This window comes from Hyperoodon ampullatus, assembly GCF_949752795.1.
Source record: "Hyperoodon ampullatus genome assembly, chromosome: 18".
Taxonomy (NCBI): domain Eukaryota; kingdom Metazoa; phylum Chordata; class Mammalia; order Artiodactyla; family Ziphiidae; genus Hyperoodon; species Hyperoodon ampullatus.
The window spans coordinates 39989934-40061708 of record NC_136931.1 but is presented as its reverse complement, the minus strand read 5'-3'; the positions used below and the strand labels follow the sequence as shown (position 1 = coordinate 40061708).

At 46.8% G+C, this 71775-nt stretch overlaps 1 pseudogene across 1 annotated transcript; it reads left to right on the top strand.

Annotated features, from left to right (window-relative positions):
• The first annotated feature begins 25720 nt into the window (after positions 1–25720).
• Positions 25721–60202, top strand: LOC307066831 (zinc finger protein 541-like; annotated as a pseudogene). The gene is made up of 16 exons: positions 25721–28285; positions 32207–32451; positions 34111–35852; positions 35899–36216; positions 37966–38024; positions 38232–38391; positions 38549–38716; positions 39609–39933; positions 52302–52365; positions 52959–53101; positions 53507–53610; positions 55084–55159; positions 55725–55813; positions 59322–59462; positions 59647–59828; positions 59946–60202. The product of its transcript is annotated as a zinc finger protein 541-like (transcript).
• Positions 60203–71775: the final 11573 nt, after the last annotated feature.

Sequence of the window (71775 nt, the reverse complement as noted above, 5' to 3'; positions counted from 1 at the left end):
AGACAAGGTTGGAGGGGAAGGGCAGGTGCAAAGCCCCAGAGGTGGCAGCGGCAGGGAAAGAAGGCAGGTTGGGCTGCTGGAGTCTTGAGAGCTTGGCTGAGAGAGGCTTAGGGACTGGGTGACCTTACACCGGGGATTTGGGGTTTGATCCCAAAAGCCATACACAGTCATTGAAGGGTTTGTTTTCACTGTCGTTATTACTTTTAACTGCTATGCAATTCACATACCATAAAACTTCTTCATGTAAAGTGGACCATTCCATGGTTTATTGTATATTCACAAGGCTGTGCAACCATCACCACTATCTAGTTCCAGAACATTTTCATCACCCCAAGAAGAAATCCTGTAACATTAGCAGTCCTTCCTATGTCCCCCTCCCCACCAACCCTAGGCAACCACGCATCTGCTTTCTATCTCTATGGATTTGTCTATTCCAGACGTTTCATATAAATGGAATCCTAAAATATATGGCCTCTGTGTCTGGCTTCTTTCACTTAGCATGATGTTTTCTTTTTGGCCACCCCTCATGGCTTGTGGGATCTTAGTTCCCCAACCAGGGATTGATCCCAGGCCCTTGGCAGTGAAAGCGCAGAGTCCTAACTATTGGACTGCCAGGGAATTCCCAGCACAATGTTTTCAAAGTTCACCCATGCTGTAGCATGAATCAGAACTTCATTCCTTTTTATGGCTGAATAATATTCCCCTGTTGGGTCTCCGAAGGCAATAGAGATAAAAGCAAAAATAAACAAATGGAACCTAATCAAACTTATGAGCTTTTGCACAGCAAAGGAAACCATAAACAAAACAAAAAGACAACCTATGGATTGGGAGAAAATATTTGTAAATGATGCAACTGACAAGGGCTTAACTTCCAAAATATACAAATAGCTCATACAACCTGAGAACAAAAAAACAAACAACCCAATCAAAAAATGGACAGAAGGCCTAAATAGACATTTCTCCAAAGAAGACATACATATGGCCAATAGGCACATGAAATGATGCTCAACATTGCTCATTATTAGTGAAATACAAATCAAAACTACAGTGAGGTAGGGGACTTTCCTGGCAGTGCAGTAGTTAAGACTCCACACTTCCAATGCAGGGGGCGTAGGTTTGATCCCTTGTTGGGGAACTAAGATCCCACATGCCACATGGTGCAGCCAAAAAAAAAAAAAAAAAAAAAAAGAACAACTACGATGAGGTATCACTTCACACTGGTCAGAATGGCCGACATTAAAAAGTCTACAAATAATAAGTGTTGGAGAGGGTGTGGAGAAAAGGGAATCCTTCTACACTCTTGGTGGAAATGTAAATTGGTACAAGCACTATGGAGAACAGTGTGGCAGTTCCATAAAAAACTAAAAATAGAGCTACCATATGATCCAGCAATCCCACTCCTGGGCATATATCCAGAGAAAACTGTAATTCGAAAAGATACATACACCCCAATGTTCATTGCAGTGCTGTTTACAATAGCCAGGACACGGAAGCAACCTAAATGTCCATTGACAGAGGAATGAATAAAGAAGATGTGGTACATATATACAATGGAATATTACTCAGCCATAAAAAAGAATGAAATAATGCCATTTTCAGCAACGTGGATGGACCTAGAGATTGTCATACTGAGTGAAGTAAGTCAGACAGAGAAGGACAAATATCGTATGATATTGCTTATACGTGGAATCTAAAAAAATGGTACAAATGAACTTATTCACAAAACACAAATAGGGTCGCAGATGTAGAAAACAATCTTATGGTTACAAGGGGGGAGGTATAAAACGGGAGATTGGGATTGATATATACACACTACTATATATAAAATAGATAACTAATAAAGGCCTACTGTATAGCACAGGGAACTCTACTCAATACTCTGTAATGACCTATATGGGAAAAGAATCTTAAAAAGAGTGGTATATGTATATGTATAACTGGTTCACTTTACTGTACAGCAGAAAGTAACATAACATTGTTAATCAACTATACGGCAATAAAAAATTTTTAAACATAAAATAGATAAACAACAATGTCCTACTGTATAGCACAGGGAACTATATTCAATATCTTGTAATAACCTATGATGGAAAAGGATATATATATATACATATATATATATATATATATATATATATATATATATATACATATATATATATATATATATATATATATATATATATAAAACTGAATCGCTTTGCTGTGCACCTGGAACTGACACAACATTGTAAATCAACTATACTTCAATAAAACAATATTTCTACTGTTGGGATACACCACATTTGGTTTATCCAGTCATCAGTTGATAGACATTTGTGTTGTTTCTGCTTTTTGGTTGCTGGGAATAATGCTGCTTTGAACCTTCGGGTACAAGTGTCTGTGTGGACATAGAGTTTCCTTTCTCATGGGTACCTACTGAGGAGCAGAATGAAGAGTGTGTTTTTGCTGATTTGTTTTTCACCTGAAATAAGATCAAACTACAGAACTCTTTTACAGTTTACTCTTCTCAAACAAGAAGAGTAAAAAGAACCCCATCCTCCTAGGTTCATCAGTCAATAATACTTAACCACATGTGTTTTATCTCACTCTTTTCGGGACATTTGAGAGGCAGCGGCAGACATCCTGTCCCTTGATCCCTGTAAATACGTCAGCATGGAGCTACAGAACAAAGACATTCTCTTCAAAAACCCCAGGACAGTTATCAAAATCAGGAACTGTAGCACTGATACAGTAATACTGTTGTTTAATGCACAAATTCAAATCTCTCGCTTCCCTTCAGTAATGTCCTTTATAGCCATGTTTTCGCCAGTATAGGATCCAATCTTGGATCATGCATTGGACTGAGTCATGTTGCTGAAAAATCTTAAGAAGGGGGAGACTTGATTAGCTTGACCCCTTCTTTGCCTCCCTTTGGCGGACTGGGGAGCAGAGACTGGGGGGTCAGAGGGGAAGCGGGGAGACAAGGGAGAAGCCGGTGCTCACAGTCAGAAAGAGAAACTTAGGAATCAGATGGATCTCAGTTCAAATCGTGGCCCAGTTATTCAGTAACCGTGACCTTGGGCAACCGTGACCTTGAGGCTCTCTGCGCCTCAGTTGTCTCCTCGGGAAAATGGAACTGACCCCTAGGCTCACTGGGAGGACCAGTGACATACTGAGCACAGACCTAGTACATCGGATGGAATTAATCCCCCCACCCCCATCCTGTCATCCCCATTTATCCCTGTCAATTTCCAGGACCAGAACAGTCCCAAGTGCTTCAGATCTTCAGATGAGGTTGCTTTTCGGATCCTTACAGCAAACAACCTTATAAGCAGATACTATTATCATCACTAATCTGTAGAAGTGAGGTGTCTTATAGAAGAGGTATTTTAGTCTGTTCAGGCTGCTGGAACACAATACCATAGACTGGGTGGCTTGTAAACAACAGAAATTTATTTCTTACTGTTCTAGAGGCTGGGAAGTCCGAGATCAAGGTGCTTCCTGGTTCACAGACAGCCATCTTCTTGCACGTCCTCGTGTGGCAGAAAGGGTGAGGGAGCTCTCTGGGGTCTCTTTTCTAAGGGAACTAATCTCATACATGAGAATGCCACTCTCATGACCTAATCACCTCCTAAAGGACCCATCTACAAATACAATCACATTGGGGATTAGGTTTCAACATATAGAGTTTGAGGGCTGGGGGGGAAATAAACATTCAGTCTCCAGCAGGAGGAAACTGAAGCACAGAGAGGCAAAGTCAGGTCCCTGAGGTCACCCAGCAGATCAACAGCAGAACCAGGATTAAAAACCAGACACCGGGCTTCCCTGGTGGCGCAGTGGTTGCGAGTCCGCCTGCCGATGCAGGGGACACGGGTTAGTGCCCGGGTCCGGGAAGATCGAACATGTCTCAGAGCGACTGGGCCCTTGAGCCATGGCCGCTGAGCCTGCGCATCCGGAGCCTGTGCTCCGCAACGGGAGAGGCCGCAGCAGTGATGTTAGTCTAGGGCAAGAGATAATGGTGGGGCCTGGACCGGCATGGAAACGTGGGGATGGAAACAAGAGGACTGACCCACAGGGAGGTAGAAGGGTGACTAACTTGGGGCTGGGGGGCGGGGAAATCTGAGAAAGTGGGAGGAGTCCAGTTTGAACCCCTCCCTCATGAGCATTCAAGAACAAACACCTCCCACAGGAGATGGAAAAAATAAACAAAAGGCAGGGAAGCTGGAATCGGCCTTATCCTGAAGTAGGAGGGGGATTCATCAGCCTCCAATGATGGGTGGAGGTGGGGTTGGGGGCTTGGAGAGTAAGGAATGGGATAGAGCTGCCCCAAAAGAGACCTAAGGGACTCACAGAAAGAAGTGACGGTTAAAGTCAGATAACAGGACTGTGGGGCAGAGGAGGCAACTGTGGACAATGGGAATCAGAGTCTCATTGGCTCATGGGAGAAGCAGAAATAAGAAGGACGACTCTTCCCTGCCTTGAGGCTGCCCTTCTCCACCCCTCCCTTTATCCGGGCGCTTTGTGGTGTGCTTTCGCAGCTCCTCCCATCAAGACATGGAGTCTCTTGGGACTCCCCTTGTGGCCCAGTGGGCAGGACTTCATGCTCCCAATGCAGGGAGCCCAGGTCCGATCCCTGATGGGGGAACTAGATCCCAAATGCCTGCCGCAACTAAAGATCCCGCATGCTGCAGCGAAGATCCTGCATGCCGCAATTAAGACCCAGCAGGGCCAAAATAAATAAATAAGTATTTTTTAAAAATTAAAAAAAAGAGAGATATAGTCTCTTTTCCCATCCCCTGAACTGAAATTTACAACTTGCTTTAGCCGGTAGAATACAGCAGGAGTGCACAAATCCCAAGGCTAAGCCTTAAGAGGCTCAGAGTATTTCTCTTCTCTCTCTTCTTCTCCACCTTTGCCATGAGAACATGCCTGGGCTAGCTTGCTGAAGGGATGTGGGGGAGAGGTAAAGAAGAACTGAGTCATCCCAGCTGAAGTAATTTGAAACCAGCCAGCCTCTAGTTAACCTGCCAGAGGATGATGGCAGATTCATGAGTGAAACCAGCCAAGGTCAGCCAAGCCTGGCCCAGATTAGCAGAACTGTCTAGACGACCCAAATACACGTGAGAGAAAAAGAAAAAGTTGTTGTTTTAAGCTACTAAATTTCAAGATGGTTTCTTACACAGCTGTAGCTAACTGATACAAAGGAGAGGCTAAGCACTAGGATGAACGTGTGGGCATCCCCAACACCCAGTATTTTAGTATTTATTGAATGACAAAAGAAATCCAAAATTATCTCTCACCTTTCCCTCAACAACTTCCTCTTGAAACTCTTATTCTGATATTCAGCTTGTAGCTTGCTGCTAATAATACAAAATATGTCCCTTCCAGGGATGCTGGATTAACATTTCAAGAGAGAATGGCATGGCCAAAGAATAACAGCTTTGAAACTTGGACCATGTTTTGGTGAGAGCTATTATTATCATTGAAATCAAGGAACAATGGTCTTGATTTCAGAGCAGTTGATGATCTTGCTGAATCTCAGGAAATAAGGTGAGAGGTACTAGTGGAAGGGAGAGAAGCACAGTTCCTCCTCAGCCACCCACGTCACCTGCGCAAAGATGGCTTTGGCCAAATTGCCTTTGTTACACCCTTTCCTCTTTTCTGGACCCCACACAGGGAAACTTCAACGACTTTGGTAAGGAAGGGACAGTATCTGTGAATCTGGAGTTTTCTGTTAGGAAAATGAACATCCTGGGTGGCCTCAGACATAGGACACACTTGAATTTTTTTCTTCATGGAAGGAGCTGCACTTTGGAATCTTGGAGCCTTGTGCCCTAAAGGACCTGGCATGGCAGAGCAGGGACCCATCTGCCAGGCTGGCCCAGTGCTACTCGTGCTCAGAAAACGCATTCTGTGAAGGCTGGACGTTTCCCATCGTTGAAAAAACCCAGCAAAGGAGACAAAAGTCCCCCTTTAAAGGATTTGAAGTAGAGGGAGCTGAAATGACCTGGAACACATTTCCCAAACTCCCCACCCCCCATCCTCTCCACACCCTGCAGCGTTAACTCATTCCATAATCTTTTACTGCAGTTTCTTCTGTTATTTGCTTTGTTTTGTTTAAGGAGAATATCTTTATTATTATAGTCTCAAAGGATTTCTTTTTTTTATTGAAGTATAGTTGATTTACAATGTTGTGTTAATTTCTGCTGTACAGCAAAGTGATTCAGTCATATATACATTCTTTTGCACATTCTTTTGTGATAAACTCTCATGGTTTATCACAGGGTATTGACTATAGCTCCCTGTGCTCTACAGTAGGGCCTTGTTGTTTATCCATCCCCTATATAATAGTTTGCATCTGCTAATTCCAAACTCCCAATCCTTCCGTCCCCCACTCCCCCTCCCCTTTGGTGACCACAAGTCTGTTCTCTATGTCTGTGCATCTGTTTCTGTTTTGTTGATAGGTTCATTTGTGTCATATTTTAGATTCCACATATAAGTGATATCTTATGGTATTTGCCTTTCTCTGTCTGACTTCATTTGGTATGATCACTTTTAGGTCCATCCATGTTGCTGCAAATGGCATTATTTCATTCTTTTTATGGCTGAGTAGTATTCCATCGTGTATATGTATTGATACCACCTCTTCTTTATCCATTCACCTGTCGATGGACATTTAGGTTGCTTCCATGTCTTGGCTATTATAAATAGTGCTGCTATGAACATTGGGGTGCATGTATCTTCTCGATTATGGTTTTCTCCAAATATATGCCCAGGAAAGAGATTGCAGGAACATATGGCAATTCTATTTTTAGTTTTCTGAGGAACCTCCATACTGTTTTCCATAGTGGCACTGCAGCTTCTTTCTTTCTTTCTTTTTGAATTTATTTATTTTATTTATATTTTTTTGGTTGCATTGGGTCTTTGTTGCTGTGCGCGGGCTTTCTCTAGTTGCAGCGAGCAGGGGCTACTCCTCGTTGTGGTGAACAGGCTTCTCCCTGTGGTGGCTTCTCTTGTTGCAGAGCACGGGCTCTAAGCACGTGGTCTTCAGTAGTTGTGGCTCGTGGGCTCTAGAGCGCAGGCCCCGCACTTGTGGCGCACGGGCTTAGTTGCCCTGTGGTATGTGGGATCTTCCCAGACCAGGGCTCGAACCCGTGTCCTCTGCATTGGCAGGCAGATTCTTAACCACTGCACCACCAGGGAAGCCCTGCAGCTTCATTCTGAAGCCAGAGAGTATGATATCGAAGAGTGCAGGCTCTGGAATGAGGCTTCCAGGTTCATATCCCAGCTCTGCCACCTACTGGCTCTGTGCCTTGAGCAAGTTAGTCTCCTCTCTGTGCCTCAGTTTCCTCATCTGTAGAATGGGCATAGCAGCAACCCTCCTTGCTCAATGAGGGAGTGGATTTGAAGTGCTAGAACACTGCCTGGTGCTTTTATATTATTGTTACTGGAAGGTCCTCTTAGGTACTGGAGACACAGTGACCAAGACCTGCATGGCCCCCATCCTCATGGAATGAGCAAAAGAGATGAGTACTTAGTCATTAGTTACACAGTGAGGGATTGATTTCATTGCAATTAAACCGAGAGTCATCATCTTTGTCCATCTCCATTCTGACTACTTGACTTCAGGCTGCTATCATCTCTGACGTGGTCAACTGCTGGGAAACGTTGTTCCAGGCGAAAGGCAGAATGAGATGCCAACATCCCTGGGGAAAGGTTGGTGGGGTGCAGGATGCTCACACGGTCTCAAAGCATCACGTCTCAGATTGCTGTTCGCCAAGGAGAAGAGATTCCTTTACTACGGAGGGAGCTAACAGTCACCACCTAAACACATTTAGACAAGACAGTAGCAGCTAAATCTGTCCGCAGTACTGTGACCCTTCTTCCCGCCAAGAGGTGGAGGGTCCCCATCTGCCTTTTAGAAAGGATTGCAGCAGCTGGCATGGGGCCAGATTGTACAGGAAGCAGGGAGGAGGAGGAGAATTAGAAGGAGGAGAAGTAGAAGCAGCAGCAGAAGAGGAAATGGGGAAGGAAGGAAAGAAGGGAAAGAAGAAAGGAAATAACCTCAGTCCTTGAGAAACAGGATGGAACCCAAGGGTTGCGGGACTGGTAACCAACGGGAAAATGAGGGGGCTTGGGCTCTCGGGCTAGGCAATGAGGGGGTTCCCTACTGTCGGGTTCAGTTTGCACAGAGAAGCACGGGACATGGCCATCAGCTGGATGGCAGGGGTGGGTGGGTGGGAGGCCTGGAAGGAAACAGTCCTATTGTGATGGAGTGAAAGCAAGCTCCCCAGAGACACAGAGAGAGTGCCCTGTGCCCCCTTGAGGTCTGTGATTTCTGTGATTCAGGTAAAACATGCCAGGCTGGCTGGGTGGTTTCCTTTCACTGTGTTCAGCTGGCTTGGGGGGCAGATGGCAGAGTTTGGCAACGTGCCTACTGCAGATTGTGAGGGGCATGGGCTTTGAGGATGCTTGAAGGAAGTGACTCAAGGGATGAATGTGAGGAAAGGAAAGCAGGGTGGAGAGCAGAAACCGGTGGCCAGGGTGGACCCCTCATTCCTTCTGGAGAGCATCTTTGTCCTTCGCTTCACCAGGGCTTAATTTTTCATGGTTTTCCTTCCACTTCTCTGGTTCTTCTTTTTCAGTGTCCTCACTGATTGACTTCTCCTCAAATGCCTGCACTTTTCCGAGTACAAATCCGGGCACCCCACCCTCATCCCCCCCCACCCCTTGACTCTCCTTTTCTGCCTGGGCTTCCTAAGCATTCTCACGCCTTCCAAAGTTTCGGTGACCAGATAACCTTCCTGATCCCAGTATCAGAAGCACTGTCATGACCTGTTGAAAAAAGCAGGTGGTCTGCATCAGGTCAGGCAGTGGTGGGAGGCGGAGAGGACCCCAGGGGCAGCTTTATCCACCAACATGCCAGGGAGAGCATGGTGAGGATTTGACTTCTGAGACAGGCAGGTTTTCCTGCAGCCACAGCAGTGATTCCCAAACCAGGATGCACGCTGGGACCACCTGGGGAAGCTTTCAAACCAAACAATGCCCTTGTCATGGGCTTGTCAATTCATTCACAATCTCCAGGCATGAGATGTGCATTTCCCATCACACCATTCCGTTTAGGGCTGGTTGTGTAAAATTTGGTCACTCCAAGGGGAGAAACCATTGGAAGATGCTGTTTGCCACCCCTAACAAATTTTTTTTTGTTTTTGCAATTATGTATGATCAACCTTAGGACAGCTCTAATTGTCACGTGGAATATTATTCATATTAATATTATTAAGGTGAGATATTTGGACGATGATTGGGAAATCTGAACATGGATTAACATTAGATAAAAGTCACTGAATGAGGGGCTTCCCTGGTGGCGCAGTGGTTGAGAGTCCACCTGCCGATGCAGGGGACACGGGTTCGTGCCCCGGTCCGGGAAGATCCCACATGCCGCGGAGCAGCTGGGCCCGTGAGCCATGGCTGTTGAGCCTGCGCGTCCGGAGCCTGTGCTCCGCAACGGGAGAGGCCACAACAGTGAGAGGCCCGTGTACCGAAAAAAAATAAAAATAAAAAATCACTGAATGAATCTTAATGTTGTGTGGATTTCTCCTCTGGCCAAGCCTAACCCAGGCCATATATGGAAGGGAATTCTGAGAAATGTGGTTCCAGCTCAGCTAAGTTGTCACAGTATGAAGTCCCTCAGGCCCAGGGGGACATTTTTGTAAATGCCCATCAGATTGTGTCCCTCTTCGCATATAGCTCTTCAGTGGATTCTGTTGATTTCACATGCTATCCAAACTCCTTCCCAGGGCCCACCAGGCTCTGGTTGGCCCTCAGCCACTTCTTTAACCACATCAGTATCCTCAACTTGCTTGCCATAGCCACACGGGTCCTCTTTGAGCTCCTCAGACCTCTACTTGGTATAATGACCTTTGTACTTGAAGTTCCCTTTGCCTGGAATTCTTGCTCCAGACCTCTGCTTGACAGCCTGACTCTTAACCTTCAGGTCTCCATTCAAATGCCACCTCCTCTGAAAAGTCTTCGTGGATCATGCGTCTAAGGCAGTTCTTTTCAAAATTCAAGGTACACATGAATCCCATGGGAATGTTGCTAAAATGCAACAATTCCTGCCTTAGGAGGTCTGGGATAGGGCCTGAGCTTCTGCATTTCTAACAAGCTGTTGATGCTGCTGGTCTGGGTACCGTGCTTTGAACAGCCAGGTTCTAAAGCACCCAGACCCTCTCTATCACACTGTCGTGTTCATTTCTTTCATAGCTCTCATCTCATTTTGGAGTTAACTTGTTATCTCTTTCCTTGTTTATTGCTTGTCTTCTGCACAAGAACATAAATTCCATGAGACCAGGGAGATTGTCTGATTGTTTACTGTGGTATTCTGGCACAGAGCAGGTGTTCAATGTTTGTTAAATGTTTGACTGCAGGAGACTCAAAGATAAAAAGAGATGGTGTCCATCTAGAAGATACTGAACGGCAAATGCACTTATAAGATGATGGAGGTGTGGCAGAGTACAGCAAAGACTTGCCTAGTGTTATTTTTAATGATGGCCAATCTTAACCTTGATAATTGTTCTTTATTATTTTATGTGTCTCTTTTTACTTCTCCAACCTTATCTGACCACAATTGTGAAGCTGGAAAGGGTGTGTCTTAGTCCATTCAGGCTGCTATAGCAAATATACTACAAACTGGTGGCTTATAAACAATAAACATGTATTTCTCATAGTTTTAGAGGCCGGAAAGTCCAAGATCATGGTGCCGGCAGATTCAATGTCTGGTGATATTGCTTCCTCATAGACAGCTGGGGTTTTTTTTTGCTATAACATCGCATGGCGGAAGGGGTGAGGGAGCTCTCTAGGGTCTCTTTTAAAAGGGTACTAATCCCATTCATGAGGGCTCCACCCCCATGATCTAATCGCGTCCAGACATGGATGAGCCTAGAGATTATCATACTAAGTGAAGTAAGCCAGACAGAGGAAGACAAATATACGATACTGCTTATATGTGGAGTCAATAAAAAGATACAAATGAACTTACATACAAAACAGAAAGAGACCCACAGACATAGAAAACAAACTAATGGTTACCAAAGGGGAAAGGAGAGGGATAAATCAGGAGTTTGGGATTAACATGTACACACTACTATATATAAAATAGATAATGAACAAGGACCTACTGTATAGCACAGGGAGCTATACTCAATATTTTGTAATAACCTACAAGGGAAAAGAATCTGAAGAAGAACATTTTATATATATATATATATATATATATATATATATATATATATATATATGAATCATTTTGCTGTACACCTGAAACTAACACAATATTGTAAATCAACTATACTTCAACAAAAAAATTTTAATAAAAAATCAATTAAAAGGGCACTAATCCCATTCATGAGGGCTCTACCCCCATGATCTAATCATATCTCAAAGGCCCACCTCCTAATACCATCACATTGGGAGTTAGGTTTCAGCATATGAATTTAGGGGGGGACAAAAACATTAAGACCTAACAAGGTGGGACAATTTCTTGGGTCTTTGTCTATAATCTCCTTTGGTGCTTAGCTTACTGGAGATATAGTAGAGACTTAGGAAATACTTGGTTGAATCATTTATTCAGTAAAATGGCTGAATGTCAAACTTAAGAAAAATTTAATAGCATGGCGGTTGTTGTTTACTGTCAAGGCAAGCACCACCCAATTCTCCTTTAGTGCAATATGGCTGGCAGCTCCCCTCCCCTGCTCCCATCTGTTCAATTCATGTGAATACCCAGATACTCCCATACACAAACCTGGGGGGGAGGAAAAAGCACAGGTCCAGGAGTCAAGATAGCTGCATCTGGCCCTGTTTCTGCCACTGACTTGCTGTGTAACTTTAGGCAAGTCCTTGCCCTCTCTGGGCCTCAATCTCCTGATCTGCGTATATTGAAAGGGTTGGACCAGATGACATCTCTGGTCCTTTCCAGTTCTACAACCTATTTCGCTTTCCTAAATTGAGGTGAGTTTTCTCTGGGGGTTTGGGGGGAATTCTGAGACTCCACTGGAGATAATGGGACAGGTCTTCAGGGTGGGAGGCCCTGACCCAAGGAGCTGACCCCCTCAGAGTCACACTGCCCCCACCCATGGGAACCAGCATTACCAGAAGAGGGCCCTGCCCTGTGGCCACCAAGTGGCACATTCACTAAGCACCAGAAGGAAAAAGGCTGCTCCAGGAGGCATCCAGGATTCAGGCACAAACACACCTCACTCCCCATCTCCTGTAGCAACTTCCACACAGCCATACTGGCCCGGCCTTCAAGGTGAGGCCTCAGTACCTTTGCTCCTGCCTTTTTCCCTGCCAGGACTGCCAGCCTCCCTCCTGGCTCTTTAATCATTCACATATGTTCAGCATATGTTAGGATTCAGTGAGGGCTTTCTTCCAAGTATTCCCATTTTCTCTTTGTGACCTCCAACACAGTGGGTCGCTGTCCTCAATCTGTGGGGCAGAAACTGAGGTTCGACTGAGGCCATATAGCTTGTGGGTTAGGCTGGGTTCAAATCCAGGTCTTTGGATCCTGACTCCTCCATTGATTCGATGAGTGTCTCTGTGCCTCAGTTTACTCATCTGGAAAACGGGGATAAGAATACTATCTGCCTCATAGGGTGCTTATAAGGATTCAAGTGAGTTCATATATGTAAAGGGCTTCAAACAGTGCCTGGCACATGGCAGGGATGCTGCTGCTTCTGGTAAATATTTGATTCAGAGCTCATGCTCCTTCCAACATGGCGTGTGGTCTCTGGCAAGAGGTTAGCACCCCCAGCTTCTAAGCCTGAGCTCACGTCCTACCTCGAAACTCACCCATCAGAGCATCTCCCATGCACCAGGCCCTGCGTTTGCTACCTTCACACACATGTTGCATGAATTCCTTTCATTGTAGAATTAAAATTGTAAAACATCATCTGCAGAAAATGTAATTTTATAATTGAAAATTTAATTTTAATTCACTGTTTACTTTTATTGACTCCATTTTAATCAAAATTTAGTAAAAAAGTATAATCTAATCACTAACATTTAAGTTTAATGTGACTACCGAATTTTAGTTGAACTTTCATCAATAATTTAATTTTTTTTTCTTTTTTGCCTGCGTTGAGTCTTCGTCCCTGCACGCGGACTTTTCTCTAGCTGTAGCGAGCGGGGGCTACTCTTGGTTGCGGCGCGCAGGCTTCTCATTGCGGTGGCTTCTCTTGTTGCAGAGCACAGTCTCTAGGTGCGTGGGCTTCAGTAGTTGTGGCACGTGGGCTCAGTAGTTGTGGCTCGCGGGCTCTAGAGCGCAGGCTCAGTAGTTGTGGCACACGGGCTTAGTTGCTCCGCGGCATGTGGGATCCTCCCAGACCAGGGCTCAAACCCGTGTCCCCTGCATTGAATTTCAGTCTTTAAGATTTCACTAGTTTTTCCACTAATGTCCTTTTTCTGTTCCAGAATCATCCAATCCAAGTGGGTTTTTTTGTTTGTTTTTATTACAAACCTTGCTGCTTATGACTATTCTTGTGCACATCTCCTAGTGTATATGAGCAAGTTTCTCCACCGTCAATCCCTGGATTGCTGGGGCATGGGACACATCACATCTTTTATTTTATTCAATATCTTCAATTTGTACTCCACTGTGATTGTACCAAGTTTACCCATGACCCATGACTGTGAGTTCCCCTTGCTCTGCGTGATAGAAAAAAATATAAAAATTTGCCAAACTGGTGGGTGTGACCTAATATCTGTGGTTTTAATTTGCATTAAAATCTTGCTACAATTAGGCCCCTTTTCCTATGTTTCCTCTTGTATGAAGTGCCTCTTCATATCTTTTATTTGTTCATTGGGCTGTCGCATTAACTTGTAGTCTTCTAAAATAATTTCTGAATGCTACTTCTTTGTGTTATGTGTTGCAAGGATCTTGTCTCTGTCCATAAAGTGATCAATGTTTGTCAAAGGACAGGAAAATGTCAGTTTCCTTCAGGAGCTTAAGTCCTGTTCTTTAAACTCTCATCTACCCATTGGCCAGGGTCCTCATTTCTTCCACCAAGAGATCACACTGCTGAAACTCAGCATTTTTTAGTGTTTGCTATATAAATGAAGAATCCCTCCTAAAACGAAGGCAGGTTTTTAATCCCTGTCTTTGCATAACCAACAAGGCCCTACATAATATGCCCCTAGTTTACGCTTTCCTTTACTCACATCGTTCTAACCACACTGGTCACTGCTGTTCAGATGGATCCCACCTCTTCCTGCCTCAGGGACTTTGCACTTGCTCCTCCCCCAGATATTTTTATAGCTCCCTTCCTCATGGCTTTCCAGTCTCTGCTCAGTGTAACTTTGCCAGAGAGGCTTTTATTGACCTATAGAAAATAGAATCCTCGGACAGTCTCTACCTTCTTTCCTTACATTTTTCAAAAAGGATAACCACATTGCATTCTAAATGTATTTGCCTGTCCCCCACTAAAGGTATGCTTGCTGTTCAGTACCAAAGCCGTTAGCTGCATTGGGCTATGGAGCCTTTGAAATGTGGCTGGTCTGAACTGACATGTCCTGTAAATGTAAAATATACACCAGATTTTTAAGTCTCCCCCAAAGTAAATTATCTCATTAAAATTTTTTGTATTGATTACCTGTTGAAATAACATTTAGGGTTAAATTGTATTATTAAAGTTAATTTCACTTTTTTTTAACCTTTAAAAAATATGCCTACCAGGAAATGTAAAACTTTGTGACTGGCACTTGGGGCTTGTATTCTATTTCTACCAGACAGCGTTGCTCTAGAACATAAACCAGAGCAGGGATGTTTGACTCATATACTGCGGTATTTCAGAACAAAACGGAAACTCCATAAACAATATTTGTTGAATGAAGGAATCCAAAAGTGGAATGCCAGTCCTTTTCCTCTCCTCTCTGCTCTACCTACCCCAGGGATCAATTTTTTAAAACATCAAAACTTTATTGGGATAGAAGTTACATGAAAGTCACCCATTTGAAGTGTAAAATCCTTGAAAAAGGATTTTTAGTAAAGTCACCACGTTGTGCGGCCATTGCTACAACCCACTTTCAGAATATTGCCATCACCCCAATCAGATCCCCTCGAGTTTGTTTACTAGTCGATACCCATTCCCGCCCCCAGGCAACCACAAATCTGCTGTCTCCATAGGTTTTCAGTGCGCAATTTCTAAGGAATGAATTCCCCTTCTAAGTCGTTCCACGGTTCAGCCTTCTTGGCCGATCAGCACGCCCCCACCTTCCACCCCGGCCCATTGCTCTTCCCGGTTTCCTTCTGTCCGGCAGCACAGCTCAGGACATAGCCTGACCCACACGTGGTTCAGGGTTTGCTTAAAGAAAGGCGGAGCAGATCGCGTCCCGCTTTGTGCTTCTGCAGCCCCACATCTTCCCAACCCACTGCCAGGAAGGCCTCGGTGGCCCCTCGGGAGCACGGGGGACTGCCTCGCTAGGCCCCACGACAATGCGACGGCGGCCCCTACTCTCAACCCCCTCGCCTGCATCGCGGGAGGCTGCAGCTCAGAGCGGCCCGCGGGGAGCCGCAGCTCCCCATGCTGCGTCCGAACGACGCTCTCAAGGAACAATGGCCGGAGCTGCCCGACTCTCGGCCTCGGTGTGTGGGTCGTGGGGGGCCGGCCCCTCCCCCCAAAGCTCCTTTCCCGCTGCCCCTTCACACTCTCCAGCCTTCAACCGCCCTCCTTCCCAAATGGCGACCAACCGCCTCCTTTCCCGCCCGCCACTGGTCACCTGACCACGCCAAGACCCGCCCCCCGAGTGGCCCCGCCCCTCGGCGGCGGCCTAAGTGCCTCAGAGCATGCGCGGCCGGGCGGCACGCGCCGGAAGCTCGGGCGGTGCGGGGCGGCCAGCGGCCACGCACGCGCGCCTGCGCTGCGGGTGAGCGGGCAGCCCCAGGAGCGGGCCCGGCTGCGCGTGCGCGCCCGTCCGGCCGGCGGGCGGCGAAGGGGAGGCGGCGGCTGCCGGCAGGCCCGCAAGGCACGAGGCCCGGCCCGCGAGACCCCAGGGTCAGGTAAAACCCGGTTGCTGCTGCCCCTGCCCCCCTCCCCTTCCTCCCTACCCCGTCCTTTCCCGCCCCTTCCTCATTCTTCAACCCCTCCCCCCTTTTAAAATCGAATTCGTTTATATTTCTTCTTCAGGGTGGCCCAATCTCCCTTTCGAGGGGCGCAGCAGGCGCGGCGGGTGCCCCTCGCACCGCGTCACGCACCTTCTGCATCCCCGCAGCCCCTTCCCCCTTGGAGAAGACTCTCCTTAGAGGCCCGGGCCGACTTTTCTTTCCTATCCCGCCCCCCCCCCCCGAGGCCCCAACTGCCCCCTCACAGCTCCCCAGCTCGCGCCGCGGGCCCTACCCGACCTCCGCACTTTCTGCCTGTCGGCCTTGCATTCGCCCTCTGCTTTCTAGGCCCCTGGTGCTAAAATCTCCTTTCCTTCTGAAGAGACCCCCTCCCTTTAGGGGACCCAGATTTGTTTCCTTTTAGGATCTTCCAGCAAAACCAAAAAGCCCTCCCAGACTCCTTGATTACGCCCCTCCCGCTCCTTTTAGGAGCTTCCTCTAGCAAAGAAATTATTTTTTCTTTCCCGGATTTCTCCTCCATTGAGGATCACTTTCCAGCAAAAATTCTTTCTTCCCACCAAGAGTCCCCCTGTTTGGAAGATCTTTCCACTGATAACAAACCAGCTCAGTCCTTCCACTTTCTCTCTCATCTAATATTTATTGTTCCAACCGCCTTCCCCAACTCTCCATCGAAAACCCCTTTTCCTCACCAGTCCCACCCCTATTAGGCTTCTCCCAGCAAAGCTCTCCAGGTTCCTTCCCAAGGGAGGAAAAATACGGAAAGAAAGAAGATAACTCCTCTAACAACAAAATCCCTTTTCCTACCTAGATCTCCCCAGTTCAGTGTTGCTTTCTTCTTTCTTGCAAAAATTGCCAATCTCCCCCAGTTTTACACCTGTGCCCTTGCTTTGGCGACCCAAGTTCTGATTGCCCCTGCCTTTCCACCACCTGCTTTCAGGGCAAAAGAAGTTGGATGAGTGTCCCGAATTTATTACCCAGCATTCCAGGAGGAAATATCTAATGGTCTGTCACCTGAACCCCCTTCACTGTGCGACCTAAACTGGGCCCTCCTGTTCCTGGAGGTTCTTTCATTCACTCGCACTTCTCCTGGTGAGTTTCCTCCCTTTGCATTTGTCTGAGGACATCCACTTTGTCAGATGGATTCCTTTCTTTCGCAGAAGGGTTTCTCATCAATGCAAGGGTCTCTGTACCAATGGTGAAACCATTAGAAGTTGCTGCTTTGGGAGGTCAGATGAGGAAAAGGGTTATTTATTGTACATGTTGACTGCTCTGTAGGAATGCAGACATTTATTAGATTGGTGTATGTTTTATCATTTATTGCAAAGAAACCCTTTTTTTTCCCTCTAGCTCAGCAACTTAGATACCTGCAGGGGATGGGCAGGTAAAGGCCCAGACTGGCAAACCTAAGATTGTGTTCCCCATCTAAGCGATGCCAGCCAGTGGAAATGGCCAAGTGGAAATGTTGGGGCAGTGTTGCCAGAACTTTTACTTTCTTTTTTTTTTTTTCCAGAAGAAACCAGAACACTGTCTTTATGTGAAGCTTTTTGATCTTTAAATGTTGACAACCAATTTAATAAGTATTTAAAGACCTTTATTTAAATATTTAATACATTTATTAAAATTATTAATTTTAAATTATTAAAGTATTTAAATATAAGTATTTAAAGACCTTATTAAAGACCACACCAAGGTGTGGGAGCTTGAAAAACACGTTACTGGCCACCAGTTTGGAATTTTGGGTTTAGGTTAGACACATACACACACCTATTTGGGCCCATGCGTCCATGCTGGACTTTTTCTCTTGAGAGCAGCAGTTCTCAGACTTCTTTATCTTAGGACCCCTTTACACTTAAAAATTATTGAAGACCTCAGGGTCTTTTTGTGCATGTGAACTGTATCTGCTGATATTTGCTGTATTAAAAGTTTAAACATAAATTTTAAAAAATTAATTCATTTAAAAATATCAATAGTAAACCCATTATATATTAACATAATTGACATTTTAATTAAAAAACTATATTTCAGAAGATAAAAAATTTAGCAAGAATAGTGGCATCGTTTTGGGGGGTGCCGCGTTCGGTCTTTGTTGCTGTGCGCAGGCTTTTCTCTAGTTCTGGTGAGCGGGGGCTGCTCTTCATTGCAGTGAACAGGCTTCTCATTGCAGTGGCTTCTCTTGTTGCAGAGCACGGGCTCTAGGCACATGGGCTTCAGTAGTTGTGGTTCACGGGTTTAGTTGCTCTGCGGCATGTGAGATCTTCCCGTACCAGGGCTGGAACCCGTGTCCCCTGCATTGTTAGGCGGATTCTTAACCACTGTGCCAGCAGGGAAGTCCCGTTTTACATTTTTAGAGTCATCTGGAGTCTTATATCTGCTTCTGCATTCAGCCTTTTGAGATAAGTCCTGTAGCCCCTGGAAAGTTTCACTGAATAGGAAGGGCAGATAACATGTAAATATTGTTATGAAAATAATTTTGACCTCAGAGACTCCGTGAAAGACTCTCGAGGACCCCGGGGGTCCTTTCATTGTCCTCACTACGAAAATGTCTATTCTAGGTTTTAACGATTGTCTGCATTTTCTGGTAGGAAGAGCTTGTGGAGTGAGAAACTTTGATGTCTCTTTTCCTCGTTTAGTTAATTCTATGTAAGAAGTCTCTCTGGCAAGTGCAATCATAGCCTTCTGATTCCTCTGTGTCGTTCTGTTTTCCAGCATAAGCTTTATATCTGCTTTTTAAATGAGCGATCAGAGGAAATGAGTGAAACTTACGGTGAAAATTCTATATTGGTTCCATGGCTAGAGGAGGAGTTTTCCTTGGTTGTTCAAGTGAAGAATGTAAGTGCAGAGTATAGGGCAGGAATCCCAGCGTCAAGCGTGGAATCACAGCACAGTGAGTGGTTAAGGGTGAGGGCTTTGAAGTCAGACTTCCCAGGGTTGAATGCTAACCTTGATTTGGGACAAGTTACTTAACTTGTGTGGACTTTATTCACCTCATCCATAAAATAGGGTCAATAATATAGTTTATGCCTCAAAGGGATGTTGTGGGAATTAAATGAAGTGATATATAAGTGATTGCAGTGATGCTTGAAACATGATAACGCTTTGGTAAATGTTTGCTGCTATTCTTAGTATTATGATGGTGGTTATTATGGGGGCCAGGCCGGAAGGTAAGTGGGGACTGTGGGACCTGGAGGCCATTGCCCCATCCAGAGATGGCCGTTGTCCCTCCCTCTATCCTATTATTACCTATCCGGGAATATCAAATCTAATCATTTTAAAAAGAAGGCAGAAAGTCATATCTCTAGGTGTAATCTCCCCATTAAAAAAAATGTTGGTGGCTGATCCAATTTTTATTTATTTTTTATATGTGGGGTATTCAGGCAATCTGATGCAATTTTTTTTTCTTTTCTTTTTTTTTTTTTGATCCAATTTTTAAAAACACTGTGTAGGTTAAACAAAAGAAGCCTGTAGTTTACAACAATGTTTGGAGTGGGAAAATAAGGAAAGAATTGGGATCGGCGGGATAAAAGCTGCAAGTTTCTCCTACCTCCCCGCTCCCAACAACCTGATGTTACTGAGACATGATCACTGTCTCCCTGGTAACACTGATGCACAGAGAGGAAGAGAAGGTGGCTCTTGGTGGGGAGGGGGAGGTGGCAAAGCTGACACACCAACAGGTTAGGGCTGCTCAAAGAGGAAGAGAGGTGGCCCAATGGAATCCTGTCATTCATAAGGAAAGGGATGCTGAGAGCCTTCTTTGATCAGAGTTCTGTGACCAGCAAGATGCTATAAGAAGTATAGACACATAAGGTAGAGTCAAAGTCATCCTAGAGCTTATAGTCCGGGGGAAAATAGAAGAACCTGAAAGATAATTAAATTTTGAAGCCATTCAGGATGAGTGTTACATGGATTTTCAGACAAGTGCTTATCAGAGTTGAGAGGAGGGGGAAATAATCTCAGACTTAGTTATGTTGGGAGTATTCTCTGCAGTAGAGGGGGCGTTTTGGTCTTCTTTGGAAGCGTTTCATTTGGTAAAGCCGAGTGAAGAGAAGGTGGTCAAGGGCAACGGCACAAATCAGTGTCATAAATTCAGATGTCTCGAGGGGCTGGGCAGGGCATATAGATGAGCGGTATGGCCAGGTGTGAGAGGTTAGGGAGTGGTGAGGACTGTGGCAAACTGGAGAGTGCATGCTGTGTCTAAAGGCAGCTGTGGCTTCTCAGCTCCAGCCAGTTGTTGCTTTGTGGACTCAGTGTTGACAGAGCATCAGATATTTTTCCCCAGGTTTTTAAATAGAATTTGGATAAGCTTATTTTCAATGCAGTGTCCCAGGTGGTAGCCACAAGCCATTTGTAGCTAACTTAATTAAAATTAAATAAAATAAAGAACTTAGTTTGTCAGTTGCACTAGCTGCATTTCTAGCTGCTCATTAACTTCATGTGCTGAGTGGCTGTCATTGGACAATGCAGATTTAGAACATTTCCAGCAGCTCAGAAGGTTCTTTTGGACAGTGATACTCTGTCCAAAAAAACTCTGACAGATTTTTCAACTTGGTAACTAATTGAAAAATATTGAAATTTACTGCAGGCTGAGTAAAACATTTCTATAGAACAGGTAGATATTGAAATTGTTCTCTCCCTTCCCTCCAAACAAGGCCTCAGTAAATATTATTTACCTAATTGTGGATTTATGGCTGCGGTCTAGAATCTATGGTGGGTTACTTTCCCAAGAGGTTGTAGCATTTCACAGGAGAATCTCTTTCTCCTCCTACCCCACCAGTCGTGGAATGATAGGCCTTTTTATTATTTTTATTTTTATTTATTTTATTTTATTTTTTTGCAGTACGCAGGCCTCTCACTGCTGTGGCCTCTTCCATTGCGGAGCACAGGCTTGGGACGCACAGGCTCAGCGGCCATGGCTCATGTGCCCAGCCGCTCCGCGGCATGTGGGATCCTCCCGGCCTGGGGCACGAACCCGTGTCCCCTGCATCGGTAGGCGGACTGTCAACCACTGTGCCACCAGGGAAGCCCCGATAGGCCTTTTTCAAAAGAAAAAAAAATAAAGTTGCTTTGGATCCCCAGTGTTGACTTAAACTGTTTTTTAAACTATTAAACAAGGCCTAAATGATGCTAAAATGAGGCACAAGTTCCTAAAGCTTACAGCTCTCGTGCCACCATAAAGCCAAAGTCAATTTGCCAATCAAATAGAAACAAAGCAACCAAACTAATGTAACTCAAATTACAAACATTAATTTAATGAGAGGGCTGCTATTTTGCTGGAATTTAACGGCTTCCTTGAAACAAATACTTTGCAGATTGCCACACCAGGCCCTTTTGGGTTTAACAGGCCCTGTGGTATCTCAGATCTCCCATCCCTTTTTCAGTTTGAACTGCAGCAAAACCTCCACTTGTGCCATGATGTCCACTGGCTTTAGTTGAGGCCAAAAGCATTATCATGAGATCAATCCACCTCTGTCCTCTTCTCATTAGCCTGCAGCAATTAAAGTAGTCCTAGTCAGCGTTAGTGGCATTAGTGCAATCCTAAACAAAGTCCGGGCATTGAAACCAAATGGTAGTATTACTGGGTTATGAAGTGGTAATCCAATAATCCAGATATACAGATTTTCTTGTTTAGATTGTTCTCAAACCGAAAGCACAAAATTACAAAATTCTTGTAAAGAGTAGTTGGACGCTTGGGAATGTCTCCAGGGGACCAGAAACCCTGCCCTACAGGGACTAGCGGGGAGCTCTGTGCATAGAAGGTGCTAAAACTTGTTGAATTGAATTTATCTGTTGACAGAACAAGAGCAAGTTCAGTACTGGTTGAGCGGAGTGGGGGGGTGTTGCTTTACTATCTGGAAAAGGATGTAAATGTCAAAGCCCAGCCTTTGGACTTCTGGCGTGCCTGCCTGAGGTTGTAACCGGACCAGTTTGTTCTATGGACTATAGGAGTATGTTGGAAGGAAGGCAATTTCGGCATTGGGGAAATCCCGAGACATAATCCTGTCTTCCACCCCGCCCCCATTGGCACCTTTTGTGTTTTCTAGTATAATTGGTGCAGTGCAGTCTACAGATTAATTTATAGGGAATCAGTATTGTGCAGCGGGTAAGAACACAAGCTCTAAAGTCAAGATATCTGGGTTTGGGCTTCCCTGGTGGCGCAGTGGTTGAGCATCCGCCTGCCGATGCAGGGGACACGGGTTCGTGCCCCGGTCCGGGAAGATCCCACATGCCGTGGACTGGCTGGGCCCGTGAGCCATGGCCGCTGAGCCTGTGCCTCCAGAGCCTGTGCTCCGCAACGGGAGAGGCCACAACACTGAGAGGCCCGTGTACCGCAAAAAAAAATATATACAAAAAAAAATAATAACCTGGGTTTAAGATCTGGTTCAACTACCTGTTAGTTGTGTGAGTGTGGACAAATGATTTACCCTCTCAGAGTCCCTTTTCTTCTCTGCAAAGTGGGAGTAATGATAGAACCGACCTCGGGGTCGTTGTGAGGGGTGAGTGAATTAAGGCCCGAAGAGCACTTGGTGTGCTACCTGACAAGGAGAAAACGCTTACAGTTTTACTTTATAAGATGTTGCTTTATGTTACTTTTAAGTAATGCTTTATGTTTTATATTATTTGCTTGTTTTTATAGTCGGGAGGTGAAGGAGATGGGTTCTTTTCCCCTTGGAGTGCTGGGAACACTTTAGAGCAGCACTGTAGAAGAAACTTTGGAATTGGCAGAGAAATTCACTTTGCCTTAAAATATAAACTTCTGTCATCCACATTCCCTTGTCTGCAATTTAGAATTCCCAGAAGCTCTGAAAATGCTGAGGTGGCTCAGACCCCTTTGTGGCCACACCTGAACTCACATATTGCTCTTTCCTGTCTTTATTGATTCTGTTTACTCTGAGCTGTCAGGGTTTCAATGCAGAAAGAATGATTTGGCCACCAGGTGCTGCCCTGGACCCACTGGCGGTTACTTACAGTGTGGCGTATGCATTGATTTACCTTTCTGAATCCCTCAGATTGTGAATTCTGAAACTCACTTGGGTCCCGGAGTTCTGGTACAGGATTTCAGACCTGAAGTGAACTTTAATTTGAGCCCCCTCAGTAGGCTACTTAACACAGACACACAGGTGGACACATAATGTGACACTCAGACGTTACACTTGCAGCTAGTCTATTCCATTGCAACATGAAAGGTTTAAAAACAGTCGAAACCTATGGCCTAGGAAACTAGCCCAAACTCCAGTTATTCTAGGATCCACTCGATTTATCAGTGAGTCGTCAAGCGTTTATTAAATGTCTCGCTATGGACAGAATTACGCGTGATAGCCCAGAATGGAAACAACCTGAATACTCATCAGCAGATGAATGGATGAAGAAAATGTGTTCTATCCACACAGTGGAATAGTGTTCATCCATAAAAGGGAATAAAGTGATGATATGTGCCCCAAGGGGGGGATCAAACTCGAAAATGCTATGCTTAGTGAAAGCAGCCAGACAGAAAAGGCTGCATATTGTTTGATGCCATTTATGTGAAATGGATGGCCCTCTCCATACTTTGCATACGTCATAACTTGTTGTTGAAAAACTGGACATTTTGAATATTATAATATGGTACCTCTGGGAATCAGATTCTCCCCCGCACCTCCACCCCAGGCTTTGCTGTTGTCCAGTGTGGGTTCTAATTGTTTGTTCGTTTAGTGACTTTAGGCTATTTTTAGAAAGACTGTATTTTTTGTCACGCGTGGTCAGTGAAGTGTCTCTTCTGAGATTTGACAGAGATTTCCTTAAGTGTCCAAAGAGACATTTGACAGAGATTTCCTTAAATGTTCAAAGCAAAACAAACAAACCCCACATCAAACAACTCACAGTCTCTGCAGTTGACATCTGGGTGAGTGTTGGGACAGGCCTTCAACATTCAGCAGGCAGCTTACAGCTTACATCGGGTCTTCATTGCTGTGCGCAGGCTTTCTCTAGTTGCGGCGGGCGGGGGCTACTCTTCATTGCGGTGCACGGGCTTCTCATTGCGGTGGCTTCTCTTGTTGCGGAGCGTGGGCTCCAGGCACGCAGGCTTCAGTAGTTGTGGCACGTGGGCTCAGTAGTTGTGGCGCACTGGCTTAGTTGCTCCGTGACACGTGAGATCTTCCCGGACCAGGGATCGAACCCGTGTCCCCTGCATCGGCAGGCGGACTCCTAACCACTGCGCCACCAGGGAAGTCCAATAGCTCTTTGCTTTTTATTGCTGGATAATATCCCATTATATGATGTACCGCAGTTCGTTTATCCATTCTTCTGTTGAGAGACATCTTGGTTGCTTCCAGTTTTTGGCAGTTATGAATAAAGCTGCTATAAACATTTGTATGGACATAAGTTTTCAGCTTATTGGGGTGGATACCTAGAAGTGTGATGGCTGGATGGTATGGTAAGGCCCTGTTTATGTTTAGCTTTGTAAGAAACTGCCAGTGTGGAGCCCTTTCAGAGCCCTTGTTCCCCAAAGCATCTCACTCTCCAGCTTTTCTCCCTGGCTTTCAGTGCTGTCTGTTGTCGGCCTCAGTTAATATCCTTTGCCCCAGGCTGCAGTGACTGGTTGACTGCCTTGAATGTTTTTGACAAATGCCTTCCCCATGGCCACTCTCTGCTCTGAGCAAATTCTGAGTTAGACACAACTCAGAAGGCAACTCCCAAAGGCAACACCTTTTCATTAGACCTTCAGAAGCTATTTGACAGGTCAGGACAGACAGCCTCAGTTGTTTGAGAACAAGGTCCTGTCTGCTCCCTCCCACACCAGGAACCCACAAGAGAAGGGGGGTGCTGTCTTCAGAATCACTGCTGAGCTGGAGAGTGGGGAAGCGGGGGTGGTTCATTCACCTTTCGATAACTGTTTGCTTGGTTGCTGTGAACCTTACTATTTTCCACAGTTCAGACAAGGTAGATTGTTTTCACTGTTTCTATGCTGGCATGGGTGGGAAGTTTTTAAATGAGTAATTCAAGCTTTTTACCCTTATAGGTCTTTTCAGATAGTCTGTCTCCTCGAGTCAGTTTTGGTAATTTATATCTTTCTAGAAATCTGTCCGTTTTTGTCTGAGTTGCCTAATTTGTTGGCATGCAGTTGTTCATAGTATTCCTTTACAATCCTTTTAATTTTTTTTTTTTTTTTTTTTTTTTTTTGCGGTACGCAGGCTTCTCACTGTCGTGGCCTCTCCCGTTGCGGAGCACAGGCTCCGGACGCGCAGGCTCAGCAGCCATGGCTCACGGGCCCAGCCGCTCCGCGGCACGTGGGATCTTCCCAGACCGGGGCACGAACCCGTGTCCCCTGCATCGGCAGGCGGACTCTCAACCACTGCGCCACCAGGGAAGCCCCACAATCCTTTTAATTTTGTAAGATCATGAGTGATGTCCCTTCTTTAATTTCTGATTTTAATATTTTGACTCTTTTCTCTCTTTTTCTTTTTAGGATCAATTCTACTAGTTTACATGTTACATAGTTTATTCCTTTTCTCTGGCGGTTACGGTTAGATTCTTTGAGTGTGAATACTTGAAGTATGAAGTGAATCTTCATCTTTCTTTTTGTTTTTACTAAATGATTCAAAACCTGTGGTAGTGTTTGAGCCAAAGTGTACAAGGTACAGTCTTATGCCTTGTCTGGAAAAGTCTGTGTAGACTCTTGAATCCTGGTTTTCCTGTGCATTGAGTTCTGCGCTGACTCCTGCCTTTCCTCAGTCTGCAGGTGGTGGTAGTCCTTGTCTTCTAGCCTCGTTTCTGTTGAGAAGTTGTAAATGATCTGCCTGGTCTTCCTGGTAGTCTTTAGGGTTTTCTCTTGGTCTTTAGGGTTCTGCAGTTCTGCTTGTGTGTCGAGGAGTGAATTCATTTTTTTTTTGTCCTGCTCTGGCCTTGCAGCGCTTGTTCATGATTAACCATATACCTTCAAGAATCATATCTTTAAGTCTGGAGCCCTGTGTTTCCGCAGTTCTGGAAATCCCTCCGCCATCCTGAGGTACCATGTCTTCTCCATCCTCTCCTCTTCCCTTTCAGGACCCCTTTTAGGCATATGTTGGACTTTTGCATTTGCTTCTTCATTTGTATTTTCCATTTGTTTCTCTGTCTGCACTGAATTCTGGGGGAGAATTATCTTCAGATTGCTCTGCCCGTTCATTATTTGTCTCTTCAGCACTGTTTATCTGCTGTTTAACCCTCCCAGTGAGTTTTAAATTTACAAGTCTTTCATTTCTAGAAGTTTCATTTGTTTCTTTTAAAAAATGTCCTTGCCCCTTGTGTCTTCTTCTTTTCTCTGCTAGGTTTTGTTGTCTCTCGTCCTGTTTTTAACTAGTTCTTGTGATGCTTTTCAAGGCTTGTGTGCGGTGTTTTTCTTTCATTTATTTAGTTTTCCTGTGGATGGCTTGGCTCTTCCAGGGTCCCAGGTCTCCCTTGCCTGTGAACTCAAGTCCCTGTTTCCTTTTCCATGTGTTTGTTACAACCTCAGGTCCCAGCCTCCAGGGTAGTGCTCTTTAAGAGAAATATAATATGAGCCATGTATATAATTTAAAATTTGCAAATAGCCACATTAAAAAATAAAGAGGTAGATGAAATTAATTTTAATAACATATTACATTTAAGCCAGTAGATCCGAAATATTATCATTTCAACATGTAATCAATATGAAAATGAATTATTTGGGGTACTAAGTCTTCCAAATCCAGTGTATTTGACACTCACAGCAGGTCTCAATTCGGGGCCACATTTCCAGTGTGTCATCACCACATGTGACTGGTGGCCACCATATTGGATGACAGTTCCAGGCCCTGTATTGGAGTCTGACTTTCCCCTTGGGCCAACTTGTGCTCGCACCTGTGGCTTTGAGTTTCCTCATTGTTGCTGGCACTTGGGGTCTTACCTGTCTCTTGAGCTTGACTCTGTATTAAAAATGGTCTTTTCTCCTATCTCTGTGTGTTTATAGTTGGAGAAAGAGGTCAGTTTAGTCCACCATGTTGCCAAAATCCTTTCATTTATTCCTTACAACCATCTTTTTTTTTCTTCTTCTTCTTCTTTTTTTAATTTTTATAGGGGTATAGTTGATTTACAATGTTGTGTTAGTTTCAGGTGTACAGCAAAGTGAATCAGTTATACATATACATATATCAACTCTTTTTTGAGATTCGTTTCCCACATAGGCCATTACAGAGTATTGAGTAGAGTTACCTGTACTATACAGTAGGTTCTTATTAGTTATCTGTTTTATATATAGTAGTGTGTATGTCAATCCCAATCTCACAATTTATCCCTTCCCCCCACCATCCCCTGGTAAACATAAATTTGTTTTCTACATCCATGTCTCTACTTCCGTTTTATAAATAAGTTCATTTATATCCCCCTTTTTTTAGATTCCACATATAAGTGATATCCTATGATATTTGTCTTTCTGTGTCTGACTTACTTCACTCAGTATGACAATCTCTAGGTCCATCCATGTTGCTGCAAATGGCATTAGTTTGTTCTCTTTTATTGCTGAGTAATATTGCATTGTATATATGTACCACATCTTCTTTATCCATTCCTCTGTTGATGGACATTTCGGTTGCTTTTTCCTTACAACCATCTTATGATGGAGGTACTCTTACGCTCAGTTTACAGATGAGGAAACTAGGGCTCATGGACCTTAAGTGACTTGCCCAAGGTCATGTGGCTGTTAAGTGGCCGAGAACAAACCCCCATACAGGTCTGTTTGAATTCCAAGTCCACGCTCTATCCACCATGTGTGTTGCCATCTCATAATTGTGATTCGTCCTCGTTCATTCTCAGGAAATAAACACCACCAAGAGCTCTCTCCTCCCTGACTCCTTACACAGCCTTGCTTGTCTAGAGAGTAGCTGTTGGCTGAGACCTGGTAGTGGAGAGCCATGGACCAGTGCAGCCTGGGGGACAAGGGCACCCTTCCATCCGAGATGCACCTCCCTTCGTTTCCCGAGAGCCAGGCGCTCAAATGCAGCGACACCCTCAACCGGGATCTGGGGCCTGGCTCACGAGACCTGCTGTACGACGGCCTGAGCCACTTGGACCTGGACCCCAGCCTCCTGATGCCTGACGTGCCCAGCGAGATGCTGGAGGACAGCTTAGATGCCCTGTCCGTGTATTCAGGGAAGGACAGTGACTCCATGAAGCCGCTGGTGGAGTATGCAGATCCAGAATCTCAGACTGCCTTACGATAATACCCACTCTGCTTTCCCCCCAGAGTGCCAGCAGTAAGAAGCAAAAGAAGAAATGAAAGTAAAAGTACTTTGCAGGCTGGGAAGCACTGGACAGATGGTAGTGATTTTTACCAATACTGTTAGAATACCTTCCCACAGTCCATTGATGCAGTTCTAAGTCTTTCTCTTCCGCAGCGGAGGAGCAAAGGGAGAACTAGTGGAACAGTCAGAGACGTTGGTTACATCACCTTTTGGTTTACCTTCAGACTTCCGCCATAGGATAAATTTGATTTTTGTTTTTAACCCACTTCATGGGTTCTTGGGTAAGTTGCTTAGACGAGTTGACTTAGAGCTCCTTCGTATTTATAATCACACCACACGCGTGGAAGGCCACATCTGGAACAGCCCTGCAGAACAAATGTCAATGTTAATTGGGATCAGCAGCTCAAGAACTGTCCTGCATACTCGCTAGAATGAAAGACTGCCGAGGCCCGCACTCCACACAATGTAGACAAGCCGTTCGCCTTGTCCCCGTGTTGGAACCATGGCTAAATGTGAAATCCTAGAAACCAAGGCCATCCTTGGTATTGCAGGTGCTGGGCCAGGCCTGGTTACAGTAATTAAGGTTCTCAACCTGAACCACAGAAATTACCTAAAAATGCTGCTAGGGTGAGTACGTGTGCGTTTTGCTGGGCAGAGAAACTGTGATATTTCACCAGATTTTCATATGGGTCTGTGCCCCCCAGTGAATGTTACAAAGCATTAATCTAGTTCAATTTTTCCTAATTTGTTTTAAAGTTGAGGATTTTTTTTTTGGTTACCTTATTAAAAAAAATCCACGGAACGTTAAATTTTAACTCTTTACACTTCTCTAACTTAAATTCAGATTCATACAAATGGATATGCTTATATATTTTAATTAGAAAGTGATATAGATTTATATAGAAAAGTTAGAAAATAAAGAAAAGTAATAACAATTAAAATCCCCACCATGGCTCCCACACGTGGATTTTTAAAAAACGTAGGTGAGGCCACTAGGGTACACATGGTTTTGCAGGGATGTATTAAGTGTCTAATTCATTTGAAGTTTCTAAAACTTAGTGAGTCTGCTTTCTTATATGAAGGTAGACTATTCGGTTGTCATTGTAATGGTTATTCCATTGTATTGTCGGACCATATTCTTGCCTGATAGAATGTTACAGTGGATCTGTGAATAACTTTTCCATTGACTTTTCTCTTGGATGAGTTCTTCGCACATATTCCTCCGTGTAGGCTTGCTGGTCGGAGAACACACACAGTTTTAGAGCTTGTGCACATGCTTTCTGGGAAGAGCAAGTGGCTTCCCGGGCCAGTGACTCAATGTGCCTGTTTTTCAGTGTCCCTGCCAATTTCTTTGAAACCACATTTTGTTCTCTAGTTTAACAGTTGCTTTAATAAGCATTTTATTTATTTATTTATTTTTAGAGAAAAACTTCTGTTTGTTTATTTGCTGCGTTGGGTCTTCGTTGCTGCACGCGGGCTTTCTCTATTTGTGGCGAGCGGGGGCTACTCTTCTTTGCGGTGTACGGGCTCTTCATCGCGGTGGCTTCTCGTTGCAGAGCACGGGCTCTAGGTGCACGGGCTTCAGTAATTGTGGCACGTGGGCTCAGTAGTTGTGGCTCGCGGGCTGTAGAGTGCAGGCTCAGTAGTTGTGGCGCACGGGCTTAGTTGCTCCGCGGCATGTGGGATCTTCCCGGACCAGGGCTCGAACCCGTGTCCCCTGCATTGGCAGGCGGATTCTTAACCACTGTGCCACCAGGGAGGTCCTAATGAGCATTTTATTTTATTTTTATTTATTTATTTTAAATACTCATCTTTTTTTAAAAAAATATTATTATTTATTTATTTGGTTGCACCAGGTGTTAGTTGTGGCAGGTGGGCTCCCTAGCTGTGGTATGCGAACTCTTAGTTGCCACATGCATATGGGATCTAGTTCCCTGACCAGGGATCGAACCCGGGCCCCCTGCATTGGGAGCGCGGAGTCTTATCCACTGTGCCACCAGGGAAGCCTTCTAATGAACATTTTAAAAGTAAGTTAGCATGGCAAGGACTTTCCCACATGGGAGTCCTATTTTCCCTCATTTAAACTGTTAGAATCATTCGACCACTCAACACAGCAGCTTTTCCTATGAAGAAGATGTAGACCAGACAGGTTAAGTGACAAATGGCCAGAGACAGAGTTGGGATGAGAGTCGAGGTTCCTTTCTGCTGTGTCTCTCAAGCTACATCTCAGCCACAGAGAATTAGCCTTTGGGGTCCTTTAGTGCAGTATGCACGCCCTGACCTGTTGGATTCTTGGGTCCAGCCTCTGCTGCATCCTAGATGAAGGGCAGTTTTTAAACTTGCTATCACGTGAGGCAGTCTAATCCATCTTAAGGGGTAGAAAAATCTTCCATGATTCATCCATGCAACAGTTACTGTGTGCCTACGAGTACAGGAATGGGAATCCCAGGAGCTAGGAACACAGCAGCAAGCCTGCAGAGTTCTTAGGTCTTGTATCCACTGTCCTTACGTTTCTAGTGATTTGAAATCAGCTTCCCTATACTTTTTTTTACACATCTTTTTACTATAAATTTATTTATTTATTTTTGGCTGCATTGGGTCTTCGTTGCTGCATGTGGGCTTTCTCTAGTTGCAGCAAGCGGGGGCTACTTTTCGTTGCGGTTCACGGGCTTCTCATTGAGGTGGCTTCTCTTGTTGCGGAGCACGTGCTCTGGGCGCGTGGGCTTCAGTAGTTGTGGCTCGTGGGCTCTAGAGCGCAGGCTCAGTAGTTGTGGCGCACGGGCTTTGCTGCTCCTCAGCATGTGGGATCTTCCTGGACCAGGGCTCGACCCCATGTCCCTTGCGTTGGCAGGCGGATTCTTAATCACTGCGCCACCAGGGAAGTCCCTCTCTTTACCTTTTATTCATCAAATCTAGCTCTGCCCCTTGTAGCAAGACAGAAGCAGTGTGCTCCCTCCTCCACATCCTGGCCCTTCAGCTACTTGAAGACATCTCCCTCTCCCACATGGACATTCCCAGCCTCTTCACCTGTTCCTCTGATGAGGTGATTCGTGGAAATACCTTTTATCATTTACCCAAAAAGTACATAAACATGGAAAATTCAGATAGGCAGGAAAAGGAAAATTAAGATGATCCATGATCCTACCAGTCAATCCCATTCTGTTTGTTTGTATTCAAATTTATTTGTCCCTTCTAAAGACTAGATCATTCCGTTTTTCAGCAATCATCTTGTTAGTGGCACAGCACTTAGTGGTACGGCATGAACATCCTTTCACGTCATCGGATATTTTCCTACAGTTGTATCTTAAATGCCTGCGCCATAGACCACTGAGACTAGAATGCAGTCACCCACCTGCCCTCGTGTCAGTTATTAGGTGGTTTCTCACATTTCACCAGGAAAAACAATGCTGCAGTTAACTCACTTGCAGTTCACTGCAAGATCTCCGTTAATTTGTACAGATCTGCCTTAATTTCCTTAATTAAAAAACCAGAGTGGAATTGGCTGGGAGAAAGGACTTAAACTTTTCTAAGATTTTGCCTTGTGCATTTCTGGATTGCACTTGCAAGTGTGCTGTTGATGTTACCGTCATGAAGTCCTGCCTGTCCAGTCACTCTGTCCTGGAAGCACTCAGACTGTTGCTGTCCCCTCCCTTACCCCCCAAGTGTGGCTTCAAGATTGGGTGCCGCCCTGGAAGTGTGGCCTGACCAGGGTCCCTTCTCCCCCTCACCTGGTGCTAAGCCTGGTCTTCTCTGCGAGTGAAGCTGCTGAAGTTGGGGTTCTCGGCCATCTCCCTGAGTTGGACTCAGCTGCTGAAGTTGTTCCGAGGGTGGTAGAGCGCTTCCGCCCGGGCTCCGATGTCCCCGGATGTCATAACCTGTTCTTTCTCCCTCTGTCTAGACCTGGGGCTAGGCGTGCTCAAGGTGCCCAAAGAGGCTAACGAAGGAGGCAGGGCCACGTCTGGGAGCACAAGGAAAGGAAAGCGGCAGCACAGTTCCCCTCAGAACCCACTCCTGGACTGCAGCCTCTGCGGGAAGGTGTTCAGCAGCGCCAGTTCTCTCAGCAAGCACTCCCTTGACGCACAGCCAGGAGAGGAGACACGTGTGCAAAATCTGCAGCAAGGCCTTTAAGCGTCAGGACCACCTGTATGTAGGAGTCTGGTCGGGACATCTGTTCAGGGGGCTGCTGGGGGCTGGGCGTGTTCCTGGTTCTTTTGCATCCCCTCCCATCCACCTGCACCGCCCCCCACCGCCGGGTGTCCTAGGTGTGTGCGACCTGTGCTCCTCCCACGGCCAGTGTTTGGGGGGGCAGGGCCTACACTGCCCCGGACAGCCCGCCCTCCCCAGCCTCCAGATTCACTCCAGTGAGGAGAGCGCCGCTGCGATTTGCCGACAGGACCCATGTGCTTTAAAAACACACTCCAGAGGCAATTTTGTCATGGAGGGAGTTGGGCTAACTGTGTAGAGAAAGTTTCAGAGTCCCTGGCAGGTGTCTGAGCAGAACAGATAATGCACTCCATGAGGAATATATGTTGGGATAACACCAGGGCGTGAGGGGTTCTGAAATACCTGTTTCTAGAACATGGCAATGCAGTGTTCACTCTCTTTTTTCCTTTTTTAATTCCCCCTTTTATTAACTCGATTTTTTTTAAAAACTTGACTTTAAAAAGGAAGCTCAGTGTAAGAGGAGCAGAATTCCATTTGTTCTTCATGTCTTAGAAATGATAAGCTTTACTTGCTGCCAAGGGAGGAGAGACAGACTTTCAAACTGAGAGACTCGTAAGTGGGAGAGGACGATCCCTTGCATGTTTACAGCTCGCCCGGCCTTTACTGAGGCTTCGATGGATCCCGCTTTCATTGTATCCTCTCCCCTCTCGCCATTAAGGATGGGAAATGATTTACTCCTGTCACAAGCTGGTAACAGGGCTAGAAAGTGGGTCTCCGGATGCCCTCTCTGCTGCTTCCCTCAGATGGAGGCCAAGGGTCCACGTTTGGGAAAGGGTTTCATTATTTACTGGGTTCCATTGATTAGAACCATCCGGAGTAGGATTGTTGGGAACCCAGAGGGTGATTTACCCATTTGTTTATATTTATAATATATTAATGCAGGTATAAGTATGATGTAAATATAATACATACTTGCATTCTTTTATATTTGCAGAAATTATAGGCACATTTGGCTTTTTCTTTTTCTTTTTTTTTTTTTTTTTTTTCCTGTGGGGCTCCCAGGTCACTGTCTAGAGGACTCCTGTGGGAAGGCAAAGACTCCTTTGTTCAAGGAAGGATCATCCCCAACTTAGCATTTCCTCAAGTGCGTTCTCAGAACTCTGCATCTCTGGATCTTGGGGATGCTAAATGTGTCTATTTAAAAAAATGGTTTTGTGGGCAAATAAGTTTGAGAGACATGGAAAGTTCAACAGATCTCTCTTTATCTGCTCTGTGGCTTTTCAGTTTGCTACTAGGAACCTCCAAGAAGTAAAGAGTGTTTTTTCCAAACTTATTTGCCAGCTGGGCCCAAGTCCTCAGGGAGCAACCCTGGAGACTGGTGTTCCTTAGGAACCCACTTTGGGGAACTCTGACTTGGCTCCCACTGATTTTTTTAATCTCAGATTAGGGGTTTGCTTAGGGATGAGGGCAAGAGCTCCCCCTTCCAGACGGCTTTGGCCGTAGCAGGGGTCTTTCCTCATAGGGTCTGAGCACAGTTTCTGAGTTGCCATGCTGCTGCCCCCTGGGGACACGTCTGGGTTCCTGCAGTTAGTGACCCACGCCGAGACACCCACTAACTTTCTCCTCATGTGATTCCAGGACCAGGCACATGCTCACCCACCAGAAGACCAAGCCCTTTGTGTGCAGTGCGCAGGGCTGCAGCAAGAGCTACTGCGACTACCGCTCCCTGCACTGGCACTCCGAGGTCCAGCACGGCCTGTGCATCCTCAAGGAGGCCCCCCCCGGAGGAGGAGCCCTGCGGGAACTCACCCCATGTGCACGAGGTGGCAAGCCAGCCCGCACCCGCGAGCCTGTGGTCCCTGGTGCCCCCGGAAGCCCCATCCCCCAGCTCCCTCTTGCCCAACCGAGACCTCCTGCACTGTATCGTGAGCAGCATCGTCTGACAGAAGATCCCTTCTCCCAGGCCAGCCCCGGGAGGGCCTTCAGACAGCGGGGAAGGGAGGAGCACGGCCTGTTCCTCCCTGCCCTCGTCAGGGTCCTCCTTCTGCGGCCCAGCCAGCACCCCGGCGGCCCCAGGAGCCCTGGGCACTGAGGTTCCCGAGGAGCCCTGGCCCCCACGGAAGGAGCCTGCCACAGACCTGTTCACGGCCATCCACTCGCATGCAGCGGAGAACAGCGGCCCCGACCCAGCCGAGCCGGAGCTGCCGCTGCTCCAGCCCCCATCATCCCTGGAGGGCTGGCCTGAGGGCGCTCCCCTGCCCGCCTTCCTGCCTCTGTTCCGTTGCCAGACTGTCCCCGCCAGTTCCCAGCCATCAAGCCACAGTTTCCAGTGGCTCTGAAACCTGTCGGGCTGCCCTAAGAGCAAAGGAAACAGTATGTTTGTCGTCCACAAGCCCTCTGCAGTTCTGTCCCGGGAGGGCTCCGAGCCTGGCCCCGGGCTCAGCAGCGACTCCCCTGCGGCGGAGCCCTCACCCAGCCGGGGCACCGGTCTGGAGGACATGCCGCCCTTCCCTCCCACGCTCCTGAAGGCACCAGGGGAGGCCTCGGGTGACCCTAGATATGTCAGCACCAGTGGGGAAGACGACTCCTGGGCTTCCAAGAGGCGCAAATTTGACTGCGACTCCTCGTGGCAGAACCCTGGTGAGCCTGGCCCCCAGGACAGCCCAAAGTCCAGCGGCCTCCCGTCGGATGCCACGCCGCTCTTCCGGCAGCTGTTCCTGAAGTCTCAGGAATCTCTGGTGCGCCACGAGCAGATGCAGGTGTTCCAGATGATCACCAAGTCCCAGCAGATCTCCTCCCACACCCAGGTGCCGCCGCCTCCTCCCAGCTTCCCACACCTGACGGCAAGCAAATTGCCCTGAAGTCACTGCAGGGGCCGTGGCCACAGTAGCCCCCGCCTATGGCGCCCACTGTTGACTCTCCATGCTGGCCCCGTGAACCCTGATCCAGAGGGATCCCTAACCCGCAGGAGAAAATCCAAACCTGCTTTCCCCACAGAGGCCTCCCCCAGCAGAGTGAGCCAGGACACAAAGGGAAGACCAAAAGTGGCTGCTGCTCCACCTTCCCTCACAGCGTCGTCCCTGGACCCTCCTGGGAACCCAGACATCTCCTCTCTGGCCAAGCAGTTGAGGTCCTCGAAAGGGACCTTGGACCTGTGGGACATCTTCTCCCCCGGGGCCCTGCGTCAGACCCAGTTAGGAGGGGAGGAGTCATCCAGAGCCCACCTCCCAGGGAAGCAGGCCCAGGCTGAGAATGGCACGGCTTCTGGGGCCACAAAAGGTGAAGAGGGCCCGGCCTGCTCCTGGGGCGGAGGCTACAGGCTCTTCTCTGGCAACTCCAGGGCCCAGCGCCTTCCAGGCTTCCGGAAGGAGAAAGTGAAAATGGATATGTGAGGGCTTCCCTGGTGGCGCAGTGGTTTAGGGTCCGCCTGCCGATGCAGGGGACACGGGTTCGTGCTCCGGTCCGGGAGGATCCCGCATGCCGCGGAGCGGCTGGGCCCGTGGGCCATGGACGCTGAGCCTGCGTGTCCGGAGCCTGTGCTCCACAACGGGAGAGGCCACAACAGTGAGAGGCCCGTGTACCACAAAAAAAAAAAAAAAAAAAAAAAAAACAAAGAAAATGGATATGTGCTGTGCGGCTTCTCCAAGCCAGGTAGCCATGGCCTCCTTCTCGTCGTCGGCCGGGCTTCCAGCGGATCCTCCCTGGGACTCCAAGTCCAAGCTGATGATACTCAACAGGATCCAGGTACCAGGGCCCTCTCACGGGAGCTGACCATGCAGGAGGCAGAGTCTCGTCCTTACCTGTGTCCGTGTTTCTGACTTGTCCAGGCACTGTATATAACCTCAGCAAATCGTCAGATGCAGTTTGTTTACAGAGGGGGGATTGAAGGTCCAGAGGGGTGATGGTTCCTCCCATCACCCTCCGCCCTGCAACACACACACACAAAACAGAACAGGGCTTTAGAGTTGTCAGAGACACTTTGCGTCATGTTTCTTCACTAAACTTTTTCTATTTGCTTTCTTTCTGCCTTTGGCTTCCTTTTGGATTTGCCTCCTTCACTTTTTCAGAGAATGAAAGGCAGAGCTCCTTTGCCCTTGATATTTGTACGTGAAATGCTGTGTCTATTCTGGTTGTGAATCACAGGTCCACAAGTCCGACTTGGCCCCTGCTGCAGGCCTGGCGCCGGTCCGCCCTTGTGGAGCAGCTTGGGTCCTCCCACATCGTGCCCATGAGGTCCTGGGCGCAGAGAGCTTGGCCACGTCTCTTCGTGCTGTTCCGAGGTCCAGCATCCTTCCTGTCACACCACAGCTACCTCCTCCTCTTTTTTTTTCTCACAGGTTTAATATTGACGTGCCATCTAATTCGCCATCCTGAGGTGCACCATCCAGTTTGTTTACGAGGTTGTGCACCCATCGCCACTCTTTGCCAAAACACTTTCATCACCGCAAAAAGAAACCCAACACCCTGGGTTGTCACCCACAATCTCTCCATCCCTCCCAGCCCCTGGCAACCATGCATCTACCTTCTGTCTCCATGGATTTGCCTATTCTGGACACTTCATGTGATTGGAATCATAATGCTGCGTGGCCTTTTGTGTCTTTCGCTTCTTTCACTTCATATGATGTTCTCCGAGTTCCTCAGTGCTGTAGCACGAGTCAGAACTTCACTCCTTTTTATCGCTGGTAAGTTGTTCATTGTATGGATACACCCTATTTTATTTGTCCATTCATCAACTGATAGATATATGGGTTGTTTTCACTTCTTGGCCATTGTGATAACGCTGCTATGAACATTTGTGTACAGATTATTGTTTAGACATATGTTTTCATTTCTCTTGGAAAATACCTAGGAGTGGAATTCCTGGGCTATAGGGTAATTCTATTGTAGGAAGTGCCAGACTTTTCCAAAAAGCTGTGCTGTTTTATATCCCTACCCAGAGTATATGAGGCCTGCAGTTCTCTGCATCCTCACCAACACTTGTTATTGTCCAGTTGGTTCTTTTGATTACAGCCAACTTAGTGGGTGGGAAATGATAATCTTATTATGGTTTAATTTGCATTTCCCTGATGGCTAATAATCCTGAGCATCTTTTAATGTGTTTATTGGCCATTTGTATATCCTCTTTGGATAAGTGTCTCTTCAGAGTCTTTGCCCATTTTTAAATTGTGTTGTGATTTTATTTTTGAGCTTTGAGAGTTCATTATGTATCACAGATACAGAAATCTACATAGTCCCTTATCAGATACATGATTTGCAACTTCTTTCTCTTACTCTTTCCTTTCACTTCTTGATGATGTCCTTTGAAGCACAGAAGTTGTAAGTATTGATGAAGTCCAATACGTCTGTCTTTTGTTTGGGTTTGGAGTCATCCAAGAAACCACTGCTTACTCCAGGGTCACCAAGAATTATACCTGTGTTTTCTTCCAAGTCTTATAGTTTTCACTCTTGCATCTCATTTCTGATATGTTGGCTCAAATGTATTTTCGTCTTCAGGGTGGAAATATCTACAGGCTCCCCCACCCGATGAAGGAGGAGAACATGGCGGGTGGCTGGTAAGTTCCAAAGCCCCTCGGGAATCCTCTGGTGGCTTTGATGTGCTGGCCCTGGGTGAGCGAGCTCTGGATGCTTCACTCCTGAAGGGGCGAGCACCAGGTCACAGAGAATCGGGGGCATCATCTCCATTTCTTTAGGGTTCGTCCAAATCTGTCAGAGGATCAGTGTTTGGGGACCGAGTCCCATTCTCCCTTTCTTCCCCACAGTAACCAGCACAATGGTGGTCCCACAGACTGGGCAGAGCCAAGGAGCACTTACGTCTGCAAGAATTGCAGCCAGATGTTTTATACAGAGAGAGGGCTGAGCAGCCACATGTGTTTTCACAGCGACCAGTGGCCGTCACCTCGAGGGAAGCAGGAGCCGCAGGTGAAGGGGCTCGAAGCTGCCATTCATCTCAGGATGGAGCCGCCCTCCTGCGGGAAGCCTGGCTGGGGTCCGGGAGTCAGGGCTCTGCTGCTCTGGAGGGGCCCCTTGCTCCGTACGTACTGTGTCTCTTAAAGGGCTGGCTCTTCTCTGTGTGTAGGTGTGTGGCATGGAGTTTGCAAGCCACCAAGACAGGTGCTGAGGCTGGAGGGGGGACAGGCAGAGTTCCCCGGGAGGCAGGAAGTCCTTGGACAACATGACCCCAGCCCCTTTGGTGGTCCCTGTGTCGGTGCCTGTGGCTTCAGCGAACCATCCCCCGGAGAGCAAGGTGGGTGCACTTCCTTCCAGCTGCTTTCCAGCTTCCAGTGGGAGCTGTGAGAAAAGCCCCCAAATCCTGACTCCAGAAGAGCTTGATTTGCATGTTCCTTCATCCATTCAACCTCCAGTGAAATTCCTTTGTGTCTGGCCCTGTGCTGGGCAGGGCTGGGGACACTGCAGCGACCACAACAGGCCTGCCCCCGTCTCCTGGGGCTCCCAGCCCAGCGGAATAGTTAGACCCATCCCCGGATACTGATGACCCACAACTGGCCGGGCTGGGAGAGGGAGCTGTAGGAGCCCCTGGGGCACCAGAAACCCTGCCTGAGGAAGGGGGTGTTGCAGCTGAGAGCTGGAGGATGACGAGGGGTAAGATGGGCAGAGAGGAGGGGAGATTGCGTGGAGGAAAGAGAGAGTGTAGCAAGGTCAAGCCGTCATCTCTTCAGCCTGTGCTGGAAGACCCCACCTGGAGAAGTTCATGCTGGACTCGGAGACGGGGTGCATGGAACCCACTGTTGGTCTCGCAGGAGCTGCTGTCATTTTGAGGGCAACAGGTTTTCCTTTTGTCATGCTGTTGCATCCATCTGGCCCCCACTCTTTAAGTGCCAGTCACTTTAACAACGGACATGAGTTTCCAAAATGGTCTGAGTGAAGGCCTCTCCTTGGGAGGTGTGGGTGCCTGAAAAGGCCCCAGCCTCAAACATTGCCCCGCTTAGGGTCTGGAATCTGGCTCAGGCGTGGTGGTCCTGCCTGGCTTCCTGCGCTGAGGACTCTTTGCACGGACATGCTGGGTGTGCGTCTGGCTGTTCAGTACCCTTTCCCACTCTCAGGCCATCTTGAGGACTGAGCTGTGGGGCTGGTGGCCTCTGGTGACCCCTGTGATTCTGAAGTCTCTTTTTCTCCAGGGACAGGAGAAGGACGGGGAAGAGAGAGACAGCAAGGAGAGCAGCCAACACAGGAAGCGGAAGAAGCTCCTCCAGCCCAAGGCACTGCTTATCCCTCCTCCGCCCTCCATGTCTGGGGAGCTGGGCCCGGGAGGATGCCGCCAGAGCTGCCTGTGCTCGCCCGTGTTCCTGGTGGACCGCCTCCTGAAGGGACTGTCCCAGTGCCCTGCCTACACGCCGCCCCCGATGCTCAGCCCCATCCGGGAGGGCTCTGGGCTGTATTTCAACACTCTGTGTTCCACATCTGCCCGGGCCCGTCCCGACAGGCTCATCAGCGCCATGCTTGGTGAGTGAGCTTGATCACCCCATGATAGGCCTGCGGGGGGCCAGACCCCCGCCCCCTGTAGAATTTGGTCCAGCCATTCCCTCTGGCCTACGCTTGGGTCTGGTCTGGGGGTCCTGTTGCTGTTCAGAACTATCCCAGGACCATCTGGGACCAGCAGCCTTCTAGGTGCTTATAATTTTGTAGCCAGAAAGAAAATAGACTCAATTTAGCCTAACCACCATTCTGCCTGCCCTGTCGAGTAATTGTTTAAACAGCTTTATTGAGATATAATTCACATGCCATACGAATCACCCATTTAAAGTGTACAGTGATTTTTTAGTGTATTCTTAGGATTGTACACCCATCCCACAATCTAATTCTAGAGCATTTTCATCACCCCAGATGATTATATCCACGAGCGGTTACACACAGGCCCTGTAGCCCCCAGCTCCTCTGCCCTGGGCAACCACCAGTCTACCAACCTACTTTTTCTATGGGTCTCCCTATTCTGGACATTTCATATAATTGGGATCGTACAATATGTGACATTCTGTGTCTAGTTTGTTCACTTAGAATAATGTTGTCAAGGTTCATCCATGTTGTACTATGCCTCAGTGCTTCATTTCTTTTTATGGATGAATGATATTCCATTCTCTGGAGAGACAACATTTTATCCATTCATCAGTTGAGGGGCATTTGGGTTGTTTTCGTCCTTTGGCTATTGCAAATAGTGCTGTTAAGAACATTTATGTATAAGTTGTTTTTGGACATAAGTCCTCATTTGTCTTGGGTATACAGCTCAGAGTGGAATTGCTGGGTCAAAGGGTAACTATGTCTAATCGTTTAAGGAACTGCCGGACTGTTTTCCAAAATGGGCGGGTCATTTTAAATTTCCACCAGCATTGTATGAAAGTTCCAGTTTCTCCACATCCTTGCTAACACTTCTTATCTGTCTTTTTCATTATAACCATCCTAGTGGGTGTAAAGTGGTAGCTCATTGTGGGGTGTTTGTTTGTTTGTTTGTTTGTTTGCGGTACGTGGGCCTCTCAGTGTTTGTGGCCTCGCCCTTTGTGGAGCACAGGCTCCGGATGCGCAGGCTCAGTGACCATGGCTCTCGGGCCCAGCCGCACCACAGCAAGCGGGATCCTCCCGGACCGGGGCACGAACCTGCGTCCCCTGCATCGGCAGGCGGACTCTCAACCACTGCACCACCAGGGAAGCCCCCTCATTGTGGTTTTGATTTACATTTCCCCGATGGCTAACGATGTTGAGCATCTTTCCATGTGCTTATTATCCATTTGTATATCTTCTCGGGAGAAATGTCTGCTCAGATCCTTTGCCCATTTTTTAAATTGAATTCTTATCTTTTTATTATTGAGTTGTCTCAGTTCCTTATATAGTCTGGATGCAAGCCCCTTATCAGATATATGATTTGCAAATTCTCTCCCATTTTGTGGGTTGCCCTTTCCTGTTATTTATGATATGGTTTGCAGTACACATGTTTTTAATTTTGATGAAGTCCAACTTATTCTTAGGCCTGTGATCAATCTGTAGTTAACTTTTATATACTATATGAGGTAGGAGTCCAAATTTATTCTTTTCCATGTATGTATCAGTTCTTCCAGCACTTGAAAATACTGTTGTTTTCTCATTGAATTGTCTTGGTACTTTGTTTTGTTTTGTTTTCTTTTGCGGCCCACGGGCCTCTCACTGTTGTGGCCTCTCCCGTTGCGGGTCACAGGCTCCGGACGCGCAGGCTCAGTGGCCATGGTTCACGGACCCAGCTGCTCCGCGGCATGTGGGATCTTCCCAGACCGGGGCACGAACCCATGTCCCCTGCATCGCCAGGCAGACTCTCAACCACTGCGCCACCAGGGAAGCCCTGTCTTGGTGCCTTTGTGGAAAATCAGTTGACCATAAATGATTTGAGATTTTTCTTCTTTTTTAATACAGGCATTTTACAGCTATAGATTTCCTTCTGAACATTGCTTTAGCTACATTTTGTAAGTTTTAGTATGTTGTGTTTTTATATTCATTCAGCTAAAGTATTTTCTAATTAATCATTGCACTTCCTGTTTAATACACTATTAAAGAGTGTGTTGCTTAATTTTCACATATTTGTGAATTTTCCAAATTGCTGCCTTTTATTGATTTGTAATCTAATCCTCTTGTGGTCAGAGAACATACTTTGTTTCTTTTTCAATTTAATTTATTTAATTTTTTTTTAAATTTTTTTGGCTGTGCTGTGTGGTTTGCAGGATCTTAGTTCCCCACCAGGGATCGAACCCATCCCCCCTGCAGTGGAAGCGTGGAGTCCTAATGACTGGACCGCCAGGGAATTCCCTTAAATTTATTTTAAAATTTAAAATTTATTGAGGCATGTTATATGGGCTAGAATCCGGTCTGTCTTGAAGAATGTTCCATGTGAATTTGAGAAGAATGTATTCTACTGATGTTTAGTGGAATGCTGTATTTTGTCTGTTTTGTCTAGTTAGTTTCAAGTTCCTTGTTGATCTTCTGCCTAGGTGCCCTATCCACTGTTGAAAGTAGTGAAACCTCCAACTATTATTTTTTAATGGTTTATTTCATCCTTCAGTTCTGTCGTTTGTTGCTTGGTGTATTTTGGGGTTCTGTTTTTAGGTGTGTATATGTTTGTAATTGTCACATCTTCCTCACGGCTTGACCTTTTATCATTATGATGTGATTGTGACTTCATTTGTCATTACTACAATAATTTTATCATTATTTCTGGTAATATTTTCTTGTTTTAAAGTCTAATGTGCCTGACATTAGTATAGTCATTCCATTCTCTTTTTTGGTTGTTGTTTTCTTGGTATATATTTTTCTCTTCTTTTACTTTCAGCCTATTTGTGTCTTTGAAAATAAAGCATGTTACCTCTAGACACCATTAGTTGGATCATGTGTTTTTTTATCCAGTCTTAGAAACTCTGCCTTTTGGCTTGGTTTGTTTAATCTATTCTTGTTTAATGTTATATTGATATGGTTGGATTTACATCTGCCATTTTGCTTTCTATTTTCTATACGTTACATGTCTTTTTCTCCCTCTGTTCCTCCTTTCCTGCTTTCTTTTGTATTAAGAGAGTATTTTCTAGTGTAACATTTTAATTCTGTTAATTTTTCACTTTTTCTTAGTCATTTCTTAGTGGTTGCTCTAAACCACTTAAAATATATGTGTTATCAGAATCTGTTAGGATGTGTAATAACTCGCTAACAATGAAATATAGAAACACTGCTCCTATCTAGCTCTCTTCCTTCTAACTCTTTTGCTATTATATGTGAGAGACCCAGTAATACCTTACTGGTCATGTTTATTGCTTTATATACTTTTATTTCGTGTAAAAACACTGAGAGAATAAAGGAAAGCAAGCATGATTTATAGAGGTTGTTATATTAACCTTCTTATTTACCATTTCTGATCTCTTCATTTATTCTTGTGGATTTGAGTTACTGTCTGAGGTGATATTCCTTTACTCCAATGCAGCTGTGCTCCTTGTGCAGTTACTGTCACATATATTATATTTCTATATGTTAGAGGCCCACAATACATATTGTTTTATGCAGTTATTTTTTAAGGCACTTAAGAAAAGAAATATGTAATCATAGTGATTTTTATAGTTACCCATATTTACTAGCGCTTCGCTATTTTTTTTGGTTTGGATTCAAGTTACCATCTGATGTCATTTGCTTTCAATCTGAAGAACTTTCTTTAGTATCTATTTTTATTAGGGATATATAATTCACATACCATACAATTCATCCCTTTAAAGTATAGAATTCAATGGTTTTTAGTATATTCACAGAGCTGTGCAACCATCACTACCATCAGTTTTCAGAAATTTTCATCATCCCCAAAAGAAGCCCTGTACTTATTAGCAGTCCCTCCTTTCCATCCTCCCCATCCCCAGCCATGGGTAACGACTAATCTACTTTGTCTCTATTGATGTGGCTATTCTGCATATTTCCTATGAGTGGAATCATACAGTATGTGGTCCTTTATGAATGCCTTCTTTTAGTTAGCATGATGTTTTTAGGTTTCATCCACGTTGCACTATGTATCAGCACTTTGTTCCATTTTGCGGGGTGAATAATATTTCACCTTTAATATTTCTTGTAAGACAAGTCTGCCAGCAACAGGTATTCTCAGTTTCTATTTATCTGGGAGTGTCTTTATTTTACCTTCATTTTTGCAAGATAATTTGCTGAATATAAGATACTTGGTTGACACTCTTTTACTTTCAGTAATTTGAATATATTATCCCATTGCCTTGTAACCTACATCGTTTCTGTTAAGAAGTTAGCTGTTAATTTTACTGTAGTGCCCTTGTATGTAACAAATTGTTTTTCCCTTTTTGCTTTCAAGATCTTGTCTTTATTTTTGCTTTCCACATTTTGCCTATGTTATGTCTGGATGTAGATCTCTGTGTGTTAATCTTTCTTGGAGTTTATAGAGTTTGCTGGATATACATATTGTTTTTCATCAACTTTGGGAAGTTTTCAGCCATTAATACTTTAAATATTCTGTCCCTTTCTCCCCTCTTTCTGGTACTCCCACTACATATGTATTCTTGCATTTATTCACATCTTACATTTCTCTGAGGCTCTCTTCACTTTCGTACATTTTTTTTCTCTCTGTTCTTCAGATTTCGTAGTCTCCATTGTTCTATCTTCAGGTTTGCTGATCATTTCTTCTGCCAGCTCAGATCTACTGTTGAGCCTTATTTTGGTTATTGTACTTTTTTAACCCCTGAATTATTTCCATTTGGTTCTTCTTTTTTTTCTTTTTTGACTACATCGCACAGCATGCAGGATCTTAGTTCCTCGACTAGGGATCAAACCCATGCCCCCTGCAGTGGAGGCACGGAGTCTTAACCACTGGAGCGCCAGGGAAGTCCACATTTGTTTCTTTTTAAAAAAATAATTTCCATCTCTTGTTGGCATTTTCTCTTTGATGAGAAATTTTTATTTTATCTTACTTTAATTCTTTAAGCATGGGAGCCAGGGGAAGAAGAAGCGCCCATCTCCTTGGCTGCACCTACCTGGGTAGAGCTTCCGTTACAAAGAGCTGGGGGCTAGGTGGGTAAGGGAGTGGGCCATGGCTCCAGTGCCACAGACTCTCACTGTTCTTACCAAGATTTAGTAGATTTTCTTGAATGAGTATTTCTTAAAATGCTGTATGCCTTTAGGACAACTTGCAGAGACTTTGGCTTACTGTTCTTTTTTTTTTTTTGAATGATTTTTGTCAGTAAATTTGTTGTTTTGCCGAGTTCCTTACTCTACTTTTTCAGAAGTCTTATCCCCCTTCCATGCAATCTTTTTTTTTTATGCAGATATTTTAACAGATTTATTGAGATATAATTAGCATACAAGAAACTGCACATCTATAAAGTATAGTATTTTTTTCTTTATAACAAATTTAATCAGTCATACATACACATATGTTCCCATATCCCCTCCCTTTTGCATCTCCCTCCCACCCTTCCCTATCCCACCCCTCCAGGCGGTCACAAAGCACCGAGCTGATCTCCCTGTGCTATGCGGCTGCTTCTCACTAGCTATCTACCTTACGTTTGGTAGTGTATATATGTCCATGCCGCTCTTCCACTTTGTCACAGCTTACCCTTCCCCCTCGCCATATCCTCAAGTCCATTCTCTAGTAGGTCTGTGTTTTTATTCCTGTCTTACCCCTATGTTCTTCATGACATTTTTTTTTCTTAAATTCCATATATATGTGTCAGCATACAGTATTTGTCTTTCTCTTTCTGACTTACTTCACTCTGTATGACAGACTCTAGGTCCATCCACCTCATTACAAATAGCTCAATTTCATTTCTTTTTATGGCTGAGTAATATTCCATTGTATATATGTGCCACATCTTCTTTACCCATTCATCCGATGATGGACACTTAGTTTGTTTCCATCTCCGGGCTATTGTAAATAGGGCTGCTATGAACATTTTGGTACATGTCTCTTTTTGAATTATGGTTTTGTCAGGGTATATGCCCAGTAGTGGGATTGCTGGGTCATATGGTAGTTCTATTTGTAGTTTTTTAAGGAACCTCCTTACCGTTCTCCATAGTGGCTGTACCAATTCACATTCCCACCAGCAGTGCAAGAGTGTTCCCTTTTTTCCACACCCTGTCCAGCATTTATTGTTTCTAGATTTTTTGATGATGGCCATTCTGACTGGTGTGAGATGATATCTCATTGTAGTTTTGATTTGCATTTCTCTAATGAGTAAAGATGTTGAGCATCCTTTCATGTGTTTGTTGGCAGTCTGTATATCTTCTGTGGAGAAATGTCTATTTAGGTCTTCTGCCCATTTTTGGATTGGGTTGTTTGTTTTTTTGTTATTGAGCTGCATGAGCTGCTTATAAATTTTGGAGATTAATCCTTTGTCAGTTGCTTCATTTGCAAATATTTTCTCCCATTGTGAGGGTTGTCTTTTGGTCTTGTTTATGGTTTCCTTTGCTGTGCAAAAGCTTTGAAGTTTCATTAGGTCCCATGTGTTTATTTTTGTCTTTATTTCCATTTCTCTAGGAGGTGGGTCCAAAAGGATCTTGCTGTGATTTATGTCATAGAGTGTTCTGCCTATGTTTTCCTCTAAGAGTTTGATAGTGTCTGGCCTTACATTTAGGTCTTTAATCCATTTGGAGCTTATTTTTGTGTATGGTGTTAGGGAGTGATCTAATCTCATACTTTTACATGTCCCTGTCCAGTTTTCCCAGCACCACTTATTGAAGAGACTGTCCTTTCTCCACTGTACATTCCTGCCTCCTTTATCAAAGATAAGGTGACCATATGTCCGTGGGTTTATCTCTGGGCTTTCTATCCTGTTCCATTGATCTATCTTTCTGTTTTTGTGCCAGTACCATACTGTCTTGATTACTGTAGCTTTGTAGTATAGTCTGAAGTCAGGGAGCCTGATTCCTGCAGCTCCATTTTTCGTTCTCAAGATTGCTTTGGCTATTCGGGGTCTTTTGTGTTTCCATACAAATTGTGAAATTTTTTGTTCTAGTTCTGTGAAAAATGCCAGTGGTAGTTTGATAGTGATTGCATTGACTCTGTAGATTGCTTTGGGTAGTAGAGTCATTTTCACAATGTTGATTCTTCCAATCCAAGAACACGGTACATCTCTCCATCTATTTGTATCATCTTTAATTTCTTTCATCAGTGTCTTATAATTTTCTGCATACAGGTCTTTTGTCTCCTTAGGTAGGTTTATTCCTAGATATTTTATTCTTTTTGTTGCGATGGTAAATGGGAGTGTTTCGTTGATTTCACTTTCAGATTTTTCATCATTAGTATATAGGAATGCCAGAGATTTCTGTGCATTAATTTTGTATCCTGCAACTTGACCAAATTCATTGATTAGCTCTAGTAGTTTTCTCATAACATCTTTAGGATTCTCTATGTATAGTATCATGTCATCTGCAAACAGTGACAGCTTTACTTCTTCTTTTCCGATTTGGATTCCTTTTATTTCCTTTTCTTCTCTGATTGCTGTGGCTAAAACTTCCAAAACTGTTTTGAATAAGAGTGGTGAGAGTGGGCAACCTTGTCTTGTTCTTGATCTTAGTGGAAATGGTTTCAGTTTTTCACCATTGAGGACGATGTTGGCTGTGGGTTTGTCATATATGGCCTTTATTATGTTGAGGAAAGTTCCCTCTATGCCTACTTTCTGCAGGGTTTTTATCATAAATGGGTGTTGAATTTTGTCAAAAGCTTTCTCTGCATCTATTGAGATGATCATATGGTTTTTCTCCTTCAATTTGTTAATATGGTGTATCACGTTGATTGATTTGCGTATATTGAAGAATCCTTGCATTCCTGGAATAAACCCCACTTGATCATGGTGTATGATCCTTTTAATGTGCTGTTGGATTCTGTTTGCTAGTATTTTGTTGAGGATTTTTGCATCTATGTTCATCAGTGATATTGGCCTGTAGTTTTCTTTCTTTGTGACATCTTTGTCTGGTTTTGGTATCAAGGTGATGGTGGCCTCGTAGAATGAGTTTGGGAGTGTTCCTCCCTCTGCTATATTTTGGAAGAGTTTGAGAAGGATAGGTGTGAGCTCTTCTCTAAATGTTTGATAGAATTCGCCTGTGAAGCCATCTGGTCCTGGGCTTTTGTTTGTTGGAAGATTTTTTATCACAGTTTCAATTTCAGTGCTTGTGATTGGTGTGTTCATATTTTCTATTTCTTCCTGATTCAGTCTTGGCAGGTTGTGCATTTCTAAGAATTTGTCCATTTCTTCCAGGTTGTCCATTTTATTGGCATAGAGTTGCTTATAGTAATCTCTCATGATCTTTTGTATTTCTGCAGTGTCAGTTGTTACTTCTCCTTTTTCATTTCTAATTCTATTGATTTGAGTCTTCTCCCTTTTTTTCTTGATGAGTCTGGCTAATGGTTTCTCAATTTTGTTTATCTTCTCAAAGAACCAGCTTTTAGTTTTATTGATCTTTGCTATCGTTTCCTTGATTTCTTTTTCATTTATTTCTGATCTGATTTTTATGATTTCTTTCCTTCTGCTAACTTTGGGATGTTTTTGTTCTTCTTTCTCTAATTGCTTTCGGTGCAAGGTTAGGTTGTTTATTCGAGATGTTTCCTGTTTCTTAAGGTGGGATTGTATTGCTATAAACTTCCCTCTTAGAACTGCTTTTGCTGCATCCCATAGGTTTTGGGTCGTCGTGTCTCCATTGTCATTTGTTTCTAGGTATTTTTAAATTTCCTCTTTGATTTCTTCAGTGATCACTTCGTTATTAAGTAGTGTATTGTTTAGCCTCCATGTGTTTGTATTTTTTACAGCTCTTTTCCTGTAATTGACATCTAGTCTCATAGCATTGTGGTCGGAAAAGATACTTGATACAATTTCAATTTTCTTAAATTTACCAAGGCTTGATTTGTGACCCAAGATATGATCTATCCTGGAGAATGTTCCATGAGCACTTGAGAAAAATGTGTATTCTGTTGTTTTTGGATGGAATGTCCTATACCTATCAATTAAGTCCATCTTGTTTAATGTATCATTTAAAGCTTGTGTTTCCTTATTTATTTTCATTTTGGATGATCTGTCCATTGGTGAAAGTGGGGTGTTAAAGTCCCCTACTATGATTGTGTTACTGTCGATTTCTCCTTTTATGGCTGTTAGTATTTGCCTTATGTATTGAGGTGCTCCTATGTTTGGTGCATAAATATTTACAATTGTTATATCTTCTTCTTGGATCGATCCCTTGATCATTATGTAGTGTCCTTCTTTGTCTCTTCTAATAGTCTTTATTTTAAAGTCTATTTTGTCTGATATGAGAATTGCTACTCCAGCTTTCTTTTAGTTTCCATTTGCATGGAATATCTTTTTCCGTCCCCTTACTTTCAGTCTGTGTGTGTCTCTAGGTCTGAAGTGGGTCTCTTGTAGACAGCATATATATGGGTCTTGTTTTTGTATCCATTCAGCCAATCTGTGTCTTTTGGTGGGAGCATTTAGTCCATTTACAATTAAGGTAATTATCGATATGTATGTTCCTATTCCCATTTTCTTAATTGTTTTGGGTTCGTTATTGTAGGTCTTTTCCTTCTGTTGTGTTTCTTGCCTAGAGAAGTTCCTTTAGCATTTGTTGTAAAGCTGGTTTGGTGGTGCTGAACACTCTCAGCTTTTGCTTGTCTGTAAACGTTTTAATTTCTCCATCCAATCTGAATGAGATCCTTGCTGGGTAGAGTAATCTTGGTTGCAGGTTTCTCTCCTTCATCACTTTAATTATGTCCTGCCACTCCCTTCTGGCTTGTAGAGTTTCTGCTGAGAGATCAGCTGTTATCCTGATGGGGATTCCCTTGTGTGTTATTTGTTGTTTTTGCCTTGCTGCTTTTCATATGTCTTTGTGTTTAATTTTTGACAGTTTGATTAATATGTGTCTTGGCGTATTTCTCATTGAATTTATTCTGTATGGGACTCTCTGTGCCTCCTGGACTTGATTAACTATTTCCTTTCCCATATTAGGGAAGTTTTCAACTATAATCTCTTCAAATATTTTCTCAGTCCCTTTCTTTCTCTTTTCTTCTTCTGGAACCCCTATAATTCGAATGTTGGTGCGTTTCATGTTGTCCCAGAGGTCTCTGAGACTGTCCTCTGTTCTTTTCATTCTTTTTTCTTTATTTTGCTCTGCAGCAGTTATTTCCACTATTTTATCTTCCACCTCACTTATCCGTTCTTCTGCCTCAGTTATTCTGCTATTGATCCCATCTAGAGTATTTTTTATTTCATTTATTGTGTTTTTAATCGATGCTTGATTCATCTTTAGTTCTTCTAGGTCCTTGTTAACTGTTTCTTGCATTTTGTCTATTCTACTTCCAAGATTTTGGATCTTGGAAATAGAATCTTGGATCATCTTTACCATCATTATTCTGACTTCTTTTTCAGGTAGACTGCCTATTACCTCTTCATTTGTTAGGTCTGGTGGGTTTTTATCTTGCTCCTTCTCCTGCTGTGTGTTTTTCTGTCTTCTCATTTTGCTTATGTTACTGTGTTTGGGGTCTCCTTTTTGCAGGCTGCAGGTTCATAGTTCCCATTGTTTTTGGTGTCTGTCCCCAGTGGCTAAGGTTGGTTTAGTGGGTTGTGTAGGCTTCCTGGTGGAGGGGACTAGTGCCTGTGTTCTGGTGGATGAGGCTGGATCTTGTCTTTCTGGTGGGCAGGTCCACGTCTGGTGGTGTGTTTTGGGGTGTCTGCGGACTTTTTATGATTCTAGGCCACCTCTCTGCTAATGGGTGGCGTTGTGTTCCTGTCTTGCTAGTTGTTTGGCATAGGGTGTCCAGCACTGTAGCTTGCTGGTCGTTGAGTGAAGCTGGGTGCTCGTGTTGAGATGGAGATCTCTGGAAGATTTTCGCTGTTTGATATTATGTGGAGCTGGGAGGTCTCTTGTGGACCAGTGTCCTGAAGTTGGCTCTCCCACCTCAGAGGCACAGCACTGACTCCTGGCTCCTCAATTTGGGATGATTTGTTGTCTATTCATGTATTCCACAGATGCAGGGTACATCAAGTTGATTGTGGAGCTTTAATCCGCTGCTTCTGAGGCTGCTGGGAGAGGTTTCCCTTTCTCTTCTTTGTTCTCACAGCTCCTGGGTCTCAGCTTTGGATTTGGCCCCGCCTCTGCGTGTAGGTCTCCGGAGGGCGTCTGTTCTTCGCTCGGACAGGACAGGGTTAAAGGAGCAGCCTCTTCGGGGACTCTGGCTCACTGAGGCCGGGCGGGAGGGAGGGGCACGGAGTGCGGGGCGAGCCTTTTGGGAGGTCTGGGGTCTTCTGCCAGCGTTCAGTAGGTGTTCTGTAGGAGTTGTTCCACGTGTAGCTGTATTTCTGGTGTATCTGTGGGGAGGAAGGTGATCTCTGCGTCTTACTCTTCCGCCATCCTACCCGGAAGTTCATAGATTCCTTTTCCATTCCATGCAATCTTTTTATTTTATTTTATTGTGATGTGAACAGTTGATCTGTGATCTGTTCTTTTAACAAAGATTTAAGTGTGCATTACAGTATTGTTGACTATAGGTACAATGTTATACAGCAGATTTCTAGAGCTTGATTAATTGAAACTTTATGCCCATTGATTAGTAACCTCCCCTTTCCCACTCCCCCAACCCCTGGTAACCCCTATTCCACTCTTTGATTCTATCAATATGAATTCAACTACTTTAGGTACGTTATATAAGTGGAGTCATGCCGTATTTCTCTTTCTGTGACTGGCTTATGTCACTTAGTATAATGTCCTCAATGGTCATCCATGTTGTTGCATATTGCAGAATTTCCTTTTAAGGCTAAATGGTATTTCATTGTATGTTTATGTCACATTTCCTTTATGTGCTCATCTGTCAGTGGACATTTAGGTTGTTTCCACATCTTGGCTATTATGAATGGTGCTGGAGTGAACATGGGAGTTCAGATATCTTTTTGAGGTCTTGAGTGCAGTTCTTTTGGATGAATACCCAGAAGTGGGTTTGCTGCATGATATGGTAGTTCTACTTTTAATTTTTGAGGAAACTCCATACCATGCAATCTTTTTTTTCTAATTTTCAATTTTATATTGGATTAGAGTTGATTTACAATGTGTTAGTTTCAGGTATACAGCAAAGTGATTTTGTTATACATATTCACATATCTATTCTTTTTTAGATTCTTTTCCCATATAGGTTATTACAGAGCATTGAGTATAGTTCCCTGTGCTATACAGTAGGTCCTTGTTGATGATCTATTTTATATACAGTAGTGTGTGTATACCATGCAATCTTGAAGAGCCTGCTTTTAGCTGCTCTAGAAAGGCAGGCAGAAAGGGCCTCATGGGTCAGTTGTAGCCAGTCTTCTTGAGGCTCTTCCTTGGGTGTTTTCCAGGTCACATGGATGGCTCTTTTGGCATCAGTGTGGTGAAGGCCAACAGCAAGATCAGCACTGAACCGTGAGTTGGAACAGACTTAAAACCTGAGAGTCCTTGCAATGTGGGGATGCTTTTACCCTCCTTGCATTCCAGTGTCGGTTTTTCCCAAGGGAGCCTTCATCACGGCAAAGTCAGGTCTAGATCCAGAGCCTCCCTAGGAGAGAAGTGGTGGATTTTTCCAGGCGTTTCCCCAATATTCCTTCTGTCCAGACATACCATAGTTGGATCTCTGGGGACAGAATGCCCAGCACCCTGGGGTTCTACGTAGAATTGGTGACGGCGCAGTGAGATACTGTTTTGTAGCTTGGATGTTACCTTGGATACAAAAGAATGCCAGGTATCAGCACATACCTCCCCTGTCCTAGACCCCAAATGCCTGAAGCCAGAAATCTGGCGATAAAGCCAATTGGAGGAAGGAAGGAAGTATCCCTCAAGAGGTCTCTGGAATACCTGCGCGTGTCTACTGGGCTGATGAGCACTCCCTGTGTCTGAGAGATGGCCAAAAGGTGGGTTCCACAGCCCTGCTGAGCAGGGCTCACCGCACATCTCTCTTGTATTTCCCATCTTGGTCACACACATATGTCTTTATGTCCGTGTGTGTGGCCTCATTTCAGACACATCAACATAGGAAGCCAGTTTCAGGCTGAGATCCCAGAGCTCCAGGACAGATCACTGGCTGGAAGTGACGAGCATGTAGCTACTCTGGTCTGGAAGCCATGGGGAGATGTGATGACCAACCCGAAAACACAGGATAGAGGTGGCTGAGACTTTGGGGCCAGGTTCCCGAGGGCCCTTCTCCATCCCCAAGGGGTTTCTCCTCCCAGTTCTCACCTTGACCAAGAAGCAGTGATCCCCAGGCGGGGGTGGGGTGGGCAGAGCTGGCCTTCAGCGCAGGACTGCTTTGCTGTGCTGCAGTCCCTTGCCCCACCTCTCCTCTCACCCAGTAGCTGGGCAGGCCATCCAGAGCAGGTGCCAGGAGCAGGGTTTCTGCCCGTCCTCCTTGTCCCTCCCTTCCCTCAGCCTGCTTTTAGCAGAGAGGTGAGGGAGATGGTGACAGGGGCCCCCCGCCCCATCTGTGCTGTTGGGGAGGTTTCCTCTCTGGCACTTGCTGACCCTCTGTGTCTCCTCTCCTTCCCGCTGCCGGGCTGCCTGCTGGAAACAGTGACCGATCTCTGCAACGTGGCCTGCTCCAGCGTGATGCCGGGCGGGGGCACCAACCTGGAGCTCGCTCTGCACTGCCTGCATGAAGCCCAGGGCAATATCCAGGTGAGGTGCAGGCGAGGGTGGGCTCAGAGGAGCTGTGGGAAGCTCCCTGCTCTCTTAGGGCCAGGGGCTCTAGGCGCAAGACACGTGCCTTCTACTTGGGGCTTTGCAGCTCACGAGAACCAAAGGCTGGCCACCCACCGTTCTCCCTGGTCGCTTTGGGACTGGTGGTGTCCTTTTGAACGTAGGGGAAATGCACACATACGGGCTCAATCAGTTATTTATCTGGGGTGACAGCAGAGCACCAGGATTCCTCCAGCGTTACCTCATCTCAGCGCAGCACTGGGGAGGCGGTGCCTAGCAGAACCAACTCAGGGCCTGCATTAATCTGGTTTATTTACTGAACATTCACTTTTTGATTAAAAATGGTGTATAAAAACCTCTGATGCAACAGAAATGCCTCTGCCTTCTCCAAGGACCCTCCTCACAATCCTGAAGTTTAGAAAATGAAGAAGTCCAACTGTGTGTAGTGGGGGAGGAAGTCACGTCACCCGAGTTGGAGACCCAAGAGTCAGGGCTACATGGTGCTTTTTCTCAAGCTGAGAGGCAGTGGCTGGCACGTGGTGGGTGCTCAGCAGAGTAATCAGCACACATTTACTGGGTCCTCCTGATACCTGGTGATGTCATGGTATCAGGCTGGGGCCAGCTCAGGGGCCCATTCTTGGTGTAATGCTCTGCTGCCACCATCTTGAAATTCTTAATAGTTTCTGAGCACAGGGCACCGTGTTTCCATTTTGCGCTGGGTCCTGCAAACTGCATAGCTAGTCCTGACCGGGGTTACGCTGTTGAGCAAGACAAATGCCCTCTCTTTGCAGGGCTTACATTTTAGGAGAGTGAGCACATGAAATACATTTTTTAAAAGTGATAGATAATGATTAGTGCTGGGCTTCTCTGGTGGTGCAGTGGTTGAGAGTCTGCCTGCCGATGCAGGGGACACGGGTTCGTGCCCCGGTCCGGGAAGATCCCACATGCTGCGGAGCGGCTAGGCCCGTGAGCCATGGCCGCTGAGCCTGTGCGTCCGGAGCCTGTGCTCTGCAATGGGAGAGGCCACAACAGTGAGAGGCCTGCGTACTGCAAAAAAAAAAAAAAAAAAAAAAAAAAAAAATAAGATTAGTGCTATGAGGAACATAACATGGGGTAGGGCGGGGGCGGTGCCACTCCAAATGCTGCTCCCTGAAGAAATAAGGAGCTTGTGCCAGAATAAGTCCACACACTGTTTCGTCATCAAGTAAATCTTGCTATGAAAAAGGTAACGTCAGCTGCACTCACCAGTCTGCTTAGTGCTGTAGGCAGTGTGTCCCAAGTGGTTCACAGCTGGTGGCCAGTCCACAGACCGACCACACTTTGAGTCGCCCTGGGGTAGGGGTGGCTTTAGGGAGGGCTGCACATATTTTCTGAACGAATGAAAGAATGAAGGCGGGCGTCTACCTCACCTTCCCTCTCTCAGAGAGTTGCCCACCACTCCTCTCGTTCCAGGTTGCCCTGGAGACCCTCTTACTGAGAGGACCCCAGAAGCCACGGACTCACCCTCTCGCCAACTATCACTACACAGGTAACGAGCGTGGCTGCCCGCGTGGTTTTGGCCTGGCTGAGGCCCCTGCGAGCCAGTCAGTTTCCATGGCAAGCTCTGCACGTGCCTCCCGGAGTTCTCTTGGGGCCTGCACCTGCCCTCCCAGAAGGGCCCGTCGTCTCTGGGGGACTCAGTGGGTGCTGCTCTCTAGTTGGACCCAACCTTCCCCTTTCCACTGGTTCCCTCGTGGGCTCTTCGTGGCCACAAGGTGGGTGCCAGGTTGGGGTGGGCTCACGTTCCGCAGTTGAGCACTCCAGCCTTGGAGTTGCCCTGGAGGCAACCAGGGGCCCACGCCTGCCCTTGGCAAGTCTCTTAACCAGAGGAAGCCTCAAGTTGCTGCACCTGTCAAGTGGGGATGGTAAGAGCCCCTACCTGCTAAGGTTTTTGTGAGGATTGTGTGAGATAAAGCAAGTAAGGGGCTTAGCAGAAATCTTGGCATATAATGGGCGCTCGGTGGCCTAAAAAAAGAGGGGAGTCTGCACTTCAGCCGTGGCTGTGGTCCCAGAAGGAGAAACATTCTTCCTCCTCTTGGCTGTTTCTCCAATAGGTTTGGACATCTGGACCTCCATGGAGAAGAGGCTCTTTAAGAAGGCGTTCTGTGCCTACAAGAAGGACTTCTACTTGATACACAAGATGGTAAGGCGAACATGGCAGGCTGGTGTAGACAAGGCTCCTTCACACGGCCGAGGCGCTAGAACTGCAGGGCCTGTCAGGGGCGATACTCTGCTCATGCTGTGAACAGTTGACAACTGAAATGCCATTGCTTTGAACAACCCCAAACGGTACAGAAATGAATCCCATGTTCAAAATAAAGCCCTCCAGGCCCCTCCCCACAATCCCACTTCTGATTGATAACCTGACAGGTATTTACTGCCCATACGGATTTTACACACCTATATGCACTTTCTCAAAGAAGGATGACATCATATACTTAATATCCTGCTGATTATTTTGCTCTTTTTGTAACTTGATGTACGCCAAACTGCACATAATCAAAGTGTAAGATTTAATGTTTTTGACATATTTATACACTTGTAAGACCACCACCATGATCAAGATGATGAAAATATCTGTCACCCCCCAAAGTTCCCTCCTGCCCCTTTGCAACCCTTCCTTCCTGCCACCCGGGTCCCTAGTCAAGTCTTGTCTACTTTCTGTCACTCTAAATTAGTTTGCATTTTCTAGAGGTTTATATAAATGGAATAATCATACAGCATGTGATCTGCTTTGTCTGGCTTCTTACACTCAACCTAATGATTTTGAGATTCATCCATGTTGTCGTGTGTACCCATAGTTCATCCCTTTATTGTTGAGGAGTATACCACAGTGTGGACCGACCACTATTCATTTAATCATCCACCTGTTGGCAGTTTCCAGTTACTGATGACTACAGATAAAGCTGCTCTGAACATTCACGTACAAGTCTTTGTACAGACATGTACTGGGTTCTTTTTTTTTTTTGCAGAGATGGGGGTGGGATTATAAATACCTAGGAGGGGAATGAGGGTAACTTACAATAGATGTATGTTTAACTTTTGAAGAAACTGCCAAACTGTTTTCCAAAGTGGCTATACCACTTCCCATTCCCACCAGCAGGTTATGAAAGGTCCAGTTGCTCCACACCCTCGTCGACACTTGGTATGCTAAGTCTCTTTAATGTTAGCCATTCTAATGAGTGTACAGTAGCATCTGACTCCATTTTCCTAATGACTAATGATGCTGAGCATCTTTGTGTTTTTTTGCTATATGTGCACCTTCTCTGGTGAGCTGTCCATATCTTTTGCCTCTGATTTTATTGGAGTGTCTGTGTTTTTATTGAGCTGTAGGAATTCTTATTTTGTTCTGAACACCAGTCCTTTATCCAGATATATGCTTTGGAAATATTTTCTCCCAATATGCAATTTGTCAGTCTCCTAACAGTGTCTTTCGAAGAAAAGTTTTTAATTTTGCTTAAGCCTAACTTACTAGTTTCTCTTTTATAGACTGTGCTTTTCGTGTTGTATCTAAGAAATCTTTGCCTAACCCAAAGTCACAAAGATTTTCCCCTATGTTTTCTTCTGGAGGTTTTCTAGTTTTAGGTTTTATTTCTAGATTTATGATCCATTTTAAGTTTATTTTTTTATGGGGTACAAGGTGAGTTCATTTTTTGCATATGGATATTTATTGTTCCAATGCCTTTTGTTGGAAAGACCATACTTTCTCCACTCAGTTGCTTTTGTACCTTTGTTAAATATCAGTTGGCCATATATATATGCATCTACTTCTGGACGCTGTATTCTGTTCCATTGATCTGTTTGTCTTTTATTAAGCTATTCCCATACTGTCTTTCTTACTGTAGCTTTATTCTAAGTCTTGAAATCAGAAAATGTTAGTCCTTCAACTTTGTTATTCTTTTTCAAAGTTATTTTTTGTATTCTAGATCCTTTTTATTTCCCTATGAATTTTAGAAATAACTTGTCAATTTCAAAATAAAAATTCCTGCTAGGAACTTGATTGGTACTGTTTTTGACTCTATAGGTCAACTGGGGAGAGTTGTTACCTTAACAATATTGAGTCTTCTGACTCGTGAACAGGGTATATCGCTCTATTTCAATCTTTAATTTTTCAGCAATGTTTTGAAGTTTTTAGTGTACAGTTGTTGCATACTTTTTGTCGGATTTATTCCTAAGCGCTTGGTTTTTTTTCTGTTTTTGTTGGGTTTTTTTTTTTTGTGGTACGCGGGCCTCTCACCATTGTGGCCTCTTCCGCCGCGGAGCACAGGCCCCGGACGCGCAGGCCCAGCAGCCATGGCTCACGGGCCCCGCCGCTCCATGACACGTGGCATCCTCCAGGACCGGGGCACGAACTCGTGTCCTTGCATCGGCAGGCGGACTCTGAACCACTGCGCCACCAGCGAAGCCCAGTACTTGTGATTTTTATGATGTTATAGAGTTCTTTTTTATTTCAGTTTCCAATGGTTTGTTGCTAGTATGTATAGAAATAAAATTGATTTTTATATTGATCTTGTGTTCTGAAATGTTGCCAAACTAACTTACTAGTTTTGGTAACTTCTTTGTGGATTCCACTGAATTTTCTACATAGACAGTCATATCATCTGCAAATAAAGACACTTTTATTTCTTCCTTTCCAACCTGGATGCCTTTACTTTTTTTCTTGCCTTTTTGCACTCTAGAACCACCAGTACAGTATTGAGTAGAAGTGGTGAGAGTGGAAATCCTTGCCTTGTTCATGATATTTGAGGGGAAACCACTCCACCGTTAGCTGTAGGGATTTTGTAGGTATCATTTATCAGGTTGAAGAGAAGTTCCTTCTATGCCTATTGTGCTGAGAGTTTACATCAGGAATGGACATTGGATTGTATCAAATGCTTTTTCTGCACCTATCAAGATGCTCATATGATTTCTCTTTTTTAAGTTTAATATGATGAATTACATTGATTTTAGATTGTTAAACCAACCTCACGTTTCTGGGATGAGCTCCACTTAGTCATGGTATATTGTCCTTTATATATATATATATATATATATATATATACATATATATATTGTTGGATTCTGTTCGTTAAAGTTTTGTTTAAAAATTTTCATCTATGTTCATGAGGGACATTGGTCTGTAGCCTTGTTTCCTTGTAATATTTTTGTCTGGCTTTGGTATCAGAGAAATGTTGAACTTACAGACTGAGTTGGGAAGTATTCCTTCCTCTTCAGTTTTTTGGAGGGCTCTGCCTAGCTGTCGCATAAGGCTATGAGGTATCCACCACGTAAGGACACTCTGCTTTAATTAGTCCCAGTCGGTAGACATGTGGCTCCACATGATGTCACAGTGAGCGTCCTCGTGTGTACCTTTGTGTGCGTTTTCCTGGAGAGAAGCCTTCCTGGGCCAGCCTTGTTGCTCAGAGCATGCAGAGCTTAGATGGTGTTGACTCTGGTGGCTTCTCTCTGAACTCCTTCATCCCCAGGAGGACTTTGTGATTCTCTGTCCCCCGTAGCAGAGGAGCATACCAAGCCATAGGGGAGAGACGTTTCAGGAGGGCTTTCAAAAAGTGGCAGCTGGCCCCATGGGGAGGGGATTTAGGGCGTCAACGCCATCCTCACTGCTGCTCCTGAGGCACTGTCCTTAGCCGGCCTCTGTCTTCCTCCACTAGGTCCAGACTAAAACAGTAGCCCAGTGTGTTGAGTACTACTACACTCAGAAAATAATGATCGATTCTGACCGCGGCCGAGCCCCAGTGCCAGAAAAGAGGGTCAAGAGAGAGCTGGGTGAAGCAGACAGGACAGAAGCGAAGGTAGAGGGTCTCGGGGTAGGGCTTCAGGAGTTCAGCACGGATCTGGATGCCCGGTGCCCATCCAAGCTGGGTGGCGGTGGGGGGGGTGCACCCCGTGACGTCTGGACGCTCTGGACACCTGCTTCTCCCTTAGAAGGGCGGCGGGGCGGTCAGCACCCTTTCATCACCTCTGCCCCCTCTGCAGGTCACTCGTAGCCCTCGGAGGAAACGCAGCCACCGTCCAACCCCCGAATTACAGAGGACTACTGAGAGTTACAGGAGGGAGTCCATCCCCAACTCCAGCCCCAACACCGGCTCGAAGCGGACCCCTGAGCTGCCGGGGAGCAGCAAGGGCCAGGGCTTCTTTCCCTGCCGGGAGTGTGAGAGGTACCGTCCTTTCCCTGGACGTTCCCACACCGCCTGCCCTCAGCCCTCTTGGGTGCCCCCCTCAGGGCTACCCGCCTTCCCCTGCTCTGACCCCTGTGTCCTCTGGTGCCTCCTCAGGGTGTTTGGCAAGATCAAGGGTCGGAATGCCCACATGAAGTGGCACCGCCTTCAGGACCACGTGGATCCCACCGTCAGGGCAAGGTGGCCCGTGGAGCCCTTCCAACTGTAGGAGGAGGAGGGCGAGCTAGGGGCTGGCATCGGCCCTCTGCGTGGGCAGCTAGTTGGCATGGGCACCTCGAGCCCTGTTGCGTCTCCTTTGTTAGTTTGTTTTTGTACGTTTTTCCTTATATATTATTAAATTAGTTTTTTAAGCAGCTGTCTTCTGGCTTCCCTGCTTGTTGATCCAGCGAAGGCTTTTGAGCCCCTGCCGCTCCCAGAAGCCACAGTGACTGAGTCCCTGCCCTGGAGGAGCCTCATACTTGAATGCAGCCAGCATTTATCAAGCACCTGCTGTAGCTGTGCCAGACAATGCCCAGTCCACGTGATGGGGACATAGTGATGGAGGGACAGGCCCCTCCCCTCACAGAGCTTACATTTTAGGAGCGGGAAGGTAGGAGTGATAAAGCAGCAAAAAGGTGAGTTTAGATATCTATAGTGCATATGGTTTTGGCCGTAGTAACAGAGGAGTCAGCGTAGGTTTAAGCTCTCAGGACACGTGGTGGTGCCAGTGGCTCCACGGTGAAGTCAAGGCCTGCCAGCAGTGGCCAGCATCTGCAACTCGGCTGCAGCAGCTGCAGCAAGAATCCCCTCTTGTACACGGAGCACCCAAACCTTCGGAGGGTGCAGGGCAGAGAGCAGCTCCCTCCCTTCCTTGTTCCCCTTTTTAAAAGTGAGGAAAGCTTGTAGCAGCGCCCCACAGAACGCCCCTCACGTCTCCTCGGCCAGAACTGTAGCCCGTGCTCTTTCTAAACTGATCCGTGGCAGTGGAAAGGGAAGTGGCCACCGTTATCCCAGACCCTCAAGATTTCTCTCCAGGACAAAAGCATAAGTTGTGTTCCCCCCAGTTCCAGGAGTGGGGAGAACCAGTGTGCTCCCTCAAATTTGTTGTCACCCGATCCAAACTGGAATCCCATTTGCCAGGAAAAGAAGAGCAAGCAGAAATGGCCACTGGGGAGTCAGACCTTGTGTCCACCACAAAGTGACATGAGGAAAGTACAGCAGGGGGCCAAGTCCGAGGGAGTGACGGAGTGGCAGACGCTGGCAGGTGGATGGCGCGGGGGTGGGAAGCCACACTGAGGATGCTGCTGAGGCTGAGACCCACTTCCAGGCCCCGGTGAGGCAAAGCACAGACTCTGCCATGGGAACCAGGGGAGGCTGTGCAAAGCTCTAGCTGCTGTGTGGGGGCCGTGGACGGCAAGACGGGAATCCTGGAGAGTAGCTGGAAGGCTCTCAGCGGAGATGGTGGCCTGGGCTGGAGGAGCAGTGAAGAGGCCAGAAGCGCAAGCATTAGGGATCACGTTAGAAGTAGATTCAGACTTGCTGATGGGCCTCACGTCACAGGGAGAGCTGGTAAGGAAAAGGACAGATGGAGGTTGGCAGGGCAGGTTGGGGTTTGAGCAACTGAGTAGATGCTATTAACTGAGATGAGGAAGAGGGACACCTCAGAGGATTGATGGCTTAAAGGTGTGATTGTGTCTGTAACTGTGTGCTGCCTTCGGAGGGACTGGCTAGGGGAGCAGGGCAAACGGTGGTGTCAGGAGGCTTCACAGAAGGGCCAGGTTGCAGCTCAGTACATCTGAAAAGACGGGGAGGGAGGAGGAGCAGAGGAGGAAGTTGAGTTGGAAGCGGTGCGGGCACTGTGGTTGGGGAAAGGACTCTGGCATCAGATGAACCAGAATCTACAGCCTGGCTCTTCTTCCTTCTTTGCCACCTTGGGCAAGTCATTTTCCCTGTTTGAGTCTCAGTTTTCTCATTCTGTAACTGGGATGGAAAATGCCTACCCATATATATCTGGTTTGTTTGTTTTTAATGCCCTTTAACTTTTTGTTGTTGTTGTTGTTTTGCTGCGTTGGGTCTTCGTTTCTGTGCGAGGGCTTTCTCTAGTTGCGGGAAGCGGGGGCCACTCTTCATCGCGGTGCGCGGGCCTGTCACCGTCACGGCCTCTCGTTGCGGAGCACAAGCTCCAGACGCGCAGGCTCAGTAGTTGTGGCTCAGGGGCCTAGTTGCTCTGCGACATGTGGGATCTTCCCAGACCAGGGCTCTGCATTGGCAGGCAGACTCCCAACCACTGCACCACCAAGGAAGTCCCGAACCTGATGTTTCTTAAATGCTTTCCGGGATGGCAATCCAGGACACGAGTGTGTAATCTATACATGCATTTTAGAGCAAATATTCCACAAATAATAATTATGCCAAGGGCATGGAAAACCCACTGATACTTGACCAGGCAATGGATCAAAACCTGTAGTTCGGGGGCTTCCCTGGTGGCACAGTGGTTAAGAATTGCCTGCCAATGCAGGGGACACGGGTTCGAGCCCTGGTCCGGGAAGATCCCACATGCCGCGGAGCAACTAAGCCCATGCGCCACTAGTGAGCCTGCGCTCTAGCGCCCGCAAGCCACAACTACTGAAGCCTGCACGCCTAGAGCCCATGCTCTGCAACAAGAGAAGCCACTGCAACGAGAAGCCCGCGCACTGCAACGAAGAGTAGCCCCCACTCGCTGGAACTAGAGAAAGCCCACGCACAGCAATGAAGACCCAACGCAGCCAAAAATAAATAAATAAAATAAATAAAATTAAAAAAAAATAACAACACCTGTAGTTTGAAAGATTCTGAGTTAATCCTTGTGGATGGCTCAGAGCAGTACGTGGCTCTTGGCTGGCACGCGAGAAACATCATCTATCGTTCTTACCGTCATTATTACTGTCCATGTTGTCATTAATAACAGCTCAGTGAGGTGGGCACTGCTCCCTCCTTGCCTCCCAGACAGGGGAAAGGGGTCATCCTGCTGCTGAGTGGAGGGCAGTGCCTGGCAGGATGGGGCTCCGGCTCAGCCCCCAACCAAGGACCAGGCAGTTCTGAGTTCCTAACCGCTAAATGGCCATAACCAAACCCGCCTCCTAGGACAGTCGTGACGTTCACTGACGTCACGTACAGGAGGTGCTGAGAACCTGACCAGGACGTTATGGGCATTAAGAGGATGGCACGGGTAAGAATAATGCACATTGTTACTGGTCCGTAAATGTAATAACATGAACATAATGTGTATTTGTTGGGTTCTGGATTTAGTCATTTATATTATGCCAGATAAATTATTTGGAATGTTACTGTGGTTGTTGTGAGGACTAAATGAAAATTACTGTAAAGGACCTGGCATATGATAGGTATTTGGTAACTGATAGTTATGTTAATGAAGACGGAGGAGGGGGGAGTGGGAGGGAGAGAGAAGAGGGGGGAGGAGGAAAAAGGAGGGGGAGGGATGGGGAGCGAAGCGGGGAGGGGAGAGGCCACAGAAGAGGAAGAAGAGGGAGGGACGACTGGCACTGAGTAATGGGCCCGGCACACAGTAGGTGCTCAATAAAAGTCCACTGTGTTCCCCGCTCTGGGCTTTGCTCATCACCCCTGCCTTCATCTTCCAGGTGGAGACTGAGGTCCACAGCAGTCGATCCCCTTCCCCCAGGTCACACACCCCACCCATGGCTGGGCCGGGACAGGACCCCCCAGCGCCCCCGCCCTGCCCACTGTGAACTCCAGAGCCAGCCTCTGCCTCTGTTCCAGCTCTGTAGCAGCTGCCCTCCAAGGCCAGGGACTCAGGACCACACCTCCTTCTCTGAGGGGCCGGAGGGCACAGCTGGGGGTCCAGCAGCTCCAGCCTCACCTCCACCCCACACTGCCCCTCAGTGGCTGCCCCCTGCCCCCCTCCCGGCAAAGTGCCTCAGGGGACGAGTGTGACCCCTTCTCCCCTCCCCCACTGGCTGCCACCACAGGCGACTTGGGTGATGCCTGGAGCCCACGGCCTTCCCCGAGCCCCCGGGCCACTTACCCCAGGACCTTCATAGAAGGCACTTTGGGCCTCCCCGGGATTATCCAGGAGCTCATCACTGTCAAGCTGCAACAAGACCCGCCCCCACCCAAGGTCAAAGGTCAGCTGGGCAGTGGGCCGGCCCACCTCTAGAACAAAAACCAATTGAGGGTTACATGGGACAAAAAGACAAAGACGAGGTGGGGGGGTTGCGGGGGGAGATTCGAGGGGTACAGGAAACTCCGCCTCCAGAAAAGTCGCCCCAAAGAAAGGGGCTTGGCTGCAAGATTAAAACGCGAGGCAACCCCAGCACTGAGTCCGAGCCTCTCCTGACATGCCTGCCTTGAACTCTAGAATCCTGCCTCCGTGGCTTTGCTCAAGCGTCTTTGGTAACACATCTGGCAGGGCCTGTCACATTTGTCACCTCCTCCCGACAACTGTCCGTCCCTTCCTACTAAGTCACTCCTTCCACTGCCCAGCCCAAGCACCCGGCACGCCCTGCCACCCGGGCGCCTAACGTGCGTGCTGTTCCCGTGTCTCGGAGCACAGAGACCTGTCTCGTTCCCGCAGACATAGGCAATGTCTACAACAGGCCCTAAGCGCCCAATGAATGGCTGTCCACAGCCAAGCCTCCCCAGTTTCTCTGTCCAGCTGATCTTTTTCCAGAACCCCCGACTGGTATATCCAATAGCCGCCCTTGGACTTCTGGCATCCACCTCGAACTCCCAGTCTCAGAGAACGGTACCACCACCCACTCAGCTGCTCAGGTCAAGTCCAGGAGGCATTCTGGATGCTCTTTCTTCCTCACCGTCTAAGCCACCAGCAAGTCTAGTGATTCTGCCTCCCAGACAGATCCCAGAGCCAGCATCTGGTACCTCCTCCCGTGCCTGCCCTGGGGCCCAGGCCACCAACTTCTGCTCCGCACTCGCCTCCGCTCCACAGATTATTTGATACATCCCCTTTCAAGGAGCAGAGCCCCGTTCCCTCCCTGTGAGTGTGGGCGGGCTTAGTGACTCGCTTCTAGTAAATGCAGTATGACGGAAGTGACAGTGTGCGACTTTGGAGACTAGGTCATAAAAGGCACTGAGCTTCCTCCTGCCTCTCTCCCTTGGGTCACTTGCTCTGGGGGAACCAGCTGCCATGCTGTGAGGACACTCAAGCAATCCTAGGGGGAGGCCCACATGGTGAGGAGCTGAGGCCTCCAGCCAACTGCCACGGCAGTGAGTCATTGTGGAGGCACATCCTCCAGCCCCAGACAAGCCCTCAGATGACAGTGGCTCCAGGCAACATCCTGATTGCTACTCAGGGGAGACACTGAGCTAGACACCCAGCTAAGCACTCCCCAGTTCCTGACCCTCAGAAACTGAGAGCTCTAACAAATGTTGTTTTAAGTCACTAAGTGATGGGATAACTTGTTATGCAGCTGTAGGTGACTGATACAGCTCCTCGGCTCAACAGACATCCACTCTCCCCCACTTTGTTCCACTCTCTGGAGGGCAAACGGAATGTGGCATTCTCCTGCTTAATAACCCGTCAGAACTGCCTGTCACGTTCAGAATAAAGTCTGAACTCCTCGATCAAGTCCTCCAAGCCCTTCATGACCTGGTGATTTTTGTCCACTCCAGTCTTACCACCTTCTAGTTTCCCCTTCATTCCGGCCCCACTGGCCTTCTTTCTCAAACTTTCCAACCTTCCTACCTGTCCTTCCCCTGCCCAGAGCACCATGGCCACCTCCCTTTGATCCTTCAGGTTCACACCAGCTAGAGAAGAAGCCCCTGCTTCCGCCTCCCATTCATTTTCTTTTAAACCTCTTTTGTTGTGCAAGTGACATTATTATTTCTTATGCTGCTCTGCATGGTGCTTTCCACCATCACCTTTATTAGCTCTCGGTTGCTTTGTTTACCAAGGAAATGTGTATGGAGTGAGGGCAGGGATTTGCCATCTCTTTCACTCTCTGCCATAACCCTGGGGCCTGGCTCATGGAAGGCAAGGGGCAGATGTCTACTGAATCAGCGGGGAGTGTCTCTCAGCTCCCAATTCCACAGGCCCCTGCCCTGGGGATGCTTCTCCCTGCCCCAGCACTCACCTTCTCAGATCCATGTAAGAAGTCATTGAGGGCCTGAGGGTCACTGAAAGAGAGAAGGGGAGAGACATTTGAGGAGATGAGGGACAGGGGAGGGGAGGGTGGGGGAGGGTGGGGTGGGGTGGGGAGCCCATTACTCACCAAATCACGTCTAGTAAGCATCTCCCATCCTCATCATCCATCGCCACTGGATGGGGCGGGGCGGGAAGAGGGCAAGGGAGACAAGTTAGATGTCGGCAGCGTGCCAGGACCCTCCCTGCAAGGACCATTCCCTGGGGCCAAGACCCCTGGAGGGGTCAGGGTTTCTGTCCCCTTAAGTCTAGGGGCATGGGTAGGGGTGGGGCAGGTGCCCTCCGTACCAGAGCCTCCTGATCAGAGACAGACAGCTGCCTTTTCCTCCTCCCTCTCTCTCCCCAGCATCTGATGACGATGGTGATGACATCAACCCAGACTGAGTCCTGATCACATGCAGGCCCCGTGCTAAGTGCTTCACACACATGTATCTCATTTAATCCCCACAGTATCCCTCGAGGTGGGTCCTGCCACCCCCACTTTGCAGACGAGTAAAAGGAAAAGCTGAGACCATGGTTCTCTGTCTCCCAGCTAGCAGGTGGCAGAGCCAGCCCTGAACCCACAAGTCTGGCCCCAAGCCTGTGCTCCTGTCCTACACGTGACTGGGTGAAGGAGGGAGGGAGGGGAGGCGGCATGAAGGGGCCCAGGCTCTGGGTCCCCCTGGAAGACACATGCAGCGTGGTTCTCAAGGCGGGGAACAGAGAGGGAGAGGGGCCAGGAGGGCAGGCGCTCTGAGTCAGAGGAACCGCCAGAGCCGGGCCGAGCCTGTCAGAATGATGAGGATGAGGACGGCTAACATTTGGCTCCTGCTTACCATGTGCCAGGCACTGTGCCAAGCGTTTCACAAATGTTAGCTTGTTCAGCCCCCATGGGAAAGGGATGCCGTGTGCCCCATTTTACAAGTGAGAAAACAAGTTCTCTGTTTGCCCATCCACCCACGCGCCAACCACCACCGATCCAGACATCCTACCAAGCTTCCATGCACCCATCTTTACAAACTTCCACCCAACCGCCCATCTTTCTTGTCTTCCAAACACACAAACTGACCCGTCCTTCCATCCGCTCCTCCTTTTTACTTTTTTGGGCCGCACTGAGAGGCTTGCGGGATCTCAGTTCTCCGATCAGGGACTGAACCCGGGCCCGGGCAGGGAAAGCACTGAGTCCTAACCACTGGACCGCCAGGGAAGTCCCCATCCGCCCATCCTTCCATCAGCCCACGCATCCTTCCCTCTCAACCACGCAGACAGAACACGATGAGAAATCACACACAATCCCAGTCCAGGGCCGTGGAGTTGTTACCCTCTCTTTTTCTTCTTGGTAGGGGGAGGGGGATGGTCCCGAACTCACTGAGGACATGGTGACTGTCGTGCCCCCACCCAGCTGGGTCACCACCCCTAACCCCCAATAGCATTCTCTGAACTTCCTGATCACCACTACAGCCCCTATTACCCTCGACGGCTCTGTGACATAAAGAATCTCAGGGAGGGACCCCACATGGTTAGTTCAGGGGCTTCTCTGAACAGTACCCTGGAGAGTCTGATGAAAACAAAGGACCCTCTTGCCAGAAGCATGCATGTGGGCCAGAAATGTTACACGTTCTTTCCCAGGGGGAAGTGTGTCATGGGACACACACACACACACGTATGCACACACGTACACACTTCACGGGCCCTGGGTTAACAAGCCCAGTCTAGAACAGAAATACATGGCCCCGGAGCCTCACACACCCATCACGCTCGCCTCTAGAGCTGGCCCCGGGGACTGTCCCCAGAGAGGCCCTTCCAAGGCTCTTGCTGCATCCGTGCGGCAAGATAACACACTCTCTCTGGCTTCATATCTCCGCCCACACCCACTGTCTTCCCATGTCACCAGCTCTGTGGCCTACGAGCCCCTGCCCTTCCTAACCAGCCTAAGGTGGGCAAGGCCTGGCCAGGGAATGACAAGGCAGGATCTGCAGAGAATCTGGAGAAGACGGAAAGGGGGGAGGGAGATCCTGCCTGCAGATGGCATGGAGGTTGGGGGGGAATGGCCCGAATGACCCAGGGGGCCCAGGATGGAGAGGGCGGGGCTGAAGGATGTGGCTGAGCCAGGCTCTTCCAAGAAGGAACGTCCTTTCCGGGGAGGTGGACAGGAGACCACGGCCCCTCCGGGAATGAGCGGGATGCTTGGCTGGTTACCTGCGCTACAAACGAATCATGAAGGGAAGGAGGGGGCGTCCACTCCAGCTCTACGCAGGGCCCCCAGCTGGGGATGTGGGGAGGGTCCTTTTGGGGGCCAGCTGTGGAGAGAGAATGAGAGAGAGGCTGTGAGTGAGACAGTCAGTGAAAAGGAGAAAGATGTAGCCAGAGAGACGAGAGGTCAAATACAAGTTTAAAACCACAGGAAAGTGGCTGCCCTGGTGGTGCAGTGGTTGAGAGTCCGCCTGCTGATGCAGGGGACGTGGGTTCGTGCCCCGGTCTGGAAAGATCCCACATGCCGTGGAACGGCTGGGCCCGTGAGACATGGCCGCTGAGCCTGCGCGTCCGGAGCCTGTGCTCTGCAAGGGGAGAGGCCACAACAGTGGGAGGCCCGCATACCGCAAAAAACAACAACAACAACAAAAAAAAAAGAAACACAGGAAACAACACTGTACATTATCACATATATATGCAGACACACTGCACTATATCTACATACAGTGTGTGTACATATATATATATATTCACACACACACACATCATGCAATAGTATATAACATTATATGATATAATCCATCAGCACTTCAATCTAGCAAAATACAGTCAGGTCTCATCATCTGAGGTGCTTATGTCCTATAAGGTCACCATGAATTTGCGATTATGGCCGCTGAGCTGCAGCCCCTGGGGAAAGACAGGGTTAGCTTCCTGCCAGCCTCTGGTCCCATTCTCATCAACCCATCAATACATCCCCTTGGTTTATGTGTGTTTCTGTTTAAAGACACCTTGTTTGGGACTTCCCTGGTGGCGCAGTGGTTGAGGTCTGCCTGCCAATGCAGGGGACACGGGTTTGAGCCCTGGTCCGGGAAGATCCCGCAAGCCGTGGAGCAACAGAGCCCGTGCGCTACAACTACTAAGCCTGCGCGCCTAGGGCCCGTGCTCCGCAACAGGAGAAGCCACCGCAATGAGAAGCCCGCGCACCACGAGAGTAGCCCCTGCTCGTCGCAACTAGAGAAATCCCGCGCACAGCAACGAAGACCCAACTCAGCCATAAATAATAAATAAATAAATAAATTTATTTTAAAAATAATTAAAAAAACAATAAAGACACCCTGTTTAATATAAATGGTTGATTCGCTCACACCGAGCTCAAGGCCCACAGCGCTGTAACTCGTGCCTGAGGGCAGGTCACCTCACACGCACGATCTCTCCAGAGCACATCGCAGCCTTCCTGTGCTTATGGACAGTGGGCGGCCCTTCAGCCCTACACGGGAGGGGCCGTCTTTAACAGCAAAACCACCCACAAAAAGCACAAAAGTGCAAAACAACAGGGCACTAAAGAGGATGCTTGTTTATAGCTCTCGAGCTGAACAGAGAGGCAGAGGGTCACCGCGTTCAACCTCAGCTGGTAGCACGTGCATCGGGAGACTCAAGATAGACTCACGGCTCTGCACACGTCTGCAAGTGACCAGGAAAGCGCCGTGAGTACGGATTTGGGGGTTAACAATGTTAGCAAATAGGCGGATTCACAAATATGGAATCCACGACTAACAAGGATTGACCTGATGACAGTAATGATGGTGGCTGTGATGACGATGATGATGGCTGCTGGTTTGAAGTACTCTGCACGTATCAGCCTGTTCACCGTCTTTGAATCCCTATGAAGCAGGTGCTTTTCGCAGCCCCATTCCACAGATGAGGAAGGCGAGGCTCAGAACGGCGAGCCATACGCTCTATATCCCTCCAGTGGTCAGTGGTCAGGCTGGGGTCTGAGCCAAGGTCGGCTGACTCCAGAGTCCCCGCCCTTAACCACTATCCCACAGACAGTCCTCTCCTCATATTGTTTCTCTTTTAAATGTGAAGCCAACACGCCACAGTGTCAAGATAAGACGAAGCTGGGTGACAGCCTTTGTTAGCATTTTGTGAATGCCTGGGATAGCTCAGATCCAAAAAAGCGATAAAGCGAGCAGATGGAAGAGAGCAGGAACGGGAGCTGCTTCTCCTTTGTATGGAGAGCCCCAGGCCCTGGAAAGATCTAGAAAGCATCTGTCACAAGACCCTGGAACACGGGATTCTGGCCCATCTAGATTCCAGGTGCACTAACCTGGACCAGGGTGATCACAAGCGCCCAAGGTGGCTTTGTGAGCGCCGCCAGCTCCATGTGGGTTCCCCCCTCCTCCATGCCCCAAGCTTTGGGTGTGGCCCAAGTTCTGTAAACGTCGGACCAGAAGTAGAGCCAGGAGGTGGGTGTCTCCTCAACAGGGCTCTCCAAAGGGGATCTGCGGGTGAATGTCCAGTGGGAGGCTCCAGCCTGTGAGAATCTGTTATCCATGTGTTTTCATTCAGATGGTAACAGCAGAGCAATGGACGAGGGGGACTTTCCGGGGAGAGGGCAAGGTTCTGCATGGTGATGCGGTGTCCGTTACATGGGGGTTTAAAAATTCACAGCTCAGGTTTGTGTATGTCAACACATGTCAATTCAACCATGTTAATTTTACCTTTAAAAAACTGTACAAAACAGGGCTTCCCTGGTGGCGCAGTGGTTGAGAGTCCGCCTGTCGATGCACGGGACGCAGGTTCGTGCCCCGGTCCGGGAAGATCCCACATACCGCGGAGCGCCTAGGCCTGTGAGCCATGGCCGCTGAGCCTGCACGTCCGGAGCCTGTGCTCCGCAACGGGAGAGGCCACAACAGTGAGAGGCCCGCGTACCGCAAAACAAACAAACAAACAAAAAAAAAACTGTACAAAATAAATAATCAGCATAGAGTTGTAGTGGGGGAGGAGAGCTAACAGACATGGCAAATGTTGGTAACTGTTAGAGCTGGATGATGGCTACCTGGGGGCTCAGTACACCGTTCTAGTTAATGTACACCTTCTCGAAAGTTTCCATAATAAAAAGAAAAACATTTGTCAATGATCAGCAGGTCCGGGGTTCCCCTGAGATGCGTCCCTCGTTCAGGTGCCAGGGTTGGCATCTATGTCGCCTATCAGGTTGATGCCAAGAGGCCCAGCATGGGGTTACAGTTTGGGGTTGGAGTCAGCAGTTCAAATCTCCACTTCCCCACACATGGGCTGAAGTCGGGCAAGTGACTTCACCGCTCTAGGCTTCAGTGCCCTCATCTGTAAAATGGGCACAATCATAGTCCTTATTTTCACGTATGGCAGTGGAGAGGCTCTTAGGCCTTTAATCCTCTGGTGTAGTAAAGTATTTTGTAAGCAATAGATACTGTTACACAATCATTTTAGCTGCCATTGTGAATCTCACCTAGTGGGGCAAATAGCAAAACTTTCTGGCCACAGCACAGTCAGGTTGGACAAAAGTCCCCAGGCCCCAGCTTTTCCACCTGGTGCCTTTTGTCACGTTTGGCCCTTGAGCACATTTTGAAGGGTTTACACCCAAGGCAACAGAAATGAAAGCAAAAATAAACAAATGGGACCTAATCAAACTTATATGCTTTTGCACAGTAAAGGAAACCAGAAACAAAAGGAAAAGACAACCTATAGCCTGGGAGAAGATACTTGCAAATGATGTGACTGACAAGGGCTTAATTTCCAAAATATACAAACAGCTCATACAACTCAATAACAACAAAACAA